Genomic DNA, 72089 nt, shown 5'->3' with positions numbered 1-72089 from the left:
TAATTCCTAGCAGGTTAAGCTGGCAAAAGTTCCAAAACGTAAGAAACAGCCCCAGAGGAAAGATACAATCCAGGATGCTGATGGAGTCAAAATAAAATCAATAGTGTTGCTATGCAAGCCTTTGTTAAAACTTCTGAAATATTTAAATTCTTCTCAGAAGAACTTTTTCTCATGGAGAGCATAACAGTCTGTTATATAGCAGTTCCATAAAGATTCTAGGAAACTGCATTGTCAAAAGCACAATCAGCTTCTGCTAAAATAAGTGGAGGAGTTCAAAATGTAAAAATGCTTCTGGGCTCCCAACTATCTGTGGACACAAAACAGGTTGAGCAAGCTACTCAGTTACAAACATGGTATATTTCTTTTGTAAGTGGAAGATACTTTAGAGGATGAAATAAACATTTCAGAGATTTTAGCAAAAAAATCCAAGACAAGAATTTGTTTAGGGAACTAGTCTAAGATGGCAGATATATATATATATATACACACACACACACACACACACACACACACACACACCCTGATAAAGGAACATTCTTTCTCTTTTGAGTACGGATTCCTGAAAATCCTGGCTGGATTTTGGAATCACTGCTGGCCACTGATTGCAGTGAGCCTGCAGTTTCAACCTGTTGTGAAAAGGAGTGTCTATCACAGTTTTCCTGACTCTATGTCAGCATTACACATTGCTTGTATATAGAGAAGCTAACATGGACTTGACTTTACCAGTTTCCACAAAAAAAAAAGAATAAACATTTCAAAGAGACTCATCTTTATCCAGATAAGATGTACATCATTGTATTGCAATTGGATGAAGGACTGGGTTCTTAAGAAGGAGGACATATGTACTTTGCATGTCGGGATACTGTGACTTGTTTAAGAAAGAAGGTAAAATGTGGTTTCCTACAAATATGGATTCCAGAGTTTCCCTCAATCCTTTTACATGCATGCTCCTCCTTCAAAGAAGCAGAGTCTATTTTCTTCACCTTGAATCTGGACTTACCTTGAGTATCACATTGATTAAAAGAATGTGACAGAGATAATACTGCAAGCCAAGGACTTAAGAGGACCAGTACTTTCCACGTTCCTTTCTAGACACCCAACTCAGCTCCTATGTTGTAAGGAGGCCCAAGCTATCCAATTGAAGTGAAGACCACCTAGAGTATCTAGAGGATAAGACAAATGTAGATATTCCATGGAGAAACCTACACCAATATGTTGTGTTAAAGGTCCAAATATTTTTTTTTAATTTCAGTCCAGAACCCTGTCAACACTATGTAGACCAAAAAAAACCATCTCAACAACTCAATTCAATCTAGCACAAATTCTAGTGCTGCTGTGAAATGGCTGTGCAGATATGATTAACGTCTATAATCAGTTTACTCGAGTTAAATAAAAGGGAATTGTTTATGGATTGGCCTGAATTAATACATTATAAAGCCTTTCAAAGAAGTTTTAATCATTTCCTGGAAGCAAACATCATAAGAGCTGCTGGGTATGCAATTGTTCTCTCTGTCCCCTGGATCTTCCTTCTTGATTGCTGCCTATGAGAAACAGGTTTCAGCTCATGCCTATGGAGTTTTAATCTACTCCTGATCTTCCTTTTCTTACTGCCTGCCCTGTGGACATCTGCCTTGCTTAATAAGCTGCCACAATTGTGTAAACCTTGTAATAAGTCCATCTGTGTATGTGTGTGTTTGTGTACATATATATATATGTATAGTTTTCCTGACTCTATGTCAGCATTACACATTGCTTGTATATAGAGAAGCTAACATGGACTTGACTTTACCAGTTTCCACAAAAAGAATAAACATTTCAAAGAGACTCATCTTTATCCAGATAAGATATACATCATTGTATTGCAATTGGATGAAGCACTGGGTTCTTAAGAAGGAGGACATGTGTACTTTGCATGTCGGGATACTGTGACTTGTTTAAGAAAGAAGGTAAAATGTGGTTTCCTGTTCCTATATATATATATATATATAAATGTGGTGTACATATATATATATGTACACACACACACACGAAAACATATAGATAGCTAGATAGATAATATAGAAAACAAAAGCATAATATTAAGTTAATGTAAAGTAAAAGCATTAAAGTTTCAAGACCAATCTATGATGCACCCAAAATATTAATGCTATTATAAAGCTTCATTCTATTTAACTGGTTTCTGACTTAAAACAGAATTTCCAACATGATTTTGGAAGCATGTTTTTGCTATCCATATCTGGAAGTCAGAAAGCTACACTTAATTCTGTTTTTTTTTTTTTTTTTTTAGAAAAAATCATGTTAAAATGTTATACCTTCAGGCCTCATTCTCTTCACCTATAGGATGCAATGCTGTTATTCTAATACTTTTTCTTGCTCTTTAACATAAATTGACTATGAAATTGATTGCATTTTGTTTCCAGAGTTCATGCAGGAAACACCTCTTATGAAAGTAATTAGTAAATGATGTTAAGATTGTATAGGATTAGCAAAGTCTAGAGATTTAGAATGTCTTTTCTCAAGTAATATCTTCCCCAAATATATCCAGTCTACTCTTCTCCTTGCCAAGAAGCAATGAAATGCAGTTACTTGTGATGGAGCAGTATTATGCATGTAATTTATCTTCCTATATTTCAGGGATAGCTTACTACATTTTATTTTTAAGGCAAAGTATAGTTTATTGTTTGTTTGTTTATAAACAGCTAGATTTTTCAATGTTTTGCTGTCTAATTTTCCTTAGGTACAGAAAACCTGGTCTAATGATTAATTGATGGTTCTATCTCAAGTATTGAACTCCTTTAGGAAATCCAGTGCAATGATGTAATTTATGTTTAGTTGCTGAGAAGTGCTATGCCTAAATTATGAAAGATGCCCATATTTTATTAAAAAGGTTTTGAGATGACATTATCTATATTTTTAGGATTCAACCTATACTATGCTTTAAGAAATTTTGAACTTTACATCTGTGCAGTTTAACAGCTTTATTTTCAGACATTTCTTTAATGTTACATCTAACAGCTCATAGAAAGGTGAACTGATAGTGCTTTCAAAGATACCTTGAACTGAAAAATAATCCACTTGGAAAAATTATATTCGCTCTTAAATGGAATGCCTTCTTAAATCCTGTAGGCCCCTTCTTTTTTGGCTTGCCGATTTAGTGGATTAAATTTCTATAGAAGCAAGGACTAGGTGTTCTCATCGGATCAATTTTGTCATGTATTCTATCATTAAGAAAATGCCATTGAACACACATAACCAATGAGAAGGAAAAAGTGGTAAGTTTTTTTTTTTTGTTTTGTTTTTTTTAGCACAGAAAGTGATTCAAATCATTTTGTTAAAAAGTCCATTTTCATCATAAGAGCATGTCCATAATGTACATTTTCAGACAATTTTAACTTTAGACATACTAAGAGCTGCTGTAGCACTTTTATTTCTAGTCAAGATTCTTTTATGCAGAATGTGTCTGGTGATATTACAAGTGATTTATCTAGGAAAATAGGGCCAATTGAACAAACTAATGGATTTGACTTAGCTGATTTCCCAAGGGAATTTCTGCTTTATATTCTGTGTTATCCTAAAGCTGTGCTCTGTTCATTTCAAGATGGAAAAACCCAAGTTAAAGTCTCTTCACAGGCTTTGAGTTATCCCTGTCCTTATAATGTTAGCCCTTTAGGTTCATTGAACCCTTTAGCACCTAAATGCAATTATTATTATTTTGATGCCCTTTGTTAGTAGTGGGAAACATTATTATTAGAGTTCAGTGATCAATAATCAAATTTTCAGATTAGTATGATGCCATAAAAAAGTCATAAAGAGTTTTGATCCTCTTTAGCATTTGTCACTCCATCAATCCAACTACATAGTAGTTTAAACTATCATTTTGACACAAAGAATCTGTAATATGAGTAAATCTTTCTTCAAAACATCAACATCTTGTCTCTACTTTTATCACCATTTGTAATGAACTATGAACGACTAGAGATTCAAAAGAGTGTCAGTTTGATTTTAAAGACAATGACATTTACCACTGATTCAAACTGTCTTTAAATATCTCAGACTCTGACACATCTCTATTATACAACAGAACACTGTTAAAGAAAATTAAATTTTGGTTCTAAGATTGCACAAGTAGTAGAACCACATCTTAGACCTTAATAGCAGAGCCACATCTCAGACCTCGAAACATTCAGGATTATTATTCCTACAATATTTTCAAATACCCACTAACTGCAACCTCCGACTCCCTGGTTCAAGCTGTTCTCCCACCTCAGCCCCCTGAGGAGCTGGGATTACAGGCACATGCCACCAAGCCCAGCTAATTTTTGTATTTTTAGTAGAGATGGGGTTTCACCATGTTGGCCAGGATGTTGTCTATCTCCTGACCTCGTGATCCACCCGCCTTGGCCTCCCAAAGTGCTGGGATACAGACATGAGCCACAGCTCCCAGCTGAGAGGTGGGACTTTTGAGGTGATTAGGCTATAAGGGTTTCTACCTCAAGAGTAAGTTTAGTGCCTTTATGAAAAAGGACATTTATAAGTGACCTATCTTTCTTGGTTCTTCTCCTCTACTGTCATTTGAGAAATAGTGTTCCTCCTCTCTGGAAGATGCAGCAAGACACCATCTTGGAAGCGGAGACTGGGTACTTACCAGATACCGCATATTCCAGTGATTTGATCTTGGACTTCCCAGCCCCTAGATCTATAAAACATAAGTCTCTGTTCTTTGTAAATTACACAGTCTCACATACTTTGTTATGGCAGAACAAAAAGTACAGAAACATTGACTCACATCTCTGACCACAGAATACTTTCACTACTCCCTCTTCTTCAGACTCTTTTGTAATTATTCTTTTATTTTTCTGATTTTCTTATTTGAAATATTTTCTCCAACACATCACTTTATGTCAGAAGACATCCCTAAATATCTACTGTAGAGGCTGATGAATTCCATAACATCTAATCTTAGAAATGAATATCAAGTATTGACTCAGTATGATATAATTAATTTATGATGGTCTCATAAACAAGTTGCTTGGATGAACTCTCTTCTGATATTGTCCCTGAATTTTGGGAAGGGAACTACTCCTACTTGCTAGTGAAAAAAAGACTAGTGTTTGGAGTTGAGTACTTAGTGATAATATTTGAGTACTTTTATAAATGTTCTAATAATCATCAGAACAGCTGGAAGTATTTGATTGAAAAAGAAATGCAAAGATCAAAAAGAAGATTCTGACAATTGTACTTTTTTTCTGTAGAGCTAATCTCGTATAGTTTGACTGCTTATATGTATGTAAAAGAGCATGATGACAACAAGTACATTCTATAAAATATAAAATTTTAGCATCTAACCATTTATTCTGTGATACATAATTGTGAAATTTATGTATTTCCTTTGTCCAGAAAGTTTTGTTACATGCCATATGGGTGAACTAAAATAAATGTATCATTCATTTTCAGACATATAAATTTTCCTCTTTAAAATTTTCAGTGTTTTCCTTCAGAAATCACCAGTGTTGAGAATTTTTAAGAGTAATATTTCTATGGAATTAGGGCATTAATAGCTATATTTACTTTAAGAAATACTGCATGTATTTGATAGACATCTGGGTTTATATTTCTCTATGATACAACCTTGATTGAAAAAGAATTACCCTTCTAAAATATGCTGAATGTACAATAGAAATATATGTCTTTTGAATAGCTTTTATTTTTATACTAATTATTTTATAATAAATTCGCTTCAAATTTTGGTTTAAAGTGTTTGTCATAGATATAGATAAAAATAAAATAAATGGGGAAATTAATTTTATGGTCTTGAATGATTATATTAATCTAGCAAATGAGTTAAATCAACAACAGAATGTTGAAAAATATGTAGTGGGTAATAGCTAATAATGATATTTTTTGTGTAACTGATTTTATAATATTCAACCAAGTTTGTTTTTGTTAGGCCTGATAATATCAGAAGTAGCATATTTGTAATTTCAGTGTTTATTTCTAATATTATACATCCCTCAATTGATGTAATTATAATATTTTAACTAAAATTTACACGAAATTATACATTCCAGGCACTGTGCTGGGCTTCTGGCAAAATTGTAAAGTTGGTTTATTAAATTCACACATGAAGAAATCTAATATAAATTTTATACATATATTTTTTACTGTAAGAGTGTATAGTTTTTCTTAGGGAATTTCAATGAACCTAGAAAATGTTATATACTTTAGTGCAACTGCAAGTCACTATACTTGGAGAAAAAAAAAATCTTGATATTTTCATTATGCAAAAATATACATAGTGCTAGTCTCAGCATCTAGATTAAAAATCCACCCTTGAATCTAAAATAAAAGTTAAAATATTTTTTAAAAGAATCTATCCTACAGAAGTAAAGGCATTGATATGTGATGATGGATATACAAGAATGTTTTCACAGCATTGTTTATGATGGCAAAAGAAATCGAAATTAAACATGAGTGTCTTCAACAGGGAATTGGTAGAATAGTTTTTGTATCCTTATAACGGAAAAATTTTAAGATATTAAAAGATAAGTTAGTTTGCATGTACTTACCTGAAGCTGTATCTGCACCTATAGCAAAATAGGGGTTTGCAAAATAATATACATGATATCATGCACTTCATACAGAATATTGGTTAACACATTAAAGAATTTTCTGTGTAGGACCATGTTAAGGAATTTGTATGCATTGGCTGATTTAATCCTCACATCAGTGAGCTGATAGAGCAGTTCTATCATTCTCATCGTATCCCTGAATCTTAGGTGCAGAGAGGTTGAATAAATTGCCTGAAATTATACACGGAAAGAATAAAGTTACTCAATTACTAGGATTTTGAGAACTTCAGAATAAAGAAAGCATGTTTAGTTCCCCCCGACCCCCGACCCCTGACCCCGGGTACAGGCTGTTTTCCCTGGTGTCAGTTACCAGCATTCAACTGAGGTCTAAAAACAGGGGAGTGTATAACAACAAGATATTTTGAGAGAGAGAGTGAAGGAGACCACATTCATCTACTTTTATTACAGTGCCTTATAAATGTTCTATTTTATCATTTTTATTGTTGTTAGTTTCTTACTGGGCCTAATATATAAATTAAACTTTACCATACGTATGTATGTATAGAAAAAAAAGACAAAGTACAGTGTATATAGAATTTGAACTACCTACAGTTTCAGGCAACCACTGGGGATCTTGGAATGTATCCTCTATGGATAAAAGGGATCACTATATTTCCTAAGTTTCATAATGGCATTCTTTTGGAATAGATTAAATGTCATGCATGGGCTTTGAGCTTATTAATTTTATTATAACATTTTACAAAATCTCATGAAATTCTGATGCACACATAGAAAATATCAAACCAGATGGAAGTATTATGTGTTATATCATTGGTTGAATAAATATACCCACAATGATTAATCAATGGGTATATTTATGAGTAATTTGAAAGGAAAAATAACATACTTCTGGGTTCTGTTACTGGCACTGTTGTGAATACAAATGTTATCAATCATGTAACTATTAGACTGCTCACAAATTGTATAGTTTTTCTCATACTATACAAATAATAAGATGGCAGTATTTCACCCTGCTTGAAGGTAGATGAAACCACCTTACTTGTTTTGACCAATGGCATTTGAATAGAAGGAATTTCTGCAAGGCCTTCCCATGGTCCCTTATGAGCTGTATTAGCATGAGTTGTGACAGAGTTTTTATCAGCTGTCTTCCTAAATGATTAAGTCTCCTTGCAAACCTATTATAGAGACTGAATTGGTTTTAGATGTGAAAGTTATTTATTACTGCAGTATAGTGTAGGTCATCTTAATCGATACATATAACAAAATGGAATGTTTGGTTTAGAAATATACAAATGTCCCTACCAGGGGAAATTAGACAATTCACTTAATAATAAAACCAGTATTTGATTTCAGGAATTCAGAATTTATAGTATATAATATATATATGTAAAATATACTATAGATATATTCACATATATAAAGTTAATTTTTGATTAATAACTTACAGAAAGCTGTGCACTTGAGATTTATAAACTTGCTGAAAAAAATTCAGTGAGAAAACTCTATTTTAGTATATGTTTAATAAAAATGTCTTGGTGGAAACCCTAAACTCTAAAACTACATGTAGCATTCAGAATGAGAAAAGCAAAACCCATAATAAATGGACTTTATAGGTAGCTTTTGGATACAGTTCTAGGTTTAAAATTTGAGAATAAGGTTGGCAGATTCTATTCTTTACAAAACAAGGGCTGTCACAGCAGTGTGTACCTGGAACCCATTTTAAATAAAGGAAAAATTGAAGAGCTGACATTTTAACCATCATATATCTAATACATAATGATGCTTCATAAGTTATTGAGACCTCCCTCGATCTCTGGGATAGCTGGAGCAATGGCTGAACATAAACTATCAGAAAAATTGAATCTGTGATTCTGTCAATAAATGAGAAAATATTCTAAGATTCTTTAAATTCTAATTCTGGGTGTTTGAACACATTGATACGTAAAATATAACAAAATAAGGTGGATGCTATTTAACTGCAGTTGGTATCAGTTCTTATGCACTGAATTTAAGGAGAGAGATGTTATCACCATAGGAAATTATACCAACTAATGACTGCATGCCATTAATATATTTTCTGAAGTTTGAATTTCCAGTTAATGCACTTTCAATGATATTAAGGAGCACTTTATTAACAGCTATTTGAAGTGTAATTTATATACAGAGAATTGCACATATTTAACTGCTATACTTTAATGAGTTTAAACATATGCAAACACACCTGATACTGTCACCACATTATCTTGGATATGATTCACATAAACATATCCAAGACCCCCTGAAATTTATCTTAACCCTTTATGTCTGTATGTGTGTGGTGAGAAGACTGAATATGAGACCCAGCCTCAACAAATTTTGGCGTACACAATATTATAGTATAAACTATTGGCACTATATTGAACAACTGCTCTCTAAAATGTATTTATCTTGCATAACAAAGTTCATATTCCTTGAAAAACCTCCCATTACCCCACAACACCAGCCTTTGGGAACTACTGTAGTCTTCTCTGCTTCTGTGAGTTTATTACAGACACCTCATAAATATGGAATTATGCAGTATTTGTCCTCTTGTGACTGGCATATTTCACTTAGCATAAAATCCCTTAGGTTCATCAATATTGTCACCAATGGCAGGATTTTCTTCTTAAGACTGAAAAATATTCTATTGTATATATATACCTCAATTTTTTTATCCAATCATCTGCCAATGAGCATAGACATGGGTCATTTCTGTATCTTGGCTATTGTGAAAAATGATGCTATAAATACGGGAGTGCAGATATCTCTACAAGATCCTGACTTTAATTTTTTTGGATATGTATCCAGAAATGAGAGTGCTGGATAGCATGGTAATTCTGTTTTTAGCTTTTGGAGGAACCTCCATACTGTTTCCATAGTTGCTGTATCATTGTACATTCTCAATGTACAGTGTACACGGGTTCCAAATTCCTTACATCCTCACCATTTATCTTTTTGTTTTTGGAAAATCAACGTCCTAACAGGTGTGAGGTAATATCCTTTTGATATTACTATTTGCAATGAAATTTTGGATATGACACCAAAAGCGCAGGAAACAGAAGCAAAAAATAGGCAAGTTGGACTATATTAAACTAAAAACAAACAAGAAAAACAAAAACCAAACATACTTCTGCACAGCTAAGGATACAATCAACAGAATGAAAAAGCAATCTATAAAATCAGAGAAAATATTTGCAATCCATGTATCTGATAATGGGTTAATTTTCAAAATATATAAGAAATTCTTACAATTTAATAGCAAAACATGCATAATCTGATTAAAGAGTGGCCAAAGGATTTGAACAGACATTTCTTCAAAGAATATATGCAAATGGCCAACAGGTACATTAAAAAATATGCTCATCATCTTTAATTGTCAGGGACATGCAGATTATTAGAACTTTCAAGTAAATAAATAACTCTACTTCACAGACTAACCTATAAAATACTGAATTTTGTTATGTAAAATGTTACAGAAATCATTTCCTCACAATTGTTGTGTTAATTCGTTTGTGCTACTATTACAAAATTTTTACTACCTGGTCATTTATAAAGAACCGAAATTGATTTCTCATAGTTCTGCAGGCTGGAAATCCAAGATGAAGTCACCTGCAGTTCGGTGTCTGTGTCTAAGAGAGTACTTTGTTGCTGCACCGCTAAGGGGGAAGAAATATTGTATCTTCTCATGAAGGAAGGAACTGAAGGTGGGAATAGGGACCAGACTCCCTCTGTCAAGCCTTTTTGTAGTGACATTAATTCATTTATGAGGATGCCACCATCATGACATAATCATTTCCCAAAGGATTTCATCTCCTCCCACTGTTGGATTGGGGATGAATTTTCCAACACATGAATTTTGAGGGACACATTCAAACCATAGCAACTGGTATATAGCAAATAGGTGACCCAATGGTCTTCATAATAAAGTTATAGTTTACTTTAGTATAAAATGAGAGGTCAAGACTTGTAACTGTCATGAGACCGCTTCATGCACATCTACTCTAGTGACTATCACAGTTGACTGACAGCTCCTGGGGTTCATCTTTGTATCCATCACTACCTACACTCCAAAATCCCCTTCTCACAACTGTTTTCAGCCAATGACAAAGCATAGTGAGGTGCTCTGCAGGCCCGTTCCTGCTCAATATGGACAAAACCTTAGACTTGATAGCTCTCCATTGGCCTGCCAAAATATGTTTAAGTATTGTGCTACTATCTGAAACTCATTTTACCTAACCATTTTTATTTTCTTTCCTCCTTCAATTTACAAATATTGTGGCTGAAGGCTCTCTCTGCCTATTCCTGCTTCCCCCACCTAATCTTGCAAAAGTGTTTATCCAAATAAATCCCTCACACATCTAATCCCATTTTGACAGATTCAGTTTCAGAACTTTGCCTTCACTGTTAGTCTCAAAGAAAATATATTAATACATACACACACATACACACACACACACACACACACACACACACACGTATATATTTCCCTATTATAGGTAAAATATACTCTTATCATGAGTAAATCCAATTGTGAATGCTTAAAATGTACTTTACAGAATATTAAAATTTAAAAGCTTCACAGGAAAAATATAGTGTTTACAGAATTTCAATATGTGAATAATATTTACATTACAGTTCATATGAACCTTTTACTTTTCTATTTGGTATACCATCATGTCACTGCAGAGGTATGAAAAGGAGAGCTCTCCTAGTTGTGAAGAAAGAAACATGTTTTATTGGGAGCTAATGGAAGGTTGGACATGTGGCAATATCTGGACATGCACTGAAGACACGGTTTGCATCTCCCCCATCCACATAGCAAAGTGAATGTGATTTGCGTCCATTTATGCAGGATACTCTGGAAAACCAAACTGAAGCAATGTTAAGATACATTTTCAAAAGAAAACTAAAGGAAAATAGTACATATTTTATTACCTATCAAAGTAACCACTTCATTATATTTTAGTGGAAGCTATTATTTATTATTGAATTATTTGCTTGGGCAGGAGGATACAGGGTTTTTCCATTTGGGTTGTATATGTTCCCATGAGAAAAGCTGAGGACAAAATCTTACCCTTCTGTCCAAAGTTGGTTGAATCAACATGTGTACCTTGATCCATGTCCATGGAGCTGCTAACCTACTGGCTGGGTGTTGTGTGGCTTGGCAATAGAGTTCTGCATGACAGGAACAATGGTTTTAAGTTGACTAATCAGAGCTATTAATGCAAATGCAGTGAAGGCAGGAACTTTGCTACATGCAGGACTGTATCATTTTGCTAATAACAATGCCTGGCACAGACTAGCGATTTGTTGAAATACAACATATTCTGGATAATTGAGATGTAACACAGAGCAGAAAGAGAGCAGCATGTAGCAGAAATAAATGTGGAAAGATGAATTAAGATGATGCATTAAACTTGAAACATGAGGCAGAGAAAGCTGTATATAAGTTGAAGGCTTTTAGTTAAAAGATTATAGGAATTAGATGAGTGGGGGCTATGGAGGATAGAAAGAACTTAGAGTGTGGACAAGTGTTCTACGAGCAGAGACTGGGACTAGCCAAAACATGATGGTGGGCAGCTAGCTTGGGAAGAATGCTTACAACGTGAAAATTATATATTTACAAAAGGCCATTACTTCTGTTAAAGAACAATAGACCCCAGTGAAAAGAAAGAAAATTGAAAAACAGAGAAAATGTGGAGAAAACTAAAATCTCTATAGACAGCATCAATGCAGCATCAATTATGTGAACTGCTTTTGCACACAAAGAACTATTGCTTTGACCTTAGAGGCAATTTGGTCTTCATTAGGTTTACTGTAGGATAGTTGATGTTCTTTATTCCCTATAATGCTTGTGATGGCAAAACCTTCACAAATTTCCAAATAACCAATCACAACTCTCACTGTGTCATTTGGGAAAAAAAAAAAAATGATGTTCAGGAGTGTAATTTAATTAACAAGTATCAGTAATGGAGTATAAATTGTTATTTGTTAATACTAAGTATGATTGAAAAATCAAAGTAGATAGAAATATGGGAATCTTTATTTTGGATGAATAACCTTTATGCCTAAAACATATGTTCCTAAAAAAACGCTCTGTGAATAAACCCATTATCTAATATTTAAAAGAGTGGAAGTATGCTCTCATAAGACCTTCCTTAATCGATGAAATGATGCAAAGCCAATAATTTTGCTCCACTTACTGAAGTATAGAGATGAACAGAAATTTTTTTCTTTATTCCCATGTTCTATAAGTCAAGAACTAGAGCTCAAGATTTTTTTTTTTTTTTTTTCCATTTCCCTGGGAACAGAGCAACAGTCTCTCTGGGTCTAAAACATCCTTTTTTCAGTAAATCCCACAGCATCCTATAGAAATATGTTGCAATCAGTTGCCAAGTCACATCCTAGCTTAATGTCAGCAATTTTCTTTCTGAAACCAATTTTGCACTCAGCATTAAGAGGAAATATTGAAGGGAGACATACCTTTTATGTTTGTACAATTTGTACTTCTTGAGATAAAAAAGCAAGTATATTTATTGTCATGAGATCTTGAGAAGAAATAAGAAAATGAAACATTATAGAAAATATTATATTATTTAATTGTCTTGTTCTAAAACACTTTCTACGCCTGCCTGTTTTTTTGACAAATTAATATTTGGATATAGACAGCTTTTCAGAGTGGCAGTATCATAGTCAATGAAGATTATCCGAGGCACAATTATTGCTAATTGGACATAGAAACCACCTTCACTCTTACATATAAAAATTACTATGTGCTACACTAGATATTTCAAGATAATTGATAAAAGAAAGAATGTTGTATTCATATGCTTATCTTCCTGGCTAGAGGATCTGTTTTAATTAATCAGCTCATGGAGTTTGGAAAAATATTTATAGTAAACATAGCTGAGTGTTCATGTAAATTTTGAATATATTCATAGATCTTTTTAAAAAAAAGATTGAACTTCAAAACCATTTTCTGACATACTCAGTAGAAGTTGTTATGAGCCAACATTTTTTTGTGAGCTGTACCGTTTTAAACATCTAAAGTAAATTATTTGACATATAAAAAGACTTCTTCATTTAAAAATATATCTTTAAAAAATAATTCTACAAGTGATGGCATCTCATTTTAGAAGAGTCATCAGTGACGACAGTTGCAGTAACTTGATGCTGAGTATGTTTTGAAATACAAGATGCTGTGTTCAGCATTGTACATACATTATCAAATTTTATTCTGATAATATGCTTCATGATGTATTAGTCTGGGTTCTCTCAGACAGATCCTACAAATATACATACATATACATATACATACATCCACACACAGAGAGAGAGACAGAGAGAGAGAGAGAGAGAGAGAGAGAGAGATGGATCTCTACATTTATTAGAGGAATTGGATCATGTGATTATGGAGGCTGAGAAGTTCCAGGATAGGTTGTCTGCAAGCTGGAGAACCAGGGAAGAGAGTAGCACAGCTCTCTCCAATTCCTGAAGCTTCAGAACTAGGGAAGCTGATGGTATAACTCTCAGTCAGAGGCCGAAGGCCTGAGAACTCAGACAGCCACTGTGCAACTCCTGGAATCCTAAGGCCAGAGAGCCTGGAGTTCGGATGTCCAAAAGCACCAGAAGGAGGGTGTCTTAGGTCTAGGATAGAGCGAGCTTTCCTATGCATTTTTGTTTTATCCATACCCCTGACCAACTGGATGGTGCCCAGTCACATTGAGGGTGGGTGTCGCTCTATTAAATATTTTAACTATAATTTTAACTGTGATATAGGCACTGAATTCTTGTTGCTAATAATCTGGTAAGATCCATCTAAACTATGAAGTAAGTACCTGGAGGAACTCTGACATTTTAGACTTTCAAAGGTTACAGGCTTTTGGGGTGTGTGTGTGTGTGTGTGTGTTTGTGTGTGTGTGTGTGTGTGTGTGTGTTGAGAAAACTGGAATTCAAACACAGTGATTAAAATGTATGTTTACTTACATAGAATTTATGAATGAATGTGTAGAATAATAACTACTGTGTATAATTTTAAAATATAATAAGGACTCTTTATGCATGCGGTGTTAGTCTGTCTCTTCCATTCTGTTTTTCTTCCCTTCTTGAGCACTCCTTGCTTTTTTACCCATGGCCATTGTTTGATAATGAACATATTTGTAGCTTCTCATTTTAAGTCCCTTTCGACATTTTCAGAGGCTTTATCCTGCAAATTTGGAAAGGTTTTTCTTTTCCATAATATAATTTTCGAAATGTTGGCTACTTGTTTAATTTGTTAAACATGCAATTGTTTTGCTTGTTTGCTTCACCTGGCAGCTCTCTCTAAAACCTGACTCACTACTCCTTTGAACTCTGCTACAAACATTATCATCTTCTCCAGGAGCTGAGGTGACAGATGATGTTTTATTCTACTGCTTTGGTAAGAAGAGCCACATTATTGTCTAATTCGAGGGCAAAACATCTGGTACCACTAACCATCTTTCTGGCAATAGACATCACAGTCTACTTCCTAACCATTTCGTCTCAGGCATTGTGTTGGTTACCCTTCAGGACTCTGGAGTCCACTGTTTTGCTATAATTTCTTTCTTTTAGTTTCTTTTCTTTTCTTTTCTTTTCTTTTTTTTTTTTTGAGACGGAGTCTCTGTCGCCCAGGCTGGAGTGCAGTGGCCGGATCTCAGCTCACTTCAAGCTCCGCCTCCCGGGTTCATGCCATTCTCCTGCCTCAGCCTCCCCAGTAGCTGGGACTACAGGCGCCCGCCACCACGCCCGGCTAGTTTTTTGTATTTTTTAGTAGAGACGAGGTTTCACCGTGTTAGCCAGGATGGTCTGGATCCCCTGACCTGGTGATCCGCCCGTCTCGGCCTCCCAAAGTGCTGGGATTACAGGCTTGAGCCACCGCGCCCGGCCTGCTATAATTTCTTTAACCACTTGCCAACTGACCAAGGACATTTGCTTCGTGTTTAATGTTCACCTCCCAAATCAGTCTTTTTAATCGAATAAGCTATTTTTTGACATTTCATATTCAAGCTTAACTTCCCTTTTGTAATATAGGCAGATGTTAGGATCACATCAGCACTGCTTTGCAAAGGTTTATGGCATATATTATTTTATATCTTTGCTCCACTGTTTGTCCTAAAATAAATATCAATTGGTTTTTTGTTTGTTTTCTTGTTTTTAACATATCAACACAAACCAAAGTATTGTCTATGCTCCATTGATTCCATCTCATCATTGTTTGGGTAGGCAGGATAAACATGAATTACAGAATCCCTGCTGTAAGTTTTTAAAGGTTACAGAAGGGTTTTTTGAGAATAATGGAATCACTGTGATTAAAATTTGTGTTTACGCCGGGCGCGGTGGCTCACGCCTGTAATCCCAGCACTTTGGGAGGCCGAGGCGGGCGGATCACAAGGTCAGGAGATCGAGACCACGGTGAAACCCCGCCTCTACTAAAAATACAAAAAATTAGCCGGGCGCGGTTGTGGGCGCCTGTAGTCCCAGCTACTCGGGAGGCTGAGGCAGGAGAATGGTGTGAACCCGGGAGGCGGAGCTTGCAGTGAGCCGAGATCGCGCCACTGCACTCCAGCCTGGGCGACAGAGCGAGACTCCGTCTCAAAAAAAAAAAAAAATGTGTGTTTACTAGGTAGTATTTAAGGATGAATGCATATAATAATAGTTGTTATTTTTAATTTAAAAATATATTAGGGGCCCTTTATCAATGTGGTGAGAGTCTTTCTAAGTCCAGTCTGTTTTTTTTTTTTTTTTGCCCTTCTAGAGCACTCCTTGCTTTTTTACCCATAACCTTTGTATGATAATCAACAACATATATGTTGCTTCTCATTTTAAGCACTTTTCAATACTTGCAGAGACTTTAGTATATCACAGACATATATGAAATTGTGAGGACTTTGTTATTGAGGTTTTTTAATTAAAATAAAATTATCATAATCATAATAAAATAAATTTTATAGTAAAATATTAAAATACAAATATAATAATAAGGCAAAATTATAGTAGCATCTTTCTCTAGATTGCAATTCAAAGAAGAAACATTGACTTCCTAATATTGGAATCAATCTTTTTAAAAAGATTTTATTTTCGGTTTAGGGGTACATGTAAAGATTTGTTATATAGAAAAACACATATCATTGGGGGGGGTTGTTGTACATATCATTACATCACCCAGAAATTAAGCTCATAATATTTTCCTTTCATTTTTAGCTATATTATTTCCCTTACAGTGGAACATAAATCTAAAATTGTATTGAATGCATGCCCTTCCTCCAAAAATGGAGACACATGCATGTACATGTCTTTAAAGGTAAGACACAGAAGCTGTTAATATAGTTTATACAGAAGTTATATTTTTAATCTGTGTGTGCACACACAAGATGGAATGCCCATTGTAGGAGGAACATGCTATACATTGATTATGTATAACTGAATGAAAGGACTTATACAGAGGTACATTAAGATGAAGAAACATGTTTCTCTTGTTCTGTCTTCTCTGTAGCATTGAAATTTCAGCTGCAAAGAAAAGGGTAGGCAAGTCAGGGCAATGTCAATTTTTGTCAATTAAAACAATTTTAAAATCCAAATGAATACTAAGGGGAAAAAGAGAGCCAGCTACTTATAAGTATTTATAGTTTGATTAAAATTCTGTTTTGTTAAACTCTCCACATTATTTAATAAGAGATCGTGACCTTAGAATAGCTTACCCTGCTCAGATAAACCATTATAAGCTTTGCAATTTACTAATCATCAATCTAAAACAATTTTCTTTAATATTTTAGCCCCTCTTCACCAATACCTAATGAGAACTTGCATATAAAAACAACAGAGAAATTCAAGATGCTATACATTTAAAGTCTCAACTGTAGAAATGATTTTCTGCCATATCTAGTAATTCAGAACTAGACAAAACCATTTATTTAATTATATACCTGCTATGGTTTGAATGTGTCCCCCAAAGTGTATGTGTTGGAAACTTAATTCTGAATTTAATGGTGTTGGTTAGGGCCTAATAAGAGGTGATTAAATTATAAGAGTTCTGCCCTCATGAATGGACTAATATCATTTTCCTTGGAGTGGGTTTGTTATTATGATAATGGGTTTATTATAAAGGCAAGTTTGGCCCATTCTTGCTCACTTGCTTTTGCCTACTCTTGACCTTCTGCTTTCTGCCATGGGATGACAGAGAATGTAGGCCCTCACCAGATGCCATTGCTATGCATTTGAATTTCCAGCCTCCAGAACCATGAACCATGGTTCATTATAAATTAACCAGTCTGTGAGAGTTTAAGTATAAAATGAACTAAGTCCCTAACATGCAATATGAAAAAATGAATATAAGATTAATCTCTCAGACTACCTTTCACTATCCAGTGTAGAGAGAGTCAGCCCAAGATAAAACTAACTTTATGCAATGAAGGGTGAAAGGAAGAAATCGAATTAATGAAAATGGATGCATGGATTAGAAAAAAAAAAATCATTAAAAAAACAAACGGTTGTACCGAAAGGAGACACAATGCATGGTTTAAGTGGGAAACCTCACTGATCATGACATTTATTTTTAATTAGCAATTCAACTAATGTATAGCATCAGCAACATTGTCAAAAATTATCTCCCAAGCTTTATCATTGTCTATAATGTATAGAACTCTCTATATATGTTGTTGTTTCATACATTTACAATATTTTTAAAATTTAAGCCAGTAATCTAATGTAATAAGAACTGTTTCACCATGAAAGATAAACAGTGTAATAATTCCTGTCAAAAGTCCAATGGACATTGTCTAGGTAAGCAGAATCCAGATAGTTCACCTGAAAAATAGTAAAATGCCCAAACAGATTCATAAATAAATACACTATATTTAATCTTTAAAAACTGTTAATATATGTATTTGATATTAAGAATTTTTAAATTAATTTCACTAGAGTTTGAGACCCTTAATTTAGAGAAAAATGTAACATTTTATGTATATGATTTTTAAATTCAATTTTTTTTTGACGATTGAAAAACGATACCAGGCTAAGAATTTGCATTTGAACACCGAAATATTCTCTAAGCGGCCTATTATTGTAGTAAAATTTCCTCTTAAACATTTTTATTTTTAAGTTTTTTTAAACCTCCTAGTGGAAGGTTTGGCTACATAAAATGTGTTTCATAAAGTTCGACTCTGAAGCATAATGCCAATTGCACAGCTGCCCCCATTGAGCTATGAGTGGGCAGCGTTTGTAACCATGGATATAGTGAACTTAATGTGAGAGCGATATTCATCTGAGGCTTGCAAGGGTTGGACAGTGCCCTACCTAGATATTTACTGGGTCAGTGAGCGATCTCCAGCTGCCAAGTGTTGGCTGATGTCAGCTCGCTCCAAAGAATTGGCCTTGTCTGACAGAAGTATGGCCGATAAAATGGTTGCATATGAATTACTGTCTTAAACTCCACTTCCAGAAAATCCAACCTGTGAGGCCCTTATTAAGAAAAATAAGCAATATTTTTCTGAAATTCTTATTCTTTCTTTTTTTCTCAATATAAAAGTTTTTTTTTTCTCTTTTGCTAGTACTGCAGATTTTGTTTCATAGAGCATTCTTTCTCTCTCTGTCTTTCTCTCTCGCTCACTCGCTCCCTCTCTTAGTCTGTCAGCTGTCAGGGATTATTATCAGTCTGTCATCGGTCAGGGATTATTTGATTTAACCTTCACAGTAATTTTAGCAGATAGGGATCATTATCATAACTGGTTTTGTTTTGACAACAGTTGGAGTAGCTGTAAATTAGATAATAGAAATATTGGTCCAAGGTCACACAGTTAGTAAGTGGTGGAGTTGAGATTGCAATCTGGTCTGACTCTAGAGTAACAGAACTCTTAACTGCTACGCCACACTGCATCTCCTTATAATTTAGGGAGCCCATTGTTGGTGAATAGTAGGACCTATCACCAGCTCCCTCATAATCCCATTAGTTGCTGATCAAATATCCTTTTCAAATATTCAGGCACAGGAAATTGGGCAAATTATAATTATATATGTAGAGAGAATGTGTATGAATATGCTTTACACATCTATATAATTTAATGAAATCCATCCAGGTATGTTCATTTGGGGCAATTTCCTTGTGAGGCATTGTGGAAATAAACTAATGATTTCAAACAGAAAGCAAAAGAAAAACTGGGGATGGTAGGAGTTCTGTTAGACAGCTATTCTGGTCTTTCGCCTAACTACTAACTTAGTGCAACTTTGCAAATCTATAGTAGGTTTTTGTTAGGACTACACTGCCTTAGTCCTTTGTTTATGTTTTTCTCTCATCCATTGTGGATTCTGATGCCCTCAGTACTGAATAATAAACACAAGTCTGATGGTAGGGGCTACCTAATGAATTCTATATCCTATCTCTGCATTTGTACTTTTTTTTTCTTAATTTGTGTTAGCTTCTTTTGTCTAAAGGTAGGAACTTAAACTTCATAGTATTTATTTTCACTTGCAATAATGATCTTTTGCTTAGAATTATTTATGTACTGATAATATTGTTCCTTAATGTATTCTCAAGTGCGTTACTTGGAATCTTTCTTACAGAACTTTGGCACTGTTTCTATGTTTATATTTCTGGATTTTTTAAAAAAATTCTTTAGTTATCTAAATTTTTAATATCTGAATTATTTAATTTTGTATATATCTTTTATTCTCATCAATGTTTACCTGGAATAGTACAGGGACAAATTCCAATATTCTTACTTATCACAGCATATTACTTGGCAAGTCCTCAGATTTATCAGTATTGTACTTGAAGATAAAAAACTAATAAAATAGAATAAAGACATTCAAAAGTTAAATTTTAAAAATTTCATCAGTGGATTTTATTTGGGAAATATGCATGTTTCAGTAAACACTATAAATTGTCCTTGGAACCTGTGCATCTTTTTTCTGCCAAATTGCATTTGGAACATTTTTACAAAATTAATTGTACAACTTCGTTAATGAGTATTCTTTGTTACAGCTCGTCATAATTTTTACAGGTCATTATGATTTTGTCATGTTATTTCAATCACTTATTTGCATATAACAAATCTCCACATTACTTGTATAATTTGGTAAAAATGAGACATTAAAATAAATAAATGAGGATATGAAAATTAGTTTCTTGGAAAAAACATCCCTCATTCCTCTTGAATGAGTTGCATGTCTTTGTTCAAGTTTCTGTTTGCTATTGTACGTTTGTTAAATCGTGATTAATACATAGTAAACAACATAATTTATAGGTTGTTTATGAATTTCAAGTACGCAGGAATTTTTTTCTGAAATAAATATGATCAGATAGCAGACATTGATTTACATAACTTCAAACTGAAATATATCGCTCTTTAACTTAAAATCAAACCTACAAAAATTGTAGAGATACAGAAGGCGCTGATTTATTTGGTGTTTTTAAGAACAAATGTGAAAATGTGATTGATAAAATTATTATTTATACACTACATATGTGTTACACACATATGTATGTTTATAAATATATATATAATTGTTTGTGTAAGTATAATTTCTCCTAAATCCCTCTCTTCAGTCTGATTTCTTCTATAATCTAATGTCGAGAGGTGAACATTCATAATATATCCATGGTTGTGACCAAAATTTCTGATTGTAATTAGTTCATATATTATTTCTTTGTTTTACATTAGATTAACAGAAAAAATATTCAAATAAAATAGATTATTCCCTAAATGGGTCAGAATTATTTATTTAGAAGGTCTTATGAAAAATATTTAGGAAATTCAGGTTTGGAATTTCTGCATTCTATGAATTTCCACATATGAAATCAGATAATGGTCATCTCAAAATAAATTATTTTAAGAGAAATTAAAATGGCTGTAGGAAACTACATAATATTTATTATATGAAAAGATGTAAATTTATGCATATATGGACACCTTGTAAGTAAAATCACTTTACAAGAAACTTAATTTTTCTGAAATATAGATACGAATTCCATGTAGGCAAGGTTTGTATGTTTGTAAAAAATAAGAGAAATCGCATCACGTTTGAAAATTACCTTGGTCACATGAAAAAGAGCAGGCTTGACCGGGCACGATGGCTCAGACCTGTATTCCCCACACTTTGGGAGGCCGAAGCAGGTGGCTCACTTGAGGTTGGGAGCTGAAGACCAGCCTGGCCAGCATGTTGAAACCCCGTCTCTACTACAAATGCAAAAATTAGCCGGGCATGGTGGCATGCGCCTGTAATCCCAGCTACTCGGGAGGCTGAGGCAGAAGAATTGCTTGAACCTGGGACGGGGAGGTTGCAGTGAGCTGAGATCACACCACTGTGCTCCAGCCTGGGTGACACAGCGAGACTCCATCCAAAAAAAAAAAAAAAAAAAAAAAATGCAGCCTTTGCCCAGATTTAGTATGCTCTTAGATTGATTAGCTCCCATACTTTCTTTTATCTGAACAATATATAAGTAGATGGAGAGCATATTTGTGGTAAGGTCCATTGACAATCTGGATCCTGAAAGGTAATAATACATTGATACGTAGATTTTTTAATAGCTGAGGCTTTTGAGCTGTGTATCATTTTTGTAGTGAAGTACTGAGTTACCACAAACTTGGCAGCTTACAACAACAAAAGTCCATCATCTCGCAGACCTGTAAGTTAGAAGTCCCACATGGTTCTTACTGAACTAAAATCCCAATGTTGAAAGGGCTACAGTGTTCCTCTTTAGAGGCTACAAAAAGTAATGTATTTCCTTGACTTTTTCAGCTTCTAGAGGCTATCGACATTCCTTAACTCTTGGTCCCCATCCTCCGTCAAAGCCAACAAAGTTTTATCTCTCTGATCATTCTTCCATAGTCACATCCCTCTTTCTGACCACAACCAGAAATGATTCTCTGCCTTTAAGAACCCATGCGACTACATGCCCAACAGAATAACAGGATAATTTCTTCATCTCAAGGTACTTAATCACATCTACAAAATCTCATGCAACATGGCAGGTAGCATATTCACATATTTTGGGGACAACAATGCAAACATCTTTGGGGGCCATCATTCAGCTTCTACAATGTGTGATGTCAGTAATAGAGCTACAGATTCATAGTAGGGTCTTTCTCAATAATTATTTTGTTCATACTACCTCTTCTAAAAGAGGGAAGTCATAAAACTTGATTATTTAATCATGATTAGGAAAGTTTGTTATATAACACAGTAGCTGTATTTTCTATAGTTGTGCCTACTGTGAAATAGGAAGCTCAGCAGCAGTCACTGGGAGGGTGCATGTCTTGGCCATGAGTAATCTCAGTAAATTCTACAAATATGTTTTAGTAATTGAAAACAGAAGACATTCATATGAAATTTGCCAAAAGTCCTATTCCCAGGGATTAAGTAATTATCTATTATAAATCAAAATTACTCTAATAGTCAGAAAAATTATATATTTATGTGGCTAAACTCTAAAGTTTTGATTTGAATAATGCTAACAAATTGTTGCAAAAAGAGGTTTGGAGAGGAAGTGAACAACTGGAACATAATTTCAGTATTATGTTCCACTTTCTGAAATTGTGACTAGGAACAAGTAATGTAGCAATTCCATTTCAGGGTTTACTCACAGAATGAGTTTCCTAGGCCAGACATATGACTACCTCACTCAAACAATTAGAAAAAAAGTGATATAAAAAGTGACTAAGACCATGTATATGTTCCATATTTTTTTCTCATCTTCAGTTTCTTCCACAATGAGTTTTATTAAGTGTTTTGCTTTTGTTTGGGTTTATTGTCAATAATTTTCCCCCACAACATATAATATCTAGTAACATCTATGTGTGAAGACATATGCATTAAATCTTTATTAGTACTTAGAATTCCACAAATTCTAACTGTGCAAATAAAGTAGGGAAATGTCCATTTAGGTTTCTGTCACTCCCATAAATATATAGATTTCATTCTCATAATATAATTACATATTGGTTGGGAGAGTCATTAGTTAAACATATAGTATCAGACATGTTACTGCATTAAATTAGACATGTTATTGCATTAACTGACCAGTTTTTCTGCATTCAAAATTACAGAGCAATTAGAAAGAATAATCACAGTACAAATACTATGATTTATCCTTCAGATTTTTTATGGAAGACTGCTATATAAGATTTGGAAGCCGGGCACATTGGCTCACACCTGTAATCCCAGCACTTTGGGAGGCTGAGGTGGGTGGATCACCTGAGGTCAGGAGCTCGAGACCAGTCTGGCTAACATGGTGAAGCCCCATCTCTACTAAAAATACACAATTTACCCAGGTTTGGTGGTGGGCACCTGTAATCCCAGCCACTCGGGAGGAAGAGGCAGGAGATCTCTTGAACCCAGGAAGCGGAGGCTACAGTGAGCCGAGATCGTGCCACTGCACTCCAGCCTGGGTGACAGAGCGAGATTCTGTCGCTAAAAATAAAGAAATAAATTAAAAATTAAAAAAAAATTTGGAGAAATCAAACTCCTCATGGTATAGTCAAGACATCACAATCTGCGGATGGAGAGACATGATGACTTCGTGGATGAATTCAAATGTCAGAGAAATAAAACGTCTACTGCAATATCAAAAAGCAAAAAGTAGGCTAAATTAGTTTGACTTTGTTATCATATATTTAAAAGTATTTCACTACACAGGTTTGTTCATCCCTTCTTTTATCTCTTCTTAATGTCACTAAGGAGCCATATTTGTTATTAATAATGGTTTAATATATTAGCCTACTGTACCATATTGATGTAAAACAACAGTCAGGATTTGTAGTTTCTTGAATACCTTGTTGATTAAATGAAAACCTACCACTTCCGTATGTTTAGCAAATATTTTTAGATTTTTAAAAATCTTCTTATGAATAATTCAAAATCTCTTTTTCTCTTCCAATCAAGGCAAACTGATGTAGTTCCTGCTCTGCTGACTGTTTTAAACTAACTTTTCTACTGGCAAATTCTATCTGTCAATAGAGTTCTTAAAAGGATTTTTATTAAGCCTTCCACAGATACTCTGATGTTAAAATCAGGTCTGAGTAAACAGGTGCATTCTGTGTAGTTAAAATTAAATACTGCTATAAATATGCCCAGTGGTGTAATCCAATTTACTAGTCACTTCAGAGCTGATATGAAGGTCAAAAGGTACTTGGCAACATCGTTTGGAATCGGGATTACTTGTAGTTTATGTATTCTTGAGAAGTATTGTAATGTCTGTGTATAAAGTGCATTATTCCTTAGAAACTGCCTTGGTCAAATAACACAGGCTTAAGATTCTCATTTTCTGTGCCTTTATGCTGTGTATATGCGGAGTCAATCCATTGTTATACAGCCAATTATAGGACCAAAACATAATTTGCATTTCTTTTCTCCTTTTTAGTCATAATCTTGATGATTTTAGGCAAGCTCTGTTTTGTAATTTTAAAGAAATCCCCTAATTGTACTTCCAGAAGCCATTTTAATTATTCTCATGATATCTGTGTTAGGTAGGTGAAAATAGTCACTAACGGCCATAAATGATAACTAAGAAGTATGTGGCCATAGCAATGTGTTAGGAGACACATATTTACGGGATTTTTATTTAAATTGATTAGCATTGCTTCATCCATACACCAGTGGTTCTCAACTGTCCATCAGAGTAACCTAGCAAGTTCAACAGTTTAGATACTCAGGTTCATGCCCAGAGATGGTTCTCATTTTCTATCTGTCTCTGTCTCTACCTGATGCCCAGAAATTGTTCATGTCCACAGATGGTTCACTTTGTCTATCTGTATCTCTAGCTCTATCTCTCTCTATCATGTCCTGCTTCCAGATGATACAAATTTGCAGCTAAGACTGAGAAACGCTGATCTAGGTGAGAATGTACCAAGCAGAAAGATTGAGTGAATTATCAGTGACCACAAAGTCATTTCGTGTTTGATTGTACTGAAAACTAGTTCTCAGCATTTTAACAGATTTTCCTAATGCTCTTTAATCTTCTTTCCTCTCTAAGAACTCAGAGTCCTCATGATTCACTCCGAGGACAATGGGACAGTATTCTTTAGAAAAACCCAGATGATTTCCCAGCTGGCTTAGACTGGAAGCACACTCATCTCCCAAACAATATTCATGAATTACTGATACAGTCTGTCAATCCTAGAATAAAGATTCTAATTCTTCCTTCTTCAGTGACATTTTTATTTCTCCTTCCATTTCATATAGCTCTGGTTCTCCCAAAAGAAAGCTCCTCAAATCTTCAACTCCCCACTGAGTCATAGCTATTGCTCACAACTTCAGCGGTTGTAGCCTCCAATGTGACAGTGTGCCCTGAATTCTTTGTTGAGGATGTGCTGGTGCAGAGAGTAACATCAGTAGGTGTCTGTACTTCTATGTTAAGCTATACTCAATAATGAATATTGACAATTTGTTCTACTAGATTTATGCCCCAGCTTTGTTCTGTGGCATCCAGTTTAGCATGCATAAGCACCTAGGTGATTTGCTCATTTTCTGACCAGAAATAAGACAGTACTTCAGATAAACATATTATTTTCATTTATTAATGTTAACCCATTTCAACAAAATCTAATACATCAGTGGGTAATCAGATCTTTCTAATTTCTTTTAATTTTTGGTGCCTAGGATCTCCTAGATGATGCAGAGAGAAATAGTGATACTTGATAAGTTTATTGTACTCTTTAACTTAATAAGATTAGTTCTATCATTTTATTTCTAAAGCATTGTTAAATTTTAGTCGATGCAGTTTGTCAAGTAAAAAAAAAAAAAAGTACTGTTTCTAGTAATCTAAACATTTTGTACCAAGATCTGTATAGAATTTTATCAAAGAGTATTTTCTATGATAGTTGAATTGATCGTATTTTTCCTTTTAATTGGTTAAAGTGGTTCATTATTTCCTACTCTAGGTATGAAGCTCTTAAGAGTAATTTAGGGATTCTACTAATTTTGAGAGGGGAGGATAGAGTGATGAAATTTTGCTATGTTTTTTATGAAGTATCTTTTAATGTATTTGAAGAAATTGGGTAAAATACTGAAATTTACTTTTAATTTTTTTAAATATTCTATAATATTTTACTTTAACTTATCTCACTTCTCCAAAATGTATCATGTTTACATAGAAAAATAAGTCCGTGTGTGTTTGTGTAAGTATATATAAGCACACATATATGTATGCATATGTGTATACATATGTGTACACACATATTTATATTCAAATATATGCATACATATGCTCATATATATTTTGAATACCTTCATATATAGAAATGTGTACAATATGTATATACAAACATACTTAGATACATAAAATATGTCTAAGCTTCATCATTTGGGAATCCTCCTTCAGGCTAACCCTTCTTAAAAATATTGTGTGACACTTAGAAGCCTTGGTTTAGAATTTGAATAATCCCTAACATTGGTTTTGTTAATTACTAGTTTTGCAATCTTAGGCAAATTATTTAATTTTTTAACCTTTTTTCTGTAAATTAGGAAGACACAGGTATGGCACGTGTGTTGTGATGCTTAAAACAATGATGCTTGTGTTGTAACTAGCATGAGACTTTATACACACCAAATGCTCAACAAAGTTTTTTTGTTTTCAAAAATTATGTAGTGTTGACTATTCAATACCAAAGGCACTCTATAAAATAAAATCAAATTCATTAGTAGACCTCAAAGATTCAGCTGTGGAGGTATTTTTTTCTTAGTTTTTCCTGTGGTCATTTTATTTATTTATTTTAAATTCACACCAAAAAAAATGCATGATAGGAAAAGTAAAATTGTCCCTGCCAACATCATAGAAGTCAAGTGAGAAATTATGTCATGTCTAAAGCTTCACTTTGAACTCCAGGAAGTCAATTAAATTTACATTTTTTTTTTGTAAAAAACAAATACTCAAACCTTTCAAGTTTCTATCTAAGCTATAAGAAAAAGTTACAGTATATTCACTCATTTGTGAAAGTACATGAGTCAATGACAGTGATATTTTTTGTAATTTGTGGAGTAATTATTTGATATGTTGTATATATTATTATGTATACATAAGGTAATAGAATACCAGGTGGAAAAAAATTGTGTTCATGTTAGTATTACTATGCTGGTTAAGATAATTTTAATTCAAAATCTATTAATCACCACATACTATTTTACCAGGGCTGCCACAACAAAATACCAGAGTCTGGATGGCTGGAACAACAGCAATGTATTTTCCTACAGTTCTGGAGGTGGGAAGTCTGACATCAAGGTGTTAGCAGGTTTGATTTCTGCTGAGGCCTCTCCTTGGCTTGCAGATGGCTGCCCTCTCGCAGTGTGTTCACGTGATTGTCTCTTACTGTGTGCATTTGTCTGCTGTCTCTCTCTGTCTGTCTTAATCTCTTTTTATAAGGACACCAGACATACTGGATTAGAGCTCATCTTATTGACCTAATTTTTAGTTAATTGCTTCTTTAAAGACCCTGTCCCCAAATGGGTTGCATTCTGTAGTACTTAGATTTAGGGACTCAGCATATGAATTTGGGGGAGCACAAATCAGCCGATATCACATGAATTCTTTTTCTAGCAAAGAAAGCATCCATTCTATTTGGAGTCTTCCTTTACTTAATAGAAAACCAACGGAACAGTACTATGTTTATACAAATGGAAGATAATTACTTATTCCTGTATGAGAGCACTCATATGTGTGTGTATGAAAACAAAAGTCATAAAGTCACTGTATATCTGAACAAATGAATTTTTGTATACTTTTAAGGGGATTGTCTTTCAAAGACTTAGAAAATCATTTTAAGTTTTCAGATGGAGTTAGGCTAGACTGCTGGCTGCCCACATATAGTGTTTTGTACTTTATGATGAATTATTTCAGACTTTGAAAAAATACTATGATATTCTCTGGGAGACCTGGAGATTGAAAGATCCGCAGCAGATAGGAGAGAGGACGTCACACATAAATAAATGGATATGTGTGATGTTTCTACCTTTTGAGTGGTAATTATCCTTGAATTTGAAGGAAGATGACATTTTCATGACTATTGAAGATTTTGGAATCAGGACATAGAAATGAAGAATCTGGTGAACTAAGTAAGCATCAGAGTTAAGATGAAACCAGAAAATTTTGATAGATTGTGGTTAAGTAGACCTTGAATATATGAAAACTTTCAGGGATCCTGATATTTGTCTTGGACCTTTGGGCCCTGAATGTAATCACCTTTGTTACCAGGGGAAGTCACTGTTTTAAATTATTATTATACTTTAAGTTCTAGGGTACATGTGCACAACATGGAAATTTGATACATAGGTATATATGTGTCATGTTGGTTTGCTGCACCCATCAACTCATCATTTACATTAGGTATTTCTCCTAATGCTAACCCTCCCAAGCCCCCCACCCCCCACAGGACCCGGTCTGTGATGCTCCCTGCCCTGTATCCAAGTGATCTCCTTGTTCAATTCCCACCTATGTGTGAGAATATGCAGTGTTTGGTTTTCTGTCCTTGTGATAGTTTGCTGAGAATGATGGTTTCCAGCTTCATCCATGTCCCTGCAAAGGACATGAACCCATCCTTTTTTATGGCTGCATAGTATTCCATGATGTATATGTGCCACATTTTCTTAATCCAGTCTATCATTGATGGACATTTGGGTTGGTCCCAAATCTATGCTATTGTGAATACTGTTGCAATAAACATATGTGTCTTTATAGTAGCATGATTTATAATCCTTTGGGTATATACCCAGTAATGTGATTGCTGGGTGAAATGGTATTTCTAGTTCTAGATACTTGAGGGATTGCCACACTGTCTTCCATAATGATTGAACTAATTTACACTCCCAACAACAGTGTAAAAGTGTTCCTATTTCTCTACATCCTCTCCAGCATCTGTTGTTTCCTAACTTTTTAATGATTGTCATTCTAACTGGCGTGAGATGGTATCTCACTGTAGTTTTGATTTGCATTTCTCTGATGACCAGTGATGATAAGCATTTTTTTCATGTGTCTGTTGGCTGCATAGATGTCTTCTTTTGAGAAGTGTCTGTTCATATCCTTTGCCTACTTTTTGATAGAGTTGTTTGGTTTTTTTCTTGTAAATTTGTTTGAGCTCTTTGTAGATTCTGTATATTAGCCCTTTGTCAGATGGGCATATTGCAAAAGTTTTCTCCCATTCTGTAGGTTGCCTGTTCAATCTGATGGTAGTTTCTTTTGCCATGCAGTAGCTCTTTAGTTTAATTAGATCCCATCTGTCTATTTTGGTTTTTTTTTTTGCCATTGCTTTTGGAGTTTTAGTCATGAAATCCTTGCCCATGCCTATGTGCTGAATGATATTGCCTAGGTTTTCTTCTAGGGTTTTTATGGTTTTAGGTCTCACATTTAAGTCTTTAATCCATCTTGAATTAATTTTTGTATAAGATGTAAGGAAGGGATCCAGTTTCAGCTTTCTACATATGACCAGCTAGTTTTGCCAGCACCATTTATTAAATAGGGAATTCTTTCCCCATTTCTTGTTTTTATCAGGTTTGTCAAAGATCAGATCTACATTTGTAGATGTTATTTCTGAGGCCTCTCTTCTGGTCCATTGGTCTATATCTCTGTTTTGGTACCAGTACCATGCTGTTTTGTCTACTGTAGCCTTGTAGTATACTTTAAAGTCAGATAGCATGATGCCTCCAGCTTTTTTTTTTTTTTTTTTTTTTTCACTTAGTATTGTCTTGGCAATGTAGGCTCTTTTTTGGTTCCATATGAACTTTAAAGTAGTTTTTTTCCAATTCTGTGAAGAAAGTCATTTGTAGATTGAGCCCACCAAGCAAAAAAAGTCCAGAACCAGACGGATTCACAGCCAAATTCTACCAGAGGTACAAAGAGGAGCTCTTACCATTCCTTCTGAAACTATTCCAGTCAATAGAAAAAGAGGGAATCCTCCCTAACTCATTTTATGAGGCCAACCTCATCCTGATACCAAAGCCTGGCAGAGACACAACAACAACAAAAAAAGAGAATTGTAGAATTGGGCCCTGATGAACATCAATGTGAACATCCTCAATAAAATACTGGCAAACCGAATCCAGCAGCACATCAAAAAGCTTATCCACCACAAAAAGGTTGGCTTCATCCCTGGGATGCAAGGCTGGTTCAACATACATTAATCAATAAACGTAATCCATCACATAAACAGAACCAAAGACAAGAACCACATGATTATCTCAGTAGATGCAGAAAAGGCCTTCAACAAAATTCAACAGCCCTTCATGCTAAAAACTTTCAATAAACTAGGTATTGATAGAATGTACCTCAAAATAATAAGAGCTATTTATGACAAACCCACAGCCAATATCATACTGAATGGGCAAAAACTGGAAGCATTCCCTTTGAAAACCGGCACAAGACAAGGATGCTGTCTCTCACCACTCCTATTCAACATAGCGTTGGAAGTTCTGGCTAGGGCAATCAGGCAAGATAAAGAAATAAAGAGTATTCAATTAGGAAAAGAGGAAGTCAAATTGTCTCTATTTGCAGATGACATGATTGTATATTTAGAAAACCCTATCTTCTCAGCCCCAAATCTCCTTAAGCTGATAAGCAACTTCAGCAAAGTCTCAGGATACAAAATCAACGTGCAAAAATCACAAGCATTTCTGTACACCAGTAACAGACAAACAGAGAGCCAAATCGTGAGTGAACTCCCATTCACAACTGCTACAAAGAGAATAAAATATCTAGGAATCCAACTTACAAGGGATGTGAAGGACCTCTTCAAGGAAGTCACTTTCTGTATTGTACTTCGCTTAATACTGAAGCCTCCAGGAAAGCTGTGTTAGATATTGCAGTCAGGTCTAGGCTAAGTACTTTAAATTTTTCATTTTTATTTTATTTGGTTATAAGCGGAGTTCTGATCAGTGATAGAAGTGTCTTGGGTCCACCGTTAGCAGAATGTTGGTGAAGGGCAAATCAGCACAATCTTCTCCTCTATGAACATGTGTGTTGATTCATGCATACTCAAGAACACCTACGAAGCAACCTTGAAAATAGATTTTTCTGACATAGGTAATAACCAGATACCTGGATAGATGTTATGATTGTGCAAATGGTTTTCAAGGAGACTCCAGAAATGACTTGCAGAAGAGAATTTTGCAGAAAAAAAAAAAAAAAGAAAATTTAATTGACTCTGACACAATAGAAAGCCAGTCATTAATTGTAATAACTCTCTAGTGTTGATAATCTAAGATATGAGCATGCCTCAGAATTAGGACCAGTTCATACTATACTAAAAAATAAATAATTGTCTTAAATGATGTGGTGTTAATAGGTCACATTAAAATGAGGAACACTCATTTTGCTTCTATTATAATTATCATCAAGTCATTCACAGCTAAAATATCTGGAATTGGTTCATACAGATATTTACATTGGTCACCAAACACTCACTCATTTGGATAGTCAGCTGCACTAAAGAAAAATATGTATTACACAGATTACCTTAATTACTGAAAACACATGGTGCGGTATTTCTGCTTTCATGAAACAGCCAATAAAAAGTTTCTGAATTTTGAAAAGCCCAATTCACTATGGTATTATAGTCCATAGAGAAAGGAAGCCCCTGGCATTTCCTTCTTTATCATAACTATGTTGCATTTCAATTATTATTCTACTAAATCATTAAACAGGCGCTTCAGGCTTTGCTATGATGGTAGAATTGATTTCCACGTGGCGTTGATGTCCCAAGAACATGACCTCGTGAGTGTAACTCTAACCTTGAGATGCCTCTTCATTTCCTTTTAGTAACTAGAGACTAAATCCCTCAGACACATTCTGGAATCCAATGCTCTATATGTCTAATGTGTTAGAAGCTCCATTAGGATGTAATAAGGTTTTAGCCACATTCCCCGCAGCACTTTGGGGTACTGCTGCTTCATGAGATTTTTCTCTAAAGTAACCTTTCAAACTCAGCCACAAATGCTGTTATTCTAGATCATACTGGCATCTGACCTTTGTAAACTTACAAAAAAATATATGAAAAAGGAAGATGCTAAGGGAGACACATCTTTTTCAAAATGCAGCTAAATCCACAAGCTACAGAGATATCATGACCTATAAAGTTCAGAGCTGTGTTGATTCTTTCTAACAATTACCCACAGCTATTATGATTTCCTCCCATCACTAAAACTGTCATTGCTAAGATAATTGCTCCAGTTTGAGAAGGTAGAAGATTTAACAAGTAACTAATATGTGAAGGATAGGGAGAAGAAGGGGAGAGGTTGATATGATCCCCGTCCTTTCACACTGTTAATATGCCAGGTGATAAAATGTCTCATTCACTCTGAAACACTATCACTATACAGGCACTCCTTACAGTGTTTGTTCTCAAATATATCCTCGTATTTTTTTTTTCCTTTTAAAGTGGCTCTGAGAAATGGCTAATGCACAATCTAATTGTGTGATAATAAATGTTAATGACAGTATTATCAGTTGATAACTAGGCTTCATTAATGTGTCTCATTATGATTCTCAGTCTTGTGGAAGATTGTGAAGAAAGGATCTTAGATATTCCAGATTCTACGTGAATGTAGTAGTTCCGGAGCCCATATCCAGGGAGAAAGGAAGGTATCAGAGACACCTTTAAGCTCTTTCTCTAATTTTGCTTCTTCAAACCTAAGCATCCATCAATCACATCTCAACATTTATCATATACTTTCAGCATAATAAAAATAGTAACTATAGTAATAGTAATAGTCCTGATATGACAAATAATATGTAAGATCATTTTAATTGTAACTGCTGATATATTTTGGTATAAGTATACAGGCATTTATGTCCCAAACATTATGACCTTGATTATCCGTAAGCAAGTTCAAATCATTTAGAGAGGATACACTTATGTAAAGGTGTGCACATGTTAAATTTTGATTCAGCTACACTATATATACATATATGTATACATTTTTTTTTTTTTTTTTTTTTTTTTTTTTTTTTTGAGATTGGAGTCTCCCTCTGTTGCCCAGGCTGGAGTGGAGTGTAAGTGGCGCGATCTCAGCTCACTGCAACCTCTGCCTCCTGAGTTCAAGTGATTCTCCTGCCTCAGCCTTTTAAGTAGCTTGGATTACAGGCATCTGTCATCATGCCCGGCTAATTTTGTATTTTTAGTAGAGACAGGGTTTCTCCATGTTGGTCAGGCTGGTCTCAAACTCCCGACCTCGGATGATCCACCCACCTCAGCCTCCCAAAGTGCTGGGATTACAGGCATGAACCACCACGGCCAGCCAGCTACACTATTTTTAATCCTCAAAGTAGCATTGTTGAGTTACCACCAAGATTTCCTCTCAATTTTTATTATTTTTCTACATTTACCCCCTATTTTAACTATATAAATTTATAGAATGTGTTAATATTTGAGAGGGCAAATCTACTATCACTGCTATTTAAGCGTTTGTATTTTTTTCTTAAATATTATATTTTTTAAGTTGACGTATGATAATTGTACATATTTATGGGGTGTGTAGTGCTATTTCGATACATACAATGAATAGTTAACAGATTTGTGTAATTCACATATCCATCATGTCACAATGTTTCATTTCTTTGGGATGGGAACATTCAGTATACTCCTAGCAATTTGAAACTATGTTATTATTGTCAACTATGGTCATCCCACAATGCTATAGAACACTAGAACTTACTTTTCTCTAGCTGTCATTTTGCATCCCTTGACAAATCTCTCTTTATCGTTCTCTCATCCCACCCTTCCCTGTATCTAGTATGTTCCATTCTACTTTTTCCTCCTCTGAGATCAACTTTTTTTTTAGTTTCCACATATGAGTGAGAACATACAGTGTTTAGCTTTCTGTTCTTAGCTTATTTTACATAACATAATGTCCTCTTGATTTGTCGAGGCTGCTTCTTATAGTTTCTGTTAGAAATATGTGTGTGTGTGTGCCTGTGTGTGTATAATGTAGGATATTTTAGGTAGACAACTAAATAGTTGTAAATAAGGCTGAACTGAATTTTTGAGGTTTTATTTGTGACTAATAATTTGTCTATTAATAGAGTCTAGCTTAAAAAATAAGTGTAAGACATATCTGTCACACACTATATCTTGGGAGTTTTGAGACATAAAGTGTCGATTTCAAGCAGAATACTTTGTTCAACTGTAAATAAATCAGCCAAGATGTCATGATTCCATAAGGGATCTACTCTAAATATAATGTTAAATGGAATATATCATTATATTATAGAAGTAGGGACTAGTTTGAGATTTATGTTTCTGAGTATATGTGGTTGCATTCTTATATCTAATAAAATATTCACTTGTCTTACACTTAACATTCTTAAGGCCTAGGGCAAGAATAATAATCAAAACCTATATAGTATATATTTACATATTTAAAAGTTATAAATCAAGTTAACAAACTGTTAAATAAAGTATTCTCTGTTCTGCCACTTTGATACATATACCTTCCCAATGAAATTCAAGTTTGGAACTAGAGTTCTTGGGCCCTCAATGTCCAGCACAGAATATGGGGACTTAGAGAGAGCTGGTGCCCTGACCTGGTCTCACACGATGAGAGGCCTTGTGTGTATACATTTTGGGTACCTCTGTTGATACGTTGAAACTCAGTCTACCACTGTAGCTCTAGCAAAAAGCTTCCCATTGGCTCACAGGGCCCCTAACTGTGCACTCTGTGTACATGCTACACCATGAAACACAGAACTGGTGGAGAGGAACATGGACGCTGGAAGCAGTTTGAAAACTCTTTGAAGACAGAATTCTAAGTCTTTATGCTCCACAGCATATCTAAAAGGTGGTATGTGAGGGTGAGTAGCATCATCTCCAACTAACCTCATCCCCTTGGACCTAGTAAACTCCTTGTACTTTGGGGAGGAATGTGGCCAGAGAGAGGACCATAGCGGAACGCTTAAAAGCACAGGCTCCAAGGGAAAGGGTTATTTTGCTCAATTATATGGGCATTCCTCTTATGGTTGTAGTTATTTGCTTATTGACATGTAATGATTTGGATTTAATAATGCTATATTGAAAGCGTAATGGCCTACAGAACTGAAGGATCACTTTTTAGCCTATATTCAACAGAAAAAAAAAATGACTCATTTACATAAATAAAGTATTTAAATTTGTAAGTTGTCATCCCTATCCACTAATGGATATTAAATATATTAAGTGCTGGGAGATATATATGCACATATATATGTGTGTATGTGTGTTTGTGTGTGTGTATATATACATATATACATATATATAAAATAGTGATCAGAGAGAAAGACAAATGAAGACAAATGGCAATGAGGATAAAAATTGTCCAAACATATGAACTCCCAGATGCCATTTTGGAGGGAAATACCTCATATAACCTGTTGATGAAGATATGATAAGTAAATGGAGAAATATTATAAAACTTCCTTAGCTTATATGTGTGGACCCTGGGGTTATATTCCTGAGAGCTTGCTGGAGCTGTGGAGGTTATGTGTACAACATTTAGTGAGAGAGATGCTTAGCTATTTGTCCTCTGGCCAACCGACCTGTCACCCATCTCATTTTGCTGATGAAGATAGTTGAATTCCACCTTTTGTGGCTTTAAAATGACTCAAAGGTAGAGAAGTTTTATCACTCTTGCCTTTTCTTTCCTTTCTTTCCTCTCTCCATCACCTCTTGGAGTCAGAAAGGATAGAGGTGAGGCTGAGAGATTCGAGTCCATTTCCTCCCCTTCCTTGCCTTGTAATGGAGAAGGCCAACCTGATAATGACGTACAGGAGATATCAAATCTCTATAGCATAAGCCCATTTTTAGGATTCATGAAACTGTAACAATTTAGTGGAGAATCAATCACTTTTGTGGAAGAATTTCTCATTTCTTTCCCCAAAATAGGTCAGATTACTTAAAACAAAAACGATTTGAGAAAGTCCTCATTTGTCCTTGAATATAAAGACTGCTTAAAACAAAACAAAAATCTTAATCTGGTGATATAATTTGGATATGTGACCTCACCCAAATCTCATGGTTTACTGTAATCCCTAGTGTTGGAGGTGGGTTGTGGTGGGAAGTCATTGGATCATGGGGGTGGATCCCTCATGAATGGTTTAGCACCATCCCTTTGGTGCTGCTCTTGTGACAGTGAGTGAGTTCTCACAAGATCTCATTGTTTACAGGTGGATAGTGCCTCCACCCATCTCTCTCTGGCTCCTGGTCTCATCATGTGACGGGCTGGGTCCTGCCCTACTTTCTGCCACAACTAAGAGCTCCCTGAGGTCTCACCAGAAGCAGATATCACTATGCTTCCTACACAGCCTGCAGAACCGTGAGCCAATTAAACTTCTTTTCTTATAAATTACTCAGGTATTTCTTTATAGCAGTGCAACAACAGCCTAATACATCTGACAATGTTTTTGGATGTGAGTATAGATAAAAATAAAGAGTTTACCAGCTTGCCAAGGATCTAGTCATCTTTTTACAAAGAGCTTCAAAAATAAACTAATTAATAAAAGGATGGCTAATCATTAGAACAGCATTTCAGTGTCTGTGTGGGTGTTATATTTTATCTGTTAGTAAATATTTTATAATGAGGGAGCATGTTGCTTTGTGACTTGACATTAAAGTATCTATACTTCTGTAAAAAGTGCTTTGACCTTTAGCAATGTGGTATGAGCAATGATATTATAAATTGATTTAGGTTAAAATAAAAGACACATGGGCTTATCAGTTTTAGAAGTAGACATCTGTGTGCAAAAAAAAAAAAAAAATGTACTTCCGTATTTCAAGCACAAAATGAAGGACACTTAATTTTTCCTTTGGAAAAAAATTGAACACATATACCCGCATACATAAACCACTCATACAGAAACACCTATTTTTTGAAACTTTGCTTTAGAACATAACATTTTAGAAATAAAATTGTGGATAGAAGGAGACAAGTGTTTAGTATGAAAAAATTGCAGCATTTATCAGTTAGAATATACTCATTAATTTGGCAAAGCCAAATGTGATTACAGATTAAACTGTGTCTTAAACCAGTAATTTTCATTTGTAGCATTTAAAGCACAAATAATTAAAAAGCATATCTGTTCTGCTGTCCTGGAAATTTGGAGTACAACGTAATCATTGACAACATGAAGAGAGAATATAGATCAGTGTGTAGAGTATTATAGATTATAGTATTATAGTTAAGAAAGATTTTTCTGAGAATAAAATATTGAAGACAAAAAAGAGCCAGGTTTAATCTATTCCTGTGACCCCCCCAAGTTCTGAGATTTTGAGATGCAAGGAACACCCCCATGTTTGCTAAAAATCTAATATCATTTATATCTGTATATGTTTATGTAGATGTAGATATGTATACATGCATGTACGTGTGTGCATTCCATACACACAGGTCCAGAACAAGTCCACCACCAGCGGGGCAAAATATATCAAATCGTAAGGGCTGCAGCTCTCTACTGCTGAAATCTGGGTACATGGAGGCAGCCCTGTCCTCATGGCTGTGCTGTCATTACCCTAGTTGGTGCTCTCTGTGATAGCCTGTCCCCATGGCAGTTCTCTGAAGGGGGCCCATCCCTATGGCAATTATCTGCCTGGACCTTCTACCCCTCTCAGGTCATCCTTTGAAATCTAGTCATATCCTCTCTGCTTTCCTGGGTAAAACACACACTTCACTGCTGATTTCACTGGTGGGGTGACTGAGGAGAAGAACTGCAGAGTGCGGGGAGTGACTGCAATGTGAGGAGGCTGTTATAGGCAGTGGTGGTCTATTCTTTCATAAACTTCTGCCCCTCAAACCCTGGAATTCTGGGCTCGTGATGGGAATGGCAGCATAGACAATCTCTAAAATGCCTTCAGGGTCATTCTTCCATTGCCTTTTATAATAAGTCCTGGCTTCTGTTTAGATGACAGAATAACCCTTTCATTTATATTTGATGAATAGCACCTACCTTCCACTGAGGTGGCCTATCCATACTAATCTGCTTATCTGACAGTTGGTTGGCCCACACTTGTTCTCTCCCAAACAGGTTTCCTCATGTTTTCCAATGTGGATAGGCTGAAATTTTTTCAAGATTTTAAAGTTCTGCTTCCATTTTGATTACAATGAATTTTAAATCATTTTTTCTCTTCACACATTTTACTATCAGCAGGCAAGAGGAACCAGGCCACTCTTCCAATACTTTGCTCAGAAATTTCCTCAGCCAAATTTTCTATTTCAATGCTTACAATTTCTACTTTCCAGAAAACACGAGGAAAATTCTGCCAAGTTCTTTACTCCTTTATTACAAGGGAGACCTTTCCTCCATTTCCAATGACGTGTTCCTCATTTCAACCTGAAACTTCATCAGTGTGACCTTTACCATGTTTATTTCTACCAGCATTATATTCACAACTACTTAGAGAGTCTCTAAGAAAATTCTAGCTTTCTCTCCAGCTTTTCTCCTCTCCTTCAGAGCTCATGCCAGATTCACCTTCTAAAGACCCTTTCATAGCTGTGTTGGCTTTTTCTACCATGCACCTCAAAACTCTTCTAGCCTCTACCCACTACCCAATCCCAAAACATCCCCACTTCCATATGTTTAGGTATATGTTATGACATAGAGCACCCCACTCCTTAGTACTAATTTTCTCTTAGTCTGTTTGAATTGCTGTAATAAACTAATACATGCTATGTAGCTTATAAATGACAGAAATTTATTTTTTATAATTTTAGAGGCAGGAAAGTTTAAGATCGAGGCACCAGCAGATTAGGTATCTGATGAGGGCTAGCCTACTTGCTGTTCCATAGACATCTGTTTTTTTGCTATAAATTCAAATGGTGGAACAGCCCTGGGGGAGGTCTCTCTCAGACTTATTTTATAAGATCACTAATTTCATTAATGAGGGCTTTACTCTGATGACCTAATCATTTCCCAAAAGCCCCACTTCCTAATACCATCATTTTGGGGCTTAGAGTTTCAACATGTGAATTTTGGAAAGGTACAAATGTTCAGACCATAACAGGTAAAATATCATTTTTCTAATTCTCCCTATGCGAATCTTTACAAATACCAAATGATATGGTTTGGCTCTGTGTTCCCACCCAAATCTCATCCTGAATTGTGCTCCCATAATTCCCAAGTGTTGTGGGAGGGAGCCAGTGGGAGATAATTTGAATCATAGGGGTGGTTTTTCTCATGATAGTAAATAAGTCTTATGAGATCTGATGGTTTTATCAGGGGTTTCTGCTTTTGCCTCCTCATTTTCTCTTGCCCCCACCATGTATGAAGTGCCTTTCACATCCCACCATGATTCTGAGGCCTCCCCAGCCTCAGAATCTTAAACTTGCTTTTCTTCCCAGTCTCAGGTAAGTCTTTATAAGTACCATGAAAATGGACTAATACAATGAGTTATTGGTTAACAACAACAACTAAAAGCAAATAGAACTTTGTTATTATAGCAGTTGCCCAACTTTCAGCTCCTTTGACAAAACATGTTAATATTGAAATATGAAATGAAATGAAATGTTTAATTAACCTCATGAATTTGCCTCCTTTAAAAATAAGTGAATACACCTACACACATTATGGGAATTTTCAAAGCCTTCCTAAAGCAGTAACATTTATCAGAATAAAAGTAATCATTAAAGAAAATATGGAAGGTGTTCTTGATCTTAATGATCTCTGCATGAGATATTTAAAACATTTGTAAAATTATTGGTTTTAGTAAAAATTGAGGTAAGACTAGGATGTAATAGTTAATAAAATTTCCCAGTGTAGGAAGTAAATGAGGAATCACATGCTCATTCATTCCTATCACTGTATCATAAAACCTGAATATATATCTATATGTATATATATACACACACACACGTATAGATACACATATATTTGAGAGAAAGGGGGATGGGTATTGTATTAGTCTGTTTTAATGCTGCTGCTGATAAAGACATGCCTGAAACTGGGCAATTTACAAAAGAAAGAGGTTTCATGGACTCACAGTTCCGCATGGCTGGGGAGGCCTCACAATCATGGTGGAAGGTGAAAGGCACGTCTCACATGGCATGAGACAAGAGAAGAGAACTTGTTCAGGGAAACTCCTCTTTATAAAACCATCAGATCTTATGAGACTTATTCACTATCATGAGAACAGCCAGCATGGGAAAGACCCACCCCTATGATTCAATTACCTCCTCACGGGTCCCTCCCACAACACATGGGAACTGTGGGAGCTATAATTCAAAATGAGATTTGAGTGGGGACACAGCCAAATCATATCAGGTATTAAGTAAGTAAATATGCCATATTATTCTTTTCCTATTAAATGCATTTACTCTCAAATTTCCATTTGTCTTTTTTCAAATTCTCTTTTCAAACATACAGATTGCTTTCCTAAAAAATGTGATTTACGAAAATTTCACAGGACTATAGATGACTATACTTAAAGTAAGAATATAAAAGACTGAAACTGATATGATCTAAAATAAAAACATAAATTCAGGAAATACAAATCCAGAGGAGAAATATTTGAGTTCCTGAATATCATAGTTCTGAAACATGCATAAATGCCAAAGTGAATTTCTAGATCTGATTTAGAAATTTATTGAATTTCTAAATCTGTACCATTAGACCAAATGCTATTTCCTGTAAAAGCATTAGGTGACTTAAACGGGACTTTCACGTGAGGGAGTATTAAAATTAGGAGCAATCCATTCCTTAAGTTTAATCAAATTCCAATGTTTTTGTTTAGAAAAATGTGTGGGAGAAAGTGAAAAGTACTGCAGTAAGCAAAATAAGAGGACCTCAAAGATATCCAGCTCTTAATCTCTGGAGTCTGTGAACATGTTATTATGTTACATGGCTTAAGGGAATTAAGAGTTCAGATGGAATTTGGCCTTTAAAAATGAAGATTATACTGTATTATCTGGGTAGGCATGATGTATCACAAGGATCACTGAAATATGGAAGAGGGAGTTAGGGGAGTTAGGATCACAGTGATGCAATGTGAAAAAGACTCAACTGTCCATAGCTGGTTTTCAGAATAGAGTGGGATCATGACCCAAAGAATCCAGGCAGCGTCTCAAAGTTGGAAAAGGCAAGAAAACAGATTCTTCCCTGGAGTTTCCAAAAATGAATGTATCCCTGTGGACACCTTGAATTTAGCACAGTGAGACATATTTTGGACCTTTGGCTTCCAGATCTGTAAGGCCATAAGTTTGTGTCGTTTTATGCCAGAAAGTTTGTTGTAAGTGCTTATAGCTGCAATAGAAAATAATACGGGTGTTGATAAAAGGGAGATATCCCTAAGCAGAGTATAATAAAGAGACAGTTGCTTGTGAGGGGTGGCAGAGAGGCTTGGAGAAATCTCTATGGCACTATGTCCCTGACATCTAATCTTTAAAGTTGTACAGGATCTGACAAATAAGAGAACCTTGCCCTATCATTGGGATAATTCTCTTTAGAAAACTCTGGAAGCTTTTAATGTCAAAGAGCTATGACATTTTAGCACTATGAGGTAGATTAAGATTTCTCCCTTAGGATGATAACACTCAGAGATATTGATCAGATTCTAAGAGCTTGAATTGTTGAATACTGTTTTTTTAAAAGAATATTCTGAGTTATACCATTTGGATGGCATTTAATGTAGAAGATTAAAAGCTGGCATTATTTCAGTTTTTAAAATAAGAGACAATAATAGCAATAAAAAACACACTTTTTCTGCTTTGTTTTGTTTTTTGTTGCTCTGAATTTTGGACACTTATGAGTCAGTGAGTTTCGTTGTCTGCATACAAACATGTGTTTGTAATGTATATACAAATACACACACACACATATATGTAAATATATATATGTATACACACACATAAGTTTAGAGAGAGAGAGTGAAGTCTAAGAAAGGAGAAGAAACAATATTTAATGATAAAGCTATTGTAACCTTTTCAATGTGATGAAAAACAAGAATTACAAACCCAGAAGCTCAACACAGTACAATAGGATGGAAACAAAGAGATCCAAATCAGACACATCACATTAAATGTTTAAAGCCAAAGAGAAAGAGAAAATTTGAAAACAGCAAGAAGAAAACTATTTATCATTTGTAATGAAAGCCCAAGTTAACAGTGAATTTCCAACTAGAAAAAATACATGTCAGAAGGCAATGGAATAATATATTAAATGTTAAAATTAAAACCAGGCAAAAAATATCTGTGAGCAAAGATCTTATATACAATAAAACGATTTTCAAAACTGAAGACAAAATAAAGACATTCCCAGATAAACAAAAGCTGAGTGAATGTGTTGCTATCAGCCCTAGTTTTACAAAATAGGCAAATAGGTTTTCAAGCTGAGAGCTAGTGATAGGTAGACAGCAATTCAAATTCACATGATAGGCCAGACATGGTGGCTCACACATGTAATCCCAGCACTTTGGGAGGCCAAGGCAGGTAGATCATTTGAGGTCAGGAGTTCTAAACAAGTCTGACCAACATGTGGAAACTCTTTCTCTACCAAAAATACAAACATTAGCAGGCATGGTGGTGCGCACCTGTAATCCCAGCTACTCGAGCAGCTGAGGCAGGAGAATCACTTGAAGCTGGGAGTCGGAGGTTTCAGTGAGCCAAAACTATACCCCTGCACTCCAGCCTGGCAATAGAGTGAGACTCTGTCTAAAGAAAAAAAAAATCACATAATAAAAAGCAGAATACTGGTAAAGATAATTATGCAGATCACTATAAAATATAATTTTGTAGTTATATAGATCACTATAAAATATATAAGATGCAGTATAATTGAATATTTCTTCTACTCTTTTTTGTAGTTGATTTTAAAAGCAATTGTATGAAATAACATTTGTGTATTTGTATTTATTGAGCCAATAACATAAAAATGCAATATATTTGACAATAACAGCACAAAGAATGTGAGTGGAAACAAAGCATACTATATTGGAGTGAAGAACCTGTATCAGAATCTTTTTTTTTAATTTTATTTTGAGATGGAGTCTCACTCTGTCACCCAGGCTGGAGTGCAGTGGCATGATCTAGGCTCACTGCAACCTCTGCCTCCCAGGTTCAGGCAATTCTCCTGCCTTAGCCTCCCGAGTAGCTCAGATTACAGGCATCTGCCACTATGCCTAGCTAATTTTTGTATTTTTAGTAGAGATGGGGTTTCAACATGTTGGTCAGGCTGGTCACCAACTCCTGACCTCAAGTGATCCACCCACCTTGACCTCCAGAATTGCTGGTGTTACAGGCGTAAGACACCACTCCCAGTCCTTGTATCAGATCTCCACAGAGAGAAATGAAGAGAAATAGAAATGGTAAGTAATAATGTTTGTTGGAGTTATAACACCTATGGGCCTACTATGTATGAGAATGATAACATTCAAAAGGGAAGGGAGGAATTAAGCTCTACAGAAATAAAGCTGCTGTGTTACACTGGACCTAAGTCAGTATAATCTAAATTGTATGGAAGTTAATACTCATATTTTACACCCTGAAACCATCACTAAGAAAATATCTAAGGAATATTATTAAAAATCACTAAAAGAATTAAATATTATACTAGAATATATCCACTTAATATGAAACAGTAAAAAGGAAACAAGTGCAAAAATGCATGAAGGATATAGAAAGAGATAGAAATATGGATAATATATTAGATATCACTGCAGCATATCAGTTACAACATTAAATGTGAATAGATTAAACAATATAATTAAAAGTCAAAGATTATGAGTTTCAATGAATAAAGTCAATATCCAGCTATATGTTTACAAGGGAAAATCAGAAATAAAAATGTATTTAAAATAAAAGGATGAAAGGATATACCATGAAAAGAGCAATCGTGAGACCTGGAATGAAACTTTTAAAATGTTGCTAGAAAGGCCGGGCACAGTGGTTCATGCCTGTAATCCCAGCACTTTGGGAGGCGAAGGCAGGCAGATCACTTGAAGTCAGGAGTTCAAGACCAGCCTGGCCAACATGGTGAAACCTCATCTCTACTAAAAATTTAAAAAATTAGCTGGGTGCGGTGTTGGGCACTTATAACCCCAACTACTCAGGAGGCTGAGGCAGGAGAATCGCTTGAACCTGGGAGACGGAGGTTGCAGTGAGCCAAGAATAGCATCACTGCACTCCAGCCTAGGTGACAAAGCAAGACTCCGTCTCAAATAACAAAAATAAAATTTTAAAAACATGTTGCCAGAGAGAAGGAGGGACAGTGCATAACGCTAAAAGTCAATAGATTTGGGAATATATAAAATTTAGGTAAGCATAACAACAGAATCCAAAGATACTTTAGATAAATATTGACAAAATTGAAGGAAAGAATAGACAATTCAACAATAGTAGTTGGAGATTTTAATACCACTTTCAGTGAGGATAGAACAAGGAGACAGATCAATAAAGGCAAATATTTTAACACACAACTAACTGTAATACACATCTATAGGACACTCCATTGAGCAAAAGCAGAATGCATATTTTTTTCAAGTGTACATGGAACATTTTTAAAAGCCTCAATAAAATTGTTTAAAATCGCAATAATACAAATTATATTCTTCAACCTCAAAGAAATTTAAATAATCATAAAAAGGAAATTTGAGAAATTTACAAATATGCAGATATCAAACAAAAAATTCTTAAATAACCAGTGGGTCAAAAAAGAAATTACAAGAAAAGTTTGAAAATGCTTTGAGATGAATATAATGTAAATATAAAATAGTAAAAAGTATACAAAAAAAAGAGCAGTTTTCAGAGTGAAACACACAGCTATGAACATTTACATTAAAAAGAACAGTATCTAAAATAAATAACCTAAAAAATAAGTTTGTTCCAAGAAAAATTTGTAGAAATGAATTAAAAATATTATCATTTTGAGACATGGGAGAAATAAGAGCTATTTATGACAAACCCACAGCCAATATCATAATGAATGGGCAAAAACTGGAAAAATTCCCTTTGAAAACTGGCACAAGACAGGGATGCCCTCTCTCACCACTCCTATTCAACATAGTGTTGGAAGTTCTGGCCAGGACAATCAGGCAGGAGAAAGAAATAAAGAGTATTCAATTAGGAAAAGAGGAAGTCAAATTGTCCCTGTTTGCAGATGACATGATTGTATACTTAGAAAACCCCATCGTCTCAGCCCAAAATCTCCTTAAGCTGATAAGCCACTTCAGCAAAGTCTCGGGATACAAAATCAATGTGCAAAAATCACAAGCATTCTTATACACCAATAACACACAAACAGAGAGCCAAACCATGAGTGAACTCCCATTCACAGTTGCTTCAAAGAGAATAAAATACCTAGGAATTGAACATACAAGGGATGTGAAGGACCTCTTCAAGGAGAACTACAAACTATTGCTCAATGAAATAAAAGAGGACACAAACAAATGGAAGAACATTCCATGTTCATGGATAGAAACAATCAATATTGTGAAAAATGACCATACTGCCCAAGGTAATTTATAGATTCAATGCCATCCCCATTAAACTACCAATGACTTTCTTCACAGAATTGGAAAAAAACTCCTTTAAAGTTCATATGGAACCAAAAAAGAGCCCGCATTGCCAAGACAATTCGAAGCCAAAAGAACAAAGCTGGAGGCATCATGCTGCCAGACTTCAAACTATACTACAAGGCTACAGTAACCAAAACAGCATGGTACTGGTATCAAAACAGAGATATAGACCAATGGAACAGAATAGAGCCCTCAGAAATAACACCACACATCTACAACTGTCTGATCTTTGACAATCCTGACCAAAACAAGAAATGCGGAAAGGATTCCCTATTTAATAAATGGTGCTGGCAAAACTGGCTAGCCATATGTAGAAAGCTGAAACTGGATCCCTTCCTTACACCTTATACAAAAATTAATTGAAGACGGATTAGAGACTTAGATGTTTAGACCTAAAACCATAAAAATCCTAGAAGAAAAATCTAGGCAGTACCATTCAGGACATAGGCATGGGCAAAGACTTCATGTCTAAAACACCAAAAGCAATGGCAACAAAAGCCAAAATTGACAAATGGGATCTAATTAAATGAAAGAACTTCTGCACAGCAAAATAAACTACCATCACAGTGAACAGGCAACCTACAGAATGGGAGAAAATTTTTCTATCTCTTCATCTGACAAAGGGCTAATATCCAGAACCTAGAAAGAACTCAAACAAATTTACAAAAAAAAAAAAAAAAAAAAAAAAAAAAAAAAAAAAACATCAAAAAGTGGGTGAAAGATATGAACAGACACTTCTCAAAAGAAGACATTTATGCAGCCAACAGACACATGAAAAAAATGCTCATCATCACTCGTCATCAGAGAAATGCAAACCAAAACCACAATGAGATACCATCTCACACCAGTTAGAATGGTGATCATTAAAAAGTCAGGAAATAACAGGTGCTGGAGAGGATGTGGAGAAATAGGAACACTTTTACACTGTTGGTGGGACTGTAAACTAGTTCAACCATTGAGGAAGACAGTGTGGTGATTCCTCAAGGATCTAGAACTAGAAATGCCATTTGACCAGCCATCCCATTACTGGGTATATACCCAAAGGATTATAAATCATGCTGCTATAAAGACACATGCACACGTATGTTTATTGCAGCACTATTCACAATAGCAAAGACTTGGAACCAATCCAAATATCCATCAATCACAGACTGGATTAAGAAAATGTGGCACATATAGACCATGGAATACTATGCAGCCATAAAAAAGGATGAGTTTATGTCCTTTGTAGGGACATGGATGCAGCTGGAAACCATCATTCTCAGCAAACTATCGTAAGAACAGAAAACCAAACACCGCATGTTCTCACTCATAGATGGGAATTGAACAATGAGAACACTTGTACACAGGAAGGGGAACATCACACAGTGGGGCCTGTCATGGGGTGGGGGGAGGGGGAGATATACCTAATGTAAATGATGAGTTAATTGGTACAGCACACCAACATGGCACATGTATACATATGTAGCAAACCTGCACATTGTCCACATGTACCCTAGAACTTCAAGTATAATTAAAAAAAAAAAAAGAAAAGAAAAGAAATAAATGAAAGTCTTACCTTATGAAAAAAAAATTTGGATAACAATCTGATAGCAATGTGGGAGGTAATACATGTAAGTTAAATTTCCCTTGTTTCAAATTACTCACTTTTAATGTAAATGAGGTAATAGATGTAAAGTGTTAAAAACTGCATCCAACACATAAAAAGCAACAACAACAACAACAACAACAGAACATGATCAAATATTTAACGCAGAGAGTTTAGAATTTCAGAGAATATGAAAGAGAGTTTGAAATGTGCAGATATATAATAAGACCATCTAACATAAATCTAACCAAAGGTTTAAAGAGTTACAGGGTGTGAAAAAGGCCATTCTAATCAAGACATACCAGCTGAAGTTTTTCCAGAATTGGTGGAAGGTGTCAGTCCTCACCTCAGCCAGCAGTTTTCAAAACTGCTGTACCTGTGTATTCTCAAATTGTTTCTCTCACCAAGCATGTACTTAATAGACATTTGTTAAATGAATCTTAGATACATTATGATGAAACTATCCAGCATTGTATATAGATATAATTTTTAAATTGAGTACTCATTTAGATTGCTTACTAAGAAACAGCAATAAGGTGGAAACAAAATTTCCAGCAAACACAGACCTGGAGAACTTCTTAGAAGGAGTGCTGGCAGAAAATAATTCTCCACCTAGATTTATATATCCAAATAATGATCATTTCAAATTATTTTTAATTTTGAATATATTAATGATACTATTTTTGATTGACAAATGCAAAAGTATTGAACAAAGTGCCTAAGGCTAAGAGAACATTATTGAAAAAATTTTTTTGTTTTTATTACCTTGCAGAAAGTAGACACAAATCTTTCTATGATGTATTAGAATGATTAATGAGATTAGAAACTGGCAAAAATAGTGGTGAATCTAAACAAACATTAATGACATATAAGTATTCTATACTGAATATTTTGTTGGGAAAAGTGATGAAATTAAAACAGAGTGCATGACATGTTAGAGATGATTGAGATGTCATGAAATAATAATATTTTACGTTGCTTACAAAGAGTATAGAAATTTATTACTACAGAATTTGTTGAGTCAAGTGTACATATTAAAATTTTAAGTATAAAACTGAACATTTGAAATAAAGTGTGCAATTGAGCAAAAAGGAAAAGGAAAAAGGTAAAAAAAAAAAAGTAAAATGATCTGTCAAAATAAGATACAATGTGAGTTCATCTCTGTGGATATAAAATAACAATATGAAATATAGTCTTTACACAGGAAAAATGTAAGTCCCAGAAAAATTTAAAGGACAGATATGTCTCAGTGATTTGATAGTTTGAATTATATATCTTTGATATAAATACATATTCATGAAACAAAATATAAGAGATGGAATTTAGCAATAAATTATATATCAGACATTAAAACTGGATTTTTTTGTTTGTTTATAGATACTGAATATTTATGACTGTTATTTAGTTACCTCTTTTTCAGTGTTTCTTGAGGCTAGTTATTTGACTTCCACTTCAGTGAAAAATATACATTGATTTTGACTGTTTCAAAGATGATTTGCAATTAATATTTGATGACTCACTGACCCCCTGTAAAGAATTCATTAAGAAGATGGTACAGTGTAACTTAGGTATAATTTAGTTCATATAATTTCAATTTGACACATCCTATTTAAAACCATGACCCATTTAAAGATGATTGAGAAATGCCTAACAGAGCTATTCACTTTCCTTATTTATTCTCTGAAGAATTAAGATTGACACAGAAAAAAAATGTGTGAGATTTTTTCAATGGCCCTGAAAATTTCCATTGAAGACCGCAAAGCCTAATCAAAAGAAATTTATGAATGCGACTATGATGGATATGGCATTTGCCTCAGATGCTGCTGAATGTTCACTGCCACTGTGATTTGGATGCTCTGATTTTAATAAGTAGTTTTTGCATTCACATGCTCTTTCATCTACTCACAACCAAAATATTTTATAACTAAGAAACATGAAATGAGATATCTTGACCCAAATTATTTGTATAGTAAGCCAGCGCTTTTTGAGTTATGTTCCAAATTCCTAGATTTATGAAGTGAAATATATGTTTGTTATATGGATATATGTTTAAATATGTGTATAAATATATATATATATATATATAGAGAGAGAGAGAGTAAAGATATAATGTAGAAATTTTCCAGATTTTAAAAATTAAATATATTTTTTAGCTTTTTTCAATGTATTAATAATAATAAGGTCATATCATTATTAATAAATATTTAGAATGCTTTTGGTACTGGTTCATTAACTGATAATTCTCTGATATATATTGTTACTATCTGCAGTAGAGTGACAACAGAAGGTTAAAAATGAGACAACAAGAAAAACAAACATATTATTCTGACTTGATATCCATGTACGGAAAGGAGTGGTTAGTATCAAAATCTTCTACTTCCCTTTATAGGCCTGAATGTGCCATTTTGATATGCTTGTTCACCTAATCTGCCTGGTGACCACATGGTATCTGGCTAATGTTTCAAAATAAAGACTCATCCACTGAATGATACAATTGCTGTTTGATTGTCCTGCTTCTAGAATTCTTGCTTTTGAAATAGGTCTTGCAGGTTATGTTCACAAGCAAAAGCAAGGCATCACTTAATGGTTACCAATAGCAGAAACTTTAAATACAGTATAGGTACATTTTATTGGGAAAAAATGGGATATCCTGAAAAATCAATTTAAAATGGCTTAAACATGAAGGATTATCTCTTATATAACAGAAGTCTAGGGGAAGACAGAATGGAACTGAGGGAGGGTCTCCATGATAACCTCACGGAATTAGATTATCTTTGTCTTTCCTTCTCTCATTTCCAGCAGTTGACTTTCGTCCTCATTCATGCTGTCTCATGGTTACCAAGCTGCTCCTCTATCACCATGTGTTATGCCCACATCACAGAAAGAAAAGGGCCAAAAGACCAAACGTCATGGACTGCTGAATAACCAGTTAACTCAAATTTAATGACTTGAATTTGATTATTTATTGTGATTGCCTGGTTATTATTAAAAATTAGTGGCTACAACCCCTGCTAAGCTCAGCGGAAAGAATCTGCTGATCTTCAGAGCTGAAGTCTGACCTGGTTAATCTCTCACCTTCTCTGTCTTTCTCTCTCTCCACATGACTTAATCTTACACTGGTAGAAAAAAAAATTATGTAGTCACTGAGGTTTTCTCAGAGCCTAGAGCAACTGCCAAGCCTTCTACAAGTGTAGGCTTGATATGATTTCTGCCACATACAACTCCTCCACATAAACCCCAGATCCATCCCAGATTCAAGAAGAGGAGTCTATACAAGTGTTGCAATACAAGCATGGCTATCGTTTAAGCAGATAATTATGGTGTTTTATCTGGCCCCTACTGATTCACATTTCTTCTGAATTAAAAATATACTCTACATCTCCCCCACCCTCACTCCAAGACCACCAGATGCCTCATTCCACTATGGAATTAGGGTCAAACTTGAGGTATGCAGTAACATCATGTTGACATGAGCATAAAGATTTTCTGATGTCATAGTTCTGATTCTGAAATATTTAGAATAAAGCAATTCTCTGTCTCTGTCTCTCTTTCACACACACACACAAACACAAACATACACACACACACACACTCACACACACACACATTGGTGAGACTGAGACAGGAAAACCAAAATAGACATTCTGTTTTACAAAGGGATAAAATGGGAGGCACCGAGCAGGACCTGGCCACTTACTATTCTGAAATGCCAGTGACTTACGGCAACCCAATCCTCCTCCATGTTTCCTGAGCCCCTGTGAGTCATCTCTCCTTTCCATAAGAAATGTTCTGGTTCCCCCCCCCCCCCCCCCAGCTAACATTCTTGTTCAGACAGTTTCTTGCCAGAGAAATGTGGGGATATTGAAACCTCTTTCAAGTTAGAATTTCCCGTTGCTATTTTTTCTTAAAATCATATTATTTATTTATTTTACAAAATAGGATATTTCTTAACACATCAAAAATCCACTCCATTACACACAAGCAACATGATATGACAAATCTTGAGGCATGTCCCGCTTTAGGCTGAGATTCAGAGTTCTTTGATACTACGTCATCACAATTCTTAGAGCACCTGTTATCTGGCAAGGAATGTGTGGGAGGAACACCTTTGAGTTCTGTATGTCAATTTTTTTTTTTCTGGTTGACCATGTCTATGAGGCATCACCTTGATATTCACTAAGTATCAAAAACAAATTTAAGAACCATATTCTTGATTTGAGGCTACTTTTAAAGGAAGGATTTAACATTTGTCTGAATAACATTTCTTACTTTGAGACTCTCTTGTTAAAAGAGACTGGGGATGAAAAACAGTTTATTTTCTAATTCTATAACCCTTGGTTCTTCATATTTTCTTTAAATTTTGCTTTAAAATGAACAGTTCGGCTGAGCACGAGATTCCAGCACATTGGGCGGCCAAGGCGGGCAGATTGCCTGAGGTCAGGAGTTCAAGACCAACCTGGCCAACATGGTGAAACCCCGTCTCTACTAAAAACACAAAAATTAGCCAGTCGTGGTGGCAGGCACCTGTAGTCTCAGCTATTCGGGAGGCTGAGGTAGGAGAATCTCTCAAACCCGGGAGGCAGAGGTTGCAGTGAGCTGAGATCATGCCACTGTACTCCAGCCTGGGGGATAAGAGCAAGACTTCATCTCAAAAAAAAAAAAGAAAAAAGAAAAAAAAAAGAACAGTTTCTTCTTTAGCTCATCTCGCTCCTTCAGTCTTTCATTTGAAACAGATAAAAACAGCCAATTGGAACTTTCAGCTATCTACCCATAAATTTTATAGCCAAACCCACAAGTTCAATCTGAAGCCTTTCCATCTTTCACATTAATCCAAGCCACAGTTTTACTGATTATTCTGCACTTAATTCAAGTTCCCTTGACTCAGGTCTGCAAAAGCAATTTTCTGACTGTCCTCTTAGACTTTGCTAACACCTCTAGCAGGACTTACAGAGCTTTGACCACTTGCCTGTCTCAAAGTCAGTGACATTTAATTGTATGTCTTTGCTTTTGGTTTTTGTTTGTTTAATTACAGAATCAGTATTTCAGACTTCCATTTCTGTTGCAATGATCTCTTGTAATAAAACACATGAAACCAAAATTTAGTGATTTAAAACAATAAATATTTTATAATTTTTCAAAATTGTTCATTATGGCTGGACACATCGGCATAGTTATTCTTTTGACTTTTCCAGTGGTCAGTTGTATGGCTGCCTTTCTCTTACTGGTAGGCAAGGACTGTTTCCACATAATCTCAGCTTCTCTCTCTTTCCAGGTCGGTGCCCTAATTGATTTCTCCGTCAATTGAGATTCTCCATCAGAGTTGGGGATCTCCATCAGAGGAAATCCTCCAAGGGGCTTCTCCATAAAAGTCGGAGAACCTCTTACAAGATGGTTGGTTCCGTGTTCCTCAGTTATGCTCTTCTGCTTAGAGACTGTGCTTCTGAAACACAAAGCACAAACATGGAAGTTGCCAGGACTTCGGAGGATTAGACCAGGAACTGGCACAATACCATTGGCCTCATATTCGGTTAATGAACCCAAGTCATGGGGCTTGCCCATATTATATAAAAGGAACTAAAAGCACAAATACCAGGACACGTTGTTAATTTACGTGACCATTACAAGCAACAGAGTAGTACACTCTAATGTTCCCAATCATGAGAACTTTAAATATAATGCACTATAGCTACCTTCTTTCAGGAAAGGGTCTGATCTACTAAAGATCAGGTAAAAGTAGTTAAACTTAAAAGAGTTTTCCTTACATAACAAGAAAAGTCTAGAGAAAGATAGTACAGAATTGGTGTCGAGTCTCAATGATAGTATCACAAATCCAGGATTTTTTCTCTTTCAGTTTTCTGATCTGAGAAGATTAATTTCCATCTTCACTCACACTGCCTCGTTACTGACATAAGGCTGCTCTATTTCCATGTATTAAGCCCTTATTCCAGGTGGAAGAGTTGTAAATGGGGAAAATATTTCTGTGAGTCAGTTTGTTTTCATCAAAAAAGGAAAATGGAGACTTTTATCTACTTTTTATGAAACAGAATGGTACCTTCGGCTACTTCTAGAAGTATGGTAGACAATGCAAACAAGAAAGACATTGAACATTTTCTGCCATTGCAAAAACTTTTGGTAAGTAGACAATTTTGTATGCAAAGCCTACTGCTTTAGGGATTGTGATGTGGTTTTTTAGTCTGTTTGTTTTGAGACAGGGTCTTGATTTGCTGCTCAGGCTAGAGTGCAGTGGCATGATCAGACCTCACTATAGCCTTGAACTCCTGGATTCAAGAGATCCTTCCACCTCAGCTTCCCAAGTAGCTAGGCCTACAGGCATGTACATAGCGCGAGGCTTGGCTTTTTTTTTTTTTTTTTTTTTTTTTTTTTTTTTTTTTTTGGTAGAGACAGTATCCTTACATTGCCTAGGCTGGTCTAGAACTCCTGAAGTCAAGTGATCCTCCAGCCTCAGCCTTCCAATGTGGTGGAATTATTAGGCGTGAGTCACTGTACCCTGCCAGGAAACTTGTTGAAAAAGACCAGAATGTTGGTGTGTGTTGGTTGCTCCTCAGATCCTTCAGTATGGAATATAAAGGGGTTATCATTAATTGGTTGGAAATAATTAGTGTGCAAACAACAATGGAAGAGAATACAGCTTGGTAATAAAATCTCTGTCTGTCCATGGCCTATAATATAAATTACATAAATTTCTAGTAATTTGAGGTCTTGCAATGTTGTAAAAATCAACTATTTTTTTATTCCAAATGATAGGGAAACACTGATCACCTAGAGCCCTGGTCAAGGGCATCCTATAGAGAGTTCTTAGAAAATGGGACACATCTCCGTGGCAAAGATCATATATAACATGTTGCATTTACACTGGTAACAGATTTCTGGCTCTCCTCCAACTCAGGTGTGCTCTTCTGCCGAGAGACTGTACTTCTCAGCCTCCCTTGTGACTAGGTTTGCCATGTGACTAAGTTCTCATGATTGAGATTTAAGTAAATGTGAAATGCACAACAGAAAATACACCTTATTAAATATAATTGCCCATAATTCCGTCATTTTTTACTTTCATCCCAAATGAAAATGATGATGACCAGGGCAACACTAATAGCTGTGCATCATGGATAACAAAGCCATACCCAATTTGTTGGGTTCTGGACTAATTCATGGAGCATGGAGTTCCTGGGCTCATAATTCAAGCAGAAAATACTCTTCAATTTTAATAAGAAACCTATATTGTGGGGCTTATTAGCTCTAGCAATGTAGGTTTTACTGTAGCTAATAAATAATTGGTATATTGCAAGGCTTTCTGCCTGCCACAAAAACCTAAAAAAACAAATGTGAAATTGACATTTAAGTGAGAATGAAGACAGTCCATTTATTTAAAGTGTCACTTCTGGTAACTGGAAGAGCAAACCATTTGCCTAAAGAGCCTTCAGCTCTAGGAGAAGCTGATGGAAAGAGCCAGAATGTTACCATGTGTTAGCTGTTTATTGCTGCATTTAGCTAGCTTATTTCAAGAATTAATGAGCTCAAGCAAGAAGGAGACAATTTCAAGCAGAGGTTGAAGGGATAAAGAGTCCAGAAATGTGGGATCTGATGGGGTTGGAGAAGCCATCTTGGTTTATCACCTTATACAGTAGGAGATAACCCTGCTGCTCAAAGATTTAATAAGAAGTGTCCATTAAGAATTCTTGGCTCAACACATGAATCTATAGATCATCTGTGCAAAAGATCAGATAAAGTATGTTGCCTTCCAAATAAGTCCATTATTTTATATGGTTTTATACTTTCAAGAGCCATCATCAAAATGGTAACAATTGACACTGGCTCAACAAAGAAGTGAGACCATAAGAATAGGTTTCATAATTATTTCCAGAAAAGAGTCTTGGATGTAGGTTTCCAGCACAAGAAAATAGCTGGATGCAGTTAGGCCAGAAACTCATTGAGTCTTCTAAGAATTTTTTTTTTTACTAAAGAAGTCAAATATGTAGCCTTCAAAAAAGTCCCAAGTTCCCAAATTAGTGGGTGCAGAAGCAGGCTATGAAAACTGCAGTGCTTCTGACGAAAGAAATATCTTTAATATTCATACAGACATGGTGAGGAAGAATATACCACAAGAACAAATTTTTTCAGAGAGAAAGCCAGGACCACAGAGGATAGAGGACAGGAAATTCATTTCAATAAGTAGCAATCAGTTTTAAGCACTGGTAGAGCAGTGAGTCTCTGCAATTTTTGTCCAGTAAAATTTTATTGCTCTGAGCAGTGACTGCGTGGTCATTCTTTTTTTTCTCAAATGAGATATTTTATTGTAAGTTTAAGTAATATATAGTTGGTATTAATGATAGGTAGGAAACTTCTGTGATAGAGAGGACTGTACCCAAAGATCCTGATGTCTGAACTGTATTCCATGCATGAGTGTAACTATGGCTTGTCTTTCTTGGGAAGTGGATAGACATGTTCTAACTTTAGGAAGAAGGGTGTGTAGATTGTAAAAGATACTGCTATCTGTCCTTCTATTAATAATCACTAGCCTTCCTCCAGGGTTTTATCTGGCCTTTGTCAACTAGGTTTAGAATTTCACTACATTTCAGCCAAAGAGATGTGCACAGAAATGAGGCAAACAACCCCACATCCCATCTTTTCAATGGAATGCTGCTTGCCCTTTGCTCTATCTTCTCCCTCTTTTGTTGGAGCTACTGGATTACATTTTTCACTATTGTCACATGATAATGTCTCATTTCTCATGCTCTTCTTGCAATTTTATTGGCAGTCCTCCAAATATTTCCTGGATTCCAAACTCTCTCTTTGTTAAACTGAATTGAGACTTGTAACTAAACCAACCAGTAGAGTATGGTAGAAGTGATGGAATATAAATTCTAAGGCAACTGATAAAACATAATTCTCTTCCATTTGGCTTTCTTTCTGAGTCAGGATGTTCACCTTTGGAACCTAGCCACTATACTGTGAGGAAGTGCAGACCACATGCAGCCACCATGTATAGCTGCTCCGTTCAATAGCCCTTGCTAAGTTCTCAGAAAATGGTCTGCATCAATTGTTAAGATACATAAATAAATGAGCCACTGTATAGCTCAAGTCTTTCACAAGGCAATGCTGGAATAAAGAAGACAGAAATTTGAACCTGGATGTCCCTGTGGAGCAGAGTTCCCTATCACTTTGTTTTCCCTCCTCTTGAACTTTACGAGTGAGAAATAAGTGTTTATCTTATGAAAATAACCGAATTTGGGGATCCCCAAAATAGTGGTAGAAATAAGATTAAAGCTTTTATAGCCTGATTCCTGCTGTCAGAGTTCCGAGAAACAGAACTTTGCCCATATCTTACTTTATACCCCAATGCCTTATGATTATTATTTAATTAATCAGCAATTTTTATTAGAAATTTATTCACTTAGAAAATATGCTTTGACCTCCTATCATAAGCAGAGTCTGGTTCTTGCTGCTGTGTAAAGGATAAGGAAGAAGCTATGCATGATCTCTGTCCTTGTATTACTTTCCTATTGCTGCTATAACAAAATGCCACAAACTTTGTGGCTTAAAACAACACACATTAATTAGGAGAAAATTTAGAGTTCTGGAGGCTGGAGTTTAAAAATCAATGTGTTGGTTGGACTGAATTCCTTCTGGAGGCTTGTGGAGTAATCCATTTCCTTGCCATTTCCAGCTTCTAGGAACTGCTTGAATTCCTTGGCTCACAGTGCCTCACTCCAACCTCTGGTTCTGTTGAAACTTTGTCCGGCCTCCTCCCAACCCCTTCTCCCAACCTGCCACCTCAACCTCTTGTTTCCCTCTTATAAGGACCTTTGTAATTGTGATTACATCACACTCACCTGGGTAATTCAGGAAAATCTCATCATCTCAAGATCCTTAACACAATAATATCTGCAAATTCCCTTTTACCATGCAAGGTAATGTGTTCACAGGTTCCTGGGATTGTAACAGAAACATCTTTAGGAAGCCACTATTCAGTCGCATGTAGGGGCACACAAACATGCATTTTCTTTAGGAATATTGAAAGCATCTTCTTGTGAATTGATGATTTAGAAAATGTATTTCAGATTTGGCCTGACTTTTTTATTAATGTTGTTTTAGTCCATAATCTTCATTAAAAAGGCCCAGTAAGTGATTTTTTGGTTGTATCTTGTAAGATACAAATTTGAGGTAGCCAAAGTAGTTTTCTATTCTTTATCTTTTCCTTTATGAATACCTTTATTTACTACAAATATTAATACTTTGTCTTCCTTAAGACACATAAAATACTGAAATATAGTAGTTTATGCAGAGAAAATGCTAGATAGCTCTTAAATAAAATCTTGTTGTCCATGTACTTTTAAAAAATATTGTGATACTGCAAAATATGTATCTCCTTTTACCAGGTTTCTGAAGATAGAAGGTTGTTTAAGAATCATGCTATTCTAGCAAAAGAACACTTAAGGTAGACTTGAATTTTCAGCACGGAGAGAGCACAATAAATAAGAGTGTACTCATCTTGCTTTTTACTGGAAACAAAGCCGTTTTATAGTCTATGTGTATAGAATAATACTCTTGACTCCAAAGAACTTCACTTGTATGTGGAACTCCAACAGAGTCAATAATAAAATCAATAATAATTATAAAGAGAGAACTTGGGCATAGGTGAAGAAGTGATATGATATAATATAGCAATAACAACAAAAACATGTTTTATTGTCAAGATCCAGGATACATCTTTTGACATTTAAAACTAGTAGTGAAATAGATTTCTAGTTGCCATGGGACAGGAGAGGGGGGCTCATAAAACTCCTTTCTCTCTCTCTCTCTCTTTTCCTCTTTCCTCTGTTTAATTAATGTAGGTTCGCATTGGCCTCTAATAAGGGAAAGAAGAACAGCAGAAGCAAATGACAAATCTTAGTAGGAGCGCAGACCAGCTAGTTTTACTAGTATCTTGTGGTAGTAATTCAAAGGTAACTGGAAAAATAAAACTGAGCTCAAGTCTTGAGTATTTTGTGCTGGTGGGAAATGGAACATTCAAGAATAAAGAAACAAGGTGAAGAATTGGTCAGTGGTAACATTTATTGGGAGGAAATTGACTGAATTTTGGCAATAAACCAACAGAGGAAGTTAACCGAAAGAACAGACTGTCAGTCATCTGTTTCTTTGGCATTATTTACATAGGTCCTTTCCTCCTCTTTTTTTGCTGTTTTATCAGGTCCTGCTGTTTTATTAGATCTAGTATTTTCTTAGTTTATGATTGTAACCTGTTATTGCTAATTTTCTTAATTCTATCTTGTTCGCACCCAAAATCATATTTTAGATTTAGTAGAATTATAAAAATGTTAGCTGTTGATGATAGTTATTGACATTATCATTAATATTATTATTAATGGGTCAATTAAACACAAAGATAGTTATCCCGGGGGTTTATGAGGGCAATGAGTCATGTATATGTCCCGTATAGACAGTATAACATGCTATATCATAAGAGGTAGAAGTCAAATTGTCTCTATTTATAATATATTTCAAGTGGGATAGGAAGGCTTTTCCAAAGGCACAGCAGTATATTTATATTCCAATATGCTTGTCTTAATGAAAAACATTATGGGGTACGAATACTGTTCTTTACATTTGTTGAACTCATATGATAGTGTTTATACCTGTATTTTTCTTTACAAGTGTATTCAGCATATCTCCTTTTAAAGCGCCATTGAAGTCTAAAATGTCCATCTAGACACTTACTATACTTAGCAACAATCCCTGTGAAAATGAATGTGCTTACACATTAAAACCTTTACAACATGATCATTATATAAAGGGGTTTGCAGCATTCAAAATATGTAAAAAGATGAAACTATTTATAATAAAACAAATTAGGTTTAGTATAAAATCAAACAATAAACACAAACGATAATATAAAACTTCTGTACTATCTAGCAGGAATATTTTTCTTGCAATGATTAACCTGAAACTGTCAAGTTCTGTTACCTTGGTCTGTATAAGACTGTAACAGGGCTGTCTTTAACTTTATCTGTAATAAGATACAAAGGTACATATTTCAGAAAATTTTAATCATGCTTTTGTGTGGGTCTAAGATGAAGTCAACAATAATCTTAATGTTTTTAAGGAAATAGTTATTGTGAATATTGGGGAAAAACAAACATACTGTAAAGGAAAGAAATCGTGAGAGCATTAACTATTTTTAAAACAAAATATTTTATATAAATCATACCATCATACTTGTTTACATTTTAATAAATTTTGAGGCTGCTAAAGAGTTGGGAAATGGTTTGTAAGTTTATCTCTGCTTTTTATAGTTCATCAAATTCTCCAAGTTAAATTCAGTTTTCACTAATCCAATTATCACCGTTTATGGAACAGGGTATTCCCTTATTACTGCAGGGTTTTATTATGAAATATATATTTTTTTCCTCATAACCTTTAACAGCCAGTTGTCTCTGACAACAAATTCTTATTATATTCTTTGAATTGCTTAAATAAAATGCTAACATATTAGAGAGGGAAAATTAAGTAAAATATAATCTCATTGGAAATGTAAGAAAGTGTAATTTCTCTCAAGTGTTTTTTAAAAATGTCACTCTATTTTAGTTACTATTTGTGGCTAGCAAATATTTGTTAAAATTTATTTGTATCACAATTCCATTTGAGCTTTAAAAATATGATACAGTATGAACTATTTTATTACATTATAAATTTAAAAAAAACTAATATCATCTAATAAAATGAGCAAATAAACTATGAAAGCAAATTCTACCAAAATAAGAAAAGTAATTTGTAACTTTGGATATCCAACTATCAGTGCCTAAAAAATCTGCTAATTTTTTAAAAGGTTGTAAAGATACAACAAAAGGTAGATGTGGCCTATGTCTTTTAAATTATGCATGAGAGAGGACACAATGCCAACTGAGTATTGAAAAACAGTAAGGGATTTAATGTGATCCAATATTAGCTGAAAAGACGAGAAAGTACATTCTTGTATTACACTTCATTTGTTACATACTCTGCACTAAAGCACCTTTGATGGAACTTAATAAAATACATATTTTTAAAAGTTAAGGTTACTTTGATTTACTCACATTATCTATCTTTAAATTCTAGACTTCTTGGTAGTATTGACTAAAAAATAGAGTAATATCCATGAAATTGAAAGAAAATTACTTTCAGTAACCCAAAGCTCAATTTACATCTGTTTCTCCTATAACATAATTTCATTCTGGATTGCCTATAACTTGGAACCTACAATATAAAGGAAGCTCTCATAAGACATTTACTTTCTTGTGCAAGTTAATCTGTTTCCATATACAGAAGAAATACATACAGATTAGTTCTAGTACAAAGAGAAGATCAAAATGGCCAGGCACAGAACACGTATGTGAAATTCAAGGTATTAGTCGACAAAGCCTCCAGTGAGATAAAAGGGCTCGACATCAGAAGAATAGCCCATCACTACAGAAAGTTAAATATTCGGAGCTCCAGATTCACATAGGGGAAATAGCATTTCTCTATCCTCATATATGACACAAGAGAGAATGTTACAGCTTGAGTCTTGTCATGCTTACAATTCAAAGATGAATAAACAAACAACACATCCTGAAATCAAGTTAGATGAAGCAAGTATGGCACCTTAAGGATAAGAAGAATTAAACTGAATGTGCACATAATCATACTTCTGAAACTGACTTTGGTCAGAGAGGAAAACTTATAAGGAAGAACTCAAGAAGATGAAAGGTAGCATGGAATCTAAAACACAAGAGACGGAAAGTGTAATCAGAAAAAAGGTAGATATAATTCTGACAAGTAAAAATCCTCTTGCTGAAATAAATTAGGATATTAGATAAAATGTATATAAAACTTTTAAAAAATCCTCTCATGGAAGCCAAGAGGAATATATCTACCATTGTTGATCTTAGCCTTAAAAAAAAAAAAAAAAAAAAAAAAAAAAAAGTCGTGCATTATATTTACGTTAAAATAAAATAGGCAGGGTGTTGTGGCTTACACCTGTAATCCCAGCACTTTGGGAGGCGGAGGCTGGCGGATCACCTGAGGTCAGGCGTTTGAGACCAGCCTGGACAACATGGTGAAACCCAGTCTCTTCTAAAAATACAAAAAAATTAGCCAGGTCTAGTAGTGGGCGCTGGTAATCCCAGCTACACGGGAGGCTGAGGCAGGAGAATCACTTGAACCTGGGAGGCAGAGGTTGCAGTGAGCTGACATTGTGCCATTGCACTCCAGCCTGGGCAACAAGAGCGAAACTCAAGCATGGGGAGGGGGGAGGGGGGAGGGATTGCATTGGGAGTTATACCTGATGTAAATGACGAGTTGATGGGTGCTGACGAGTTGGTGGGTGCAGCACACCAACATGGCACAAGTATACATATGTAACAAACCTGCACGTTATGCACATGTACCCTAGAACTTAAAGTATAATAATAAAAAAATACATAAAATAAAACAAAACAAAGAAAGTTAAGATGTGTCATAGTATACATATATAATCATAATTTTTAAATAAATATATTTTCCAATAATTATAGATTTACAAAAAATATGCAAACGCACTACAAAGAGTTCTTTTATACTCTTCACCTAGCTTTTCCTAACAATAGGATCTTACCTAATCATGGCCATTCATGAAAACTGAGAAATTAAAATTGATACAGTACTCTTAAGTAAACTATAGCTTATACTTTAATTTCTCCAGCTTTTCATGAATTTCCCTTTTCTGTTTTGAGATCCTATTCACAATGCCATGTCTCATTCAGTGATTATATCTTCTTGATCTCCTATGATCTATGACAGTCTTTCCTATTAATAGTTTCTTATTACATGAACAGTTTTGAAGATAAATGCTCAGGTATTTTGTAGAATGTCCTTTAATTTGAGTTTAATGTTTCCTCATGGTTATACTGAATGTTTGGTCTTCCAGGAAGAATATCACAATGGTGATGTGTCCTTCTCCACATATCATATTGGGAGTAAGTGATGTCAACATGATTTTTCACTAGTAGTGTTAAATTACATCAAGTCAATAAGCTTTTAATAGAAAAATATCTAGGCTAATATTTAACAAATAACAATGCAATCTCTTTCTATTCATGAAGTAACTCAAGTTTAAATAAATAAATACACATATATAAAACTTTGTTTGACTACCTTTTTTTTTTTTTTTAAGACAGAATTTTGCTCTTGTCACCCAGATTGGAATGCAGTGGTGCGATTTCAGCTCACTACACCCTCCACCTCCTGGATTTAAGCAATTCTCCTGCCTCAGCCTCCCGAGTAGCTGAGATTACAGGTGCCTGCTGCCATACCCAGCTAGTTTTGCATTTTTACTAGAGATGGGATTTCACCACGTTGACCAGGCTGGTCATGAACACCTGACCTCAGGTGATCCGCCCACCTCGGCCTCCCAAAGCGCTGGAATTACTGACATGAGTCACCGCGTCTGGACTACCTATTTTTTAACTTTATGCCAAAGACAAGACAACGTTGAAAGCCAAATTATAAGCTGTGAATACATGTTACAAAAATGATAGAAGAAACATTAATGTTTTTAACATCTAAAGAACACGCATGAGGACACACTAGAGGCCAGGAGTTTGAGACTGCAGTGAGCTGTGATTGCACTACTTCACTCCGCTCCAGCCTGGGCGAGAGAGCAAGACCTTCTCTCTAAAAAGCGGAAAAAATAAAAATTAAAAAAAAAAAGAAAACACAAATAATTTAAAAACTAAAAGTTCATTATTCCAACAAGGGTGGGATTTCTGGGAAGATAACCACAGCAAAACCCAGCAAAATGCAGGAATAGAAAGCCAACTGTAAAAATTTTAATTGTCATTATATGTTTTTTAGAGTTTCATGCCACTAAATGCAGAAATATTCAATTCAACCAGAATTTAACATATTTCAGAACTAAAATGGAAATCATATGCGACTGTGATAGTGGAGATAAAGTTTGATTGTCCAGACAACATTGAGAGAGTATGCTGAGGCATTTTTTTTTCTAAGGGTAATTCAGTATTTCTTTATAAATGTACATGTCTTTTTTAATTTTTTATTACATTTTACATTTTTTTCTTACAGTTCATTTCAGCATGAAAAAAAAATCTCATCAAGAATGACCCTGACAATGGTGTTTAAATAGCCACAAGTTGAAGAAACCTTAAATCCTTAATAAGGATCATAAAAAAACTTTATAAAATTTTTGGAATGACATTAAAATGAATTTTTTTTTGTGTTGGCTGAAATAATCCAGTGAAAGTATAGTTATTGGCATGGAAAACAAATCAAATTGCTAAGTGAAAATAAAAAAACAAATAATTTAATAATATTAGTACTCTGTATTATTATTAGAATAAAGAAAACAGTTATGTGTATAAACAATATATAAACAATGAAGAGAAAAATAAGCTAACATCAGACAAAATGAGATGTTGTGCTTCCCATGACAATGATATATTTAAAAATGTAATATTTCTTATCTTTGAAGAAACACTGAGGTTTTCTGATAGGTGTTTTTGTGTGGGTAAACATTATTACATCAGATTTTTAGAAATCAATTTTAGTGTATAGCAAGGGCTTTCTATTTATTTCACATCTAGGAATCTCCTTTGAAATAGACCTTTATTGACCATGTTCATGACAGATCAATTATATTAAAGAAAAATGGAAAATTTCTCAATATACTGTCTGACAGTAGCAAAAAGATGAAAGGCAATTAGTATATACACATTTGGAATATGTTTCACTCTCTTTCAAGCTGAAAGAAATAAAGATTGAGTTACTTTAAACAAACATCCCTGAGTCTGAAGATTCATAAGGAAAAGAGGTAAATGGGCACATTAACAGAGGTTTAGCCTGAATTCAAAGGATCTGAAATGGTCAAGGAGGCTGGCCGAATGTATAACACTGACCAAAGGTGTGGAATTTTACAGGGACCACATGAGGCCATTCTGTGGTCTTCTAGAGAGAGGAGAGGGTTAAGGTAGCTGAAATTGCAAGGTTTTCTCACAGAAAGCAGAGCAGGTGAAGTACTTACTTGGGTCTGTTTAGAAGGAAATTGTATGCACCAATTAATATAAATTAGAAAAAGTGTCACTATTAGGGAAATATGCCTGCAATATGATATAAAGCAGAGAAAGAAAAGTCTGTTTCTATTTAGGTCATTGATGTTAGTAATAAAAAATAATTGAAAACATTTATTGAGCATTAATTCCATGCCAAGAAATGTGCCAAATACTTTTATGTAAATTATTTTGCTTATTCTCACATCAACCTCATGAGGCTTATGAAAAGATTATGCCCATTTTACAGATGATGAGACTAAGGCTCATAGATAACTTGTCCAAATTCACACATTAATAAATGGAGGACCCAGGATTTTGACCCAACCAATCTGACTCCAGAATCTTCCCCCTTCACTTAAAAAAGACTGCAGAAAATACTTCCACCAAGATGACAGCAAGCACTCTAGGTGGTGGGTTGATATACTGACTAATTTTAATTTTCTATTTTTCAGTTTTCTAAAATAATGGAAGTTATGTTTATTACAAAAAGAAAGCTATTTTGATTTTTTTTTAAAAAAAGAGAATGTCAAACTTCTGGGAAAATATAATATTTATAAAAACCAATGTCTAGATGGCACATTTTACAAAAATTGAGAGTGACCTCATCTAAGTTTTATGGCTTTGGGAAACAAATATGCAGCACCGGCCTTAAGCTTATATTTTTTAAAGTGTTAGGAAATAATAAATATGAATGATTACTAGAAAAATGGACGTGTTAGGCTCAAAATGAATACTATTAGGGTTAATTTATTTTTAGAATAATAAAATGCAATACTTTAAAATTTTTGTGTCATTCAATGTGCTTATATAACTATGCTTTCACATAATTAGAAAAATTATGCATTGCCTCTGTCATTTTTATGATGTTTCTGAAACTCTCATTCTTGAATTTAGGTAATTTTTAAAACTCTTAGTATACCATTAAATTTCAGGAAATTATGTAAAGAAAATAAAGCTAATAGTAACATAATAGGTTAACACAAAAAGCATAAGAATAATTCCTGTAACATAAAACACTATATAAATATGCTTTTTTTTTTTTATGCTTTAAGTTCTAGGGTACATGTGCACAACGTGCAGATTTGTTACATATGTATACATGTGCCTTGTTGGTGTGCTGCAACCATTAACTCGTCGTTTACATTAGGTATATCTCCTAATGCTATCCCTCCCCCCTACCCCTTCCCCACAGTAGGACCCGGCGTGTGATGCTCCCCTTCCTGTGTCCAAGTGATCTCATTGTTCAATTCCCACCTATGAGTGAGAGCATGTGGTATTTGGTTTTCTGTTCTTGTGATAGTTTGCTGAGAATGATGGTTTCCAGCTGCATCCATGTCCCTACAAAGGACATGAACTCATCCTTTTTGGCTGCATAGTATTCCATGATGTATATGTGCCACATTTTCTTAATCCAGTCTGTCACTGATGGACATTTGGGTTGATTCCAACTCTTTGCTATTGTGAATAGTGCCACAATAAACATACATGTGCATGTGTCTTTATAGCAGCATGACTTACAATCCTTTGGGTGTATCCCCAGTAATGGGATAGCTGGGTCAAATGGTATTTCTAGTTCTAGATCCTTGAGGAATCGCCATACTGTTTTCCACAATGGTTGAACTAGTTTACAATCCCACCAACAGTGTAAAAGTGTTCCTATTTCTCCACATCCTCTCCAACACCTGTTGTTTCCTGATTTTTTAATGATTGCCTATTGCTTCTCGGCCTTTTGGCTAAGATCAGGTGATATTTTTATAATAATAACAATGATATTAATAAATTATGTCATTACACAATATATTTTAGGTACTTTGTTAATTATCTTCCATATAATGGCTCACTTAATCTTTATAACACTGTTTTAATATATGTTAATAAGCGCATTTTGTTGATGCAAAAATTGAACTACAAGTATTTTAAGTCATTTGCTAAAGTTAACAAATTCACTGCTGTAGTCTGAATGTGTCCCCAAAATTTCATGTATTTATACTTAATCTCCAATGCGATACTTTCAAGAGGAACTTTAAGAGATGATTAGGTCATTAGAACTTCTCTCCCTTGAATGAGTTAAGTCCTTCATGATAAAGACTTCATAGAGCATTTGGCCTTTTGCCTTTTCTGTCTCTTCCACCACATGAAGATACAATCTTTGTCCCCTCTGGAGGACACACGAACAAAATGCCATCTGGGAAGCAGAGAGACAGGGCGCTCATCAGACACTGAACGTGTTAGTGGTTGGACATTGGACTTCCCAGCCTCCAGAACTGTGAGAAACAAATTTCTCTTGTTTATAAATTACCCATCCTGCTGTACTTCATTACACTGGCAGGAAGGGGCTAAGACAGCCACTAGCTTGTGACAAGAGTCTAATCTCAATTTCTGTGCTTTTAGTTATTATATCGAGAAAGGAAAAAAAAAAAAAAGAAAGACCCAAACCTTTATCTGAGGAATGAAAGTCTCTTTAAATTATCAGAGAGGTATCACAAATGTGAAAGCAGTCACATCCCACCCTTGAGCTAAGAAATTACCTCTTGAAGGCTCTTCCTGTGTGGGATCTAGACTAATGCTAAGTAGCCATAAAATGCCATACGCCTGTAGTTCAACAAGGTACAGCCAATCACTAATCAGTTTTATTCTGTAAACCAGTAAGAATTCCTAATGAACAATTTTGTAATCACCTCCTCTCCTGATTCATTCTTCGTTCTTTACAAACTTGAGCATCTCCTTTGTACTCCAGAGCCCTGCTTCAAGGCGACCTGGACTTCAAGGCTGCTGAAAGTGTCCCAGGTTGTTGTCCTCAGTCTTGGCCCAAATAAAGTCTCTATATTAATTTTGCCTCAGCTTTTGCGTTTAGGTTGACATTTTAACACTGTTTTTCATATGGTAGGATTTTCTTAAATTTAGCAACAATTAAATAAGCAATTAAATGTAGCTGTATTTTCTCTTTTAACTTGTAAAGTCATTCCATCATCTTAGAATAGTTAAAACATCTTTAGTGATATGTATTTCACATTAACTAAGTAAATATGTTGATGAGCACTAAAGTATACTTTTATAATTTAACATGCCGTTTAAAAAATGATGATCCATCTGTTATTTTTAAATGTTAATAACAGTCTAATTTACTTTCATTTCAAAACAGTAATTTCATACAAATACTTAACAAGTCACATGCATCCAGTCTTAATTGTAGAGCGTTAAACTTTTACAGTCTCCCAGTGCCATTTAATTTGCAGGTTTCTTTCCACCACCAATATTCATATCTAAAAAACATGGACAGGCTTTCTTAATTTTCTGGAGTAAATATCCTATCTGACAAAGTTCCAGTTAACATGTACATTTAACACATATAGAAATGAACTAACACACACTGAATTCTGATTTCCGATAACAGAACATAGCATGTATGCTGTGTTATAGCAACAATTAAATGTTGCAATACATTAAATGAAGCAATACAAACAAAACCAGCAGGCACATTATCTTTAGTAGAAAATGTTATGCAAATTTACTGAGAATATTACATAAACCAGGAAATAGTGAAACATGCTCCTCTGAACTCCCTAGTTCCTTATTGGAACCTTTGGAGCTGTCAGATGTGGATAGACTCAGCCACCCTCAGTGAGGATCCACTAGAGAGGAAAAGCTCTCCTCCTGTGATTGTTAAGAGGTTTGTATCCTCCCCACTTCATGCTTGACTATTCTGAAGACTCTGGCTTTGTACCTACCTCCTTTTCAGACAAAAGTAACAGTGGTGATACAAACAAACAACTCAGTGCATTTCTGAGAATGCACTTTAGAACCTGGTGACATAAAAGCCTGTTTCCTCAGCAGGCCCAGCCTTTAGTTCTGTCATAGTTCTGTCTGTCTATCATTCCTTAGTGTCAACGATGAAAATTATTGTGGACTAACCAAGTTGAATGACAGTGAACAGTGTGAATGGCTGGCTCTTCCCCAAATCATGTGAACATGTCCTCACATTACTTAACTTTCAAAGCTTTGAATGGTCTTCAAGGTGAATCCAGAACGAAGTGAACTGCTCTAAGGCAATTTTAAGTTCAGTAAAATATAGGGAAATAATCTATGAAATGAAACTTCTCTCTCCTATCTGCTTTAATAAAAAATGTTAGAAATAAGTTATTTGTGGTTTCTGCATTAAAAACATTATATTTATACCATGGAATATATGTTGTTCCTTAACTGCTCACACCATAAATTTATAAGATATATATGAAACTCTTCAAATTAAATTCTCAAATTTATTTTAACCCTCACCAACAACTAGTAATTTTCCATTTCCTTTCTTAAACTTTCCAAACTGCTTATCATTGCATTGGCACCAGGGCCAAAATATATGTAAATAACTCTCCAGGGGAAATCCTTAGATTCAGAAGCATTGTGGATTATGATACCTATAACCTTAAAGTTTCTTTGTCTTGCAAAGTGCCTTTGTCCTTTTTCAGTAAATTAATAGTAGGGTGCAGCTGGATGCTTCTGGAGGTTCTATCTCAAATGATAGCCTGGGATGCCACTGGGAATACTTTGACTAACTAGATCTTGAATTCCTTCCCATGATGAATATTGAAACATTTTAACTTTCAAGTCCCTGAATGAACCTTGTCTGATTTTGTTTCTGATATGTTTCCATTTTGAATATCTAGCCTAATGACCAGCAATAACTCAGTGAAACCATCTAAAGATTTCTGGAGCTTTTTCTTTGCCCAGCTCCCTCCTTTCTGGAATTGTGATCCATAGGCAGAAAATTTGGGCTATTGTACAGCTAAACCTGTTTATTTGTTTATTCCTTTTCTCCCTAAGATTATAGTTTTGTGCTGTTTTGTTCCCAATGTTTAGCAAACAATCATTTCATTTATTTTGCCCAGTTTTCAAGTTGTTTAAGGTCAGAGGTCAAGTCTGATCTTTGTTATTTCATTATGGCCTGATGAGGAATTCCTGCCTTCTTTGCTTAGTTACTATTTTATCTCACCTTTTACAACCTGGCATACCAAAACTCTTAAGGAGACTCTTCTTTCTCTTCTCCACGTATGTCACCCACTTTCATAATGCTGGTTAAGGTTGACCTTGTTTACCCCTTGAATCAAGTACTTGTGAAATGATAGATGATTATATCCCAATTTTTAATCATATTTTCTATCTTAATGCTTTAATTCATCTAACTATATCTAATTATAATCTTTTACCTTTTGATCTCTTAATAATCACCATCCATAAACTCTTCTTCATTCATCTTAAATACAATAGCCTCTTGGCATGATATCTTTATTGCTTTTCCTTCCTAGTGTTACACCTCTTTTACTCCCATAGTTCAGTGAGTAGGAGTGTTACAACACTTTTACTCCTGTAGTTTGGCAAGTAGAAATGTTACAACTCTTTTACTCCCACAGTTTAGAGAGTTATGAGTTCTTGTCCCACAACCAAGAAGAATGAGGCACACAGCTACCACAGCATCGGAGCACGAGTAAGGCAGAGCAGAATTTATTGAGCAACAGAAAAACTCTCGGCAGGAAGAAGGGACTAGAAAGTGGGTTGCTGGCCATAAGGCTGACTCCAGGGGGTTTTATGGGCTTGGGATGGGGAAGTGCATCATGATTGGTTTGTGAGTAGGCTTGGAAAAAGCACCATTTAGAAAGAGGCATGACTATGTAAAAGACCAACTAGAGGAGAATAGGTATATGTAAAATATGTGATGAATAAGGAGCAATCAGGAGAGAGTGTGCCAAACAGAAATGGGATTTCTCATTCCAGTATTGGATTTTATCCAGAGCTAGTAGCTTAGTTTTCAGGCTTTAGACTGTCCCTAGCTTGAAGGTCGAGTTTTGCTGGGAACCCATCCCTATCTGCCTACGAATTTGCTTGCCTCCCATCGCTATCACTAGTTCCTCCTTTTCCTACCACTATTATAATAGATTGAATGCTTTTGTCTCTTAAATCTTAAATAATAAAATCTAAACCACCAATGTGATGTTATTAGGAAGTGGGGCCTTCGGTAGGTGATAAGGTCATGAGGGAAGAACCTTCATGAATAAGATTAGTGCCTGTCTTAGTTCGTTCCTGATCCTATAACGAAATACTTTAGACTTGGTAATTTATTTCAAAAAAAGACAAACCCAACCAAACCCCAAACAAACAAACAAAACCCAGAAATTCATTTTCTGTCAGTTCTGGAAGCTGGGAAATCCAAGATAAAGGTTCCTGCATTTGGTGTCTGGAGAGGGCTGCTCTCTGCTTCTAAAATGACACCTTGAACACAGTATCCTCTCATGGCAGAAGCCCAAAGGGCAAAAGGGTCCAGATAGTTGCCTCTAGTCCTTTACTAAGGTCACTAATCCATTATTGAGGTATGTGCCCTCGTGACTTAATCACCTCCTAAAGGTCTCAGTTCTTAAGACTATCACATCAAAGTTTAATTTCCAACATACATATTTTTCAGAGACACATACATTCAAAATATGGCAGTGTCCACGTGAAAGTTACTTCAAAAAGCTCCCTATCCCTTTTGCCATGTGAGGTCACGTTGAAAAAATGGCCATATATCATTCAGGAAGTGGGCCCTACAAGACACTGACGCTGCAAGTACCTTCATCTTGGAATTGCCAGCCTCCAGAACTATGACAAGTCATTTTCTGTTGTTTGCAAACCATTCAGTCTAAAGCTTTGTGTTATAGCAACCTGAATGGACTGAGACAACTACTTAAAATGCTTAGCATTTGGACATTTCTTGCATCTGGAACCTTATTTTCTCAGCCTCCCCACTAACCCCTTTTACGGTACAATTTAGCCTAGTGTATGGTCAACTTTGACATCTATAAACTAAGGTATGAATATTCAGAACATGCATAGACAAACAAAGTTGTGTAGAAGCCAGAGAATATTTAAGAAATGCTAAAAGTTTAGGGTTGTTGGGTCAGCAGTTGACATCCTTTTAAGCTGGACTTTGTGGCTCTTTTTCTTCTGTGCTTGGGATGTATCCTCTCGGTTGTTTTGAAATTATTCCTGGTTTTCATGGCAAAGGACCCTTTTAGGAAAGTTGTTCTCTGTGGTATTATCTTACTCTTCTGGGACAGGCACAGTTAATCTTCCATTTTCACTTTGAAAAACGAATTGTCTTTGTTCTCTGTGTTTATTCATATATATCTTAAAAGTCAAGAGATAATTTGAATTATTCTGTAACTCTCAAGACACTGAGGACTTGCAAATTCTATCCAAGTCTGTGAATACTTCAGTTTATTCAGTCATTCAAGGAGTATTGATTACGTTCTATGTAGCACAAATTGCTAGAGGTGCTGGAGATAGAGCAATAGAAGAGTCAAAATTCTTAATGTCTTGAAGTATG

General features: G+C 35.0%; 1 long non-coding RNA gene across 1 annotated transcript; it reads right to left on the bottom strand.

Moving 5' to 3' along the window:
* Positions 1–16693: 16693 nt before the first annotated feature.
* On the bottom strand, positions 16694–57605 carry LOC105472964 (uncharacterized). The gene is made up of 3 exons (XR_981950.2): positions 57506–57605; positions 52880–53097; positions 16694–17135 (listed from the first exon to the last, which is right to left on the bottom strand). It is a non-coding gene; the product is annotated as an uncharacterized lncRNA (long non-coding RNA).
* Between the last annotated feature and the right edge of the window lie 14484 nt (positions 57606–72089).

Source organism: Macaca nemestrina, chromosome 6 (assembly GCF_043159975.1).
Source record: "Macaca nemestrina isolate mMacNem1 chromosome 6, mMacNem.hap1, whole genome shotgun sequence".
NCBI classification, from domain to species: Eukaryota; Metazoa; Chordata; class Mammalia; order Primates; family Cercopithecidae; genus Macaca; species Macaca nemestrina.
This window is presented reverse-complemented; position numbering and strand designations above follow the sequence as displayed.